The sequence below is a fragment of the Camellia sinensis genome, chromosome 7, assembly GCF_055761805.1.
Source record: "Camellia sinensis isolate YWXY chromosome 7, ASM5576180v1, whole genome shotgun sequence".
NCBI lineage: Eukaryota > Viridiplantae > Streptophyta > Magnoliopsida > Ericales > Theaceae > Camellia > Camellia sinensis.
In genome coordinates, this window is record NC_138967.1 from 50,593,864 (window position 1) to 50,665,952 (window position 72,089).

General features: G+C 40.6%; 2 long non-coding RNA genes and 2 pseudogenes across 3 annotated transcripts; 2 read left to right on the forward strand and 2 right to left on the reverse strand.

Moving 5' to 3' along the window:
- Positions 1 to 16,623: 16,623 nt before the first annotated feature.
- Positions 16,624 to 35,977, forward strand: LOC145795092 (uncharacterized; annotated as a pseudogene). The gene is made up of 10 exons (XR_014335315.1): positions 16,624 to 16,745; positions 17,182 to 17,224; positions 18,643 to 18,740; positions 19,242 to 19,323; positions 20,459 to 22,803; positions 32,881 to 32,964; positions 33,136 to 33,372; positions 33,761 to 33,993; positions 35,182 to 35,362; positions 35,505 to 35,977. The product of XR_014335315.1 is annotated as an uncharacterized LOC145795092 (transcript).
- Positions 35,978 to 36,872: 895 nt separating this feature from the next.
- Positions 36,873 to 38,486, reverse strand: LOC114295941 (uncharacterized). The gene is made up of 3 exons (XR_014335316.1): positions 38,345 to 38,486; positions 37,432 to 37,555; positions 36,873 to 37,246 (listed from the first exon to the last, which is right to left on the reverse strand). It is a non-coding gene; the product is annotated as an uncharacterized LOC114295941 (long non-coding RNA).
- Positions 38,487 to 42,961: 4,475 nt separating this feature from the next.
- LOC114295938 (ubiquitin carboxyl-terminal hydrolase 2 pseudogene) lies at positions 42,962 to 44,812 on the forward strand (annotated as a pseudogene).
- A 10,006-nt stretch (positions 44,813 to 54,818) lies between these two features.
- LOC145795093 (uncharacterized) lies at positions 54,819 to 55,622 on the reverse strand. The gene is made up of 2 exons (XR_014335317.1): positions 55,375 to 55,622; positions 54,819 to 55,154 (listed from the first exon to the last, which is right to left on the reverse strand). It is a non-coding gene; the product is annotated as an uncharacterized LOC145795093 (long non-coding RNA).
- Positions 55,623 to 72,089: the final 16,467 nt, after the last annotated feature.

Genomic DNA, 72,089 nt, shown 5'->3' on the forward strand with positions numbered 1-72,089 from the left:
CTAATCCACATGCAATATCTACAACAATCACGACTATCCTCCACCGATAGCCCAAAACAGTTATTTCTAAACTGAAAATAACTATGTCAACAATTCCATAGACAAACGATACCAATTATCCAATTACGCCATTTAATCAATGAATTCCATGAATTTAACCCTCTTTTCCCAATTCCATGAATTACTTATACAAATAAATTCAATAATACAACTAGGGTTTTTCCCAAAATTTACCAAAGTATCCCCAACATATTAAAATACCAAAACTTAGGACAAAACCTATAAAATGGAGTAGGAAATCCCTACCTCGAAGAGAGTAACCCGAATGGAGAAGATGGAGATGAATGCCCAAATACAAAAGTGCTCCAAATTGCCAAAAGTTCAGATTAAATGGAAGCCCTCGACTCCCTCTATCTTTTTAATAAAGCAACTAGGGTTGAAACACTCTCTAAACAGATCAAACCTAAGAGAGAAGGTGAGTAGGGAGAGAGAGAGGTCGAACCTGGGGTTTTGAATCAAATGAATATGAAAAAGACTGATCAAATCCCGCTGCTGTGTATTTAAACTGGACAGGCTCGCTCGAGCGAAGACTTGGTCGCTCGAGCGACCAGACACAGAGAAACTACGCTCGAGCCAAGGAAGCCTTGCTCGAGCCAACAACTCAAAAGCTCGCTCGAGCGAAAGAAAGCTCGGTCGAGCGAAAGAAAGCTCGGTCGAGCGAAGAACTCAAACCCTCAGGTCTGAACCCAGACACACGCTCGAGCGAAGGAACTATAGCTCGAGCGAAGGATGAACTAACTCGCTCGAGCGAAGAAAAGCTCGCTCGAGCCAAGAATGCACAGCTACAGGTCCAAATCAAACACTACCTCTCGCTCGAGCGAACAACTCCTCGCTCGAGCAAAGAACCAAAAACCTGGACAGCAACTCTTGGTTTCTAAACCCAACCAACCTGAAACAAACCTGCCCAACACATCCTATAATTCCAAATGAGAAAATAAGGAATAACAACAACAACCATTTTACAATGACAGAATCTACGGAACAGTCCGGATACAATAATTAAATGGGAAAAAAACCGGGGTCGCTATATGCTATTCCTGAATGGTTTTCCGGAGGCTCGCTTTGAGAAGCGTGCCATAAGGTTGACTGGTTACGGGCTCTGCCACGATGGGAACACAAACCCCGGTTTTTACCAGGGCACCCTTTTTGACCATTCGACCTAGTGCATATCGAAATCCGTAGTGACCATTCCATGCTAAGACAGGTTGCGTACCCAATTGTAGGTTGTGTGAAACCGCTGCGTGCGTAGTGAAACCCTAGCTCCTGACAAAATAGGACAGGAAAACCCTAACCCAACATAGGGGTGTTTTGGCTCTCATTTGCCTGCTATATGCTGTCAGAGTGTGTCTCTGTAAGGCTGTGTATATCAGTTTGCAAGTCTGGGTATCAGGCCTGAGGGCATCAGTATGTGGGGAATCAGTTTGACCTGAGGGTATCAGTTTACAGGCAGAATCTTGGACAGAATTAAGTAGAAAGCACAGTTATTCAGCTGCTCATATCTGTTTTGATGAAATCAGGCTAAGATGCTGTTTGTTTTCTCTTTTGCTAGGCGTAGTCCTGGAAATATAGCTTCAGAAGACTCCGATATCCCCCGGGTACATTGGACTTGTACTGATAGACTTTGTCAGGCCAGAGATTCAGTTCAAGGGCAATCAATGTTCCTTTGCTAGAAGTAGGGTAAAAAGGCCAGTCAGGCACAGATCATCAGTTCAACAATCTTCAGATCAGTGATCATTATCCACCTCACCTGTGTGCAGTTGGGCTGAGATATCTGTTTTCACCTCAGAAAGGGGATACACACTTATTCAGTTAGATCTGCAATTTTCAGTTAGCATGGAAGAGATGATGCGTTAGCTCCAGGAAAGTATGAAAACCATATAGCAGGACGCTGTTCGTCAAGCAGAATTTGCCAAACAACAGGCCGAGGTCATGGCTCAACAGGCAGAGTTAATTGCCAGGCTACAACAGCAAACCGGGGCATCCGCTTCACACCAAGCTCCTCCCCCACCAAGAGTGCCAATACTCGGGGAGACAGCTAATGTCCAGGAAGATACGGGCATTCCAACAGGGTCGGCTCTGCCTCCAATCCTACCCCAGCTATCCAAAGCACAGACCAACCTGTCGGATTCTCCCTTTGAGTTCGAGGTGGACCCCACGACACTAAAAGTAAGCAAGCTTGAAAAGTTATTCAAGAAATCCCAGGGTGTGAAGTCCATTCCGGACATAGAGGATGGATACACCAATTCGGCGGTGACATTACCAGACCGGTTCAAGATGCCACATATCGATCATTTCGATGGTTCTGGAGACCCAATGGTGCACCTCCACCTATTTTCTGATATCCTAAGGCCAATGGGTTTGACCACAGCCCAAAAGCTGTCACTATTCGGTCGAACCATGTCCGGGATAGCCGCAATCTGGTATGCAAAATTGGAGGACTCTATGAAATGGAACTAGGAAGAGCTGGCTGAGACCTTTATTGCTCAATACTCCTACAATACACAGGTCGAGGTCACAACTCGTGATCTCGAAGTCACCCGCCAAGAGCCAAAGGAGAGTTTCTCAGAGTTCGTGGCGAGATGGAGAGCAAAGGCCTCAATGATGACTACAAGGCCTTCCGACAAAGATCAAATCAGGATGATTGTTCGGAATCTACATGGCAAGATGTTGCAAAAGATGGTCGTTCTACCTCTTTTTACCTTTCCAGCCCTTCATGAAATGGGGGTTCAAATCGAGAATGCCATCAGACAAGGAATCTTTGTGGAAGATGATGAGCCTTTGCGGAAGAATGTTGTTCGCAGTTCCAATGCTACTACTGATGGTAGCACAGCTGCAAAATGCTCAGAAGTAGACTCTATCACCACTTCCCTCAATGGCCAAAAACCCGCCACTTCAAATCGGCCCTAAGCCCGAAAGTTCAATCCTCTTTACATGAGTCTCTCTCAAGCTTTGAAAAAGCTACGAGAAGAAGGGCACCTAGAACTCCTAGAACCCCAACCCCTTTCAAATCCTCTTCCACCAAGATATGACCCAGCTAAATACGGTGCCTATCATCAACAACACGGTCATGATACAAACCGTTGCATCCGCCTCCGTCATAAGATTCAGGATCTTGTTAACGAAGAGACCCTAGCTCTACCCAAAGGACCTTAGGTTAGTACTGACTCGTCACCTCCCCACCTCAACCTCGTCTATATACTACCATCCACCTTCGACCGCAGCATATACATCACCCCAGCCCATCTACCCAAGCTTAGGTGTTCATTCCGGAAAGCATGGACTTATGCATGATGGGTGCACTTGAACTCCAATCATCTCAAACCCGTGAACCCACTACTTCTGAGTTGATGAGAATGATTGAAGATCTTCAAAGAATTGTGACAGATATGGCCTCCGGGACGTTGCCTCCATCATCGGCCACATCACATACTAGGAGTTTCACGACAAAAGGTTCCCCAATGTTGGGACAGGTTGTATTGGAAGAAGGCCAATCCCTTGGCAAAGTGGAGGCCAGTGGTAAGAACAAGGTAGGGGCAGGCATTGATCCCCATGAACACCTTCTGTGGGCTGTGGAGGCTTTGAAAGCGGAAGGGCTAAAAAAACAACAAGTGCTCGCAGTTGTTGTAAAGATTGTGGAGGATACTTTCGTCACTCAGAATGAGAGCAGTTCGAAGCAAGGGAAAAATCGGGAGAAGGGTCGTTGTACCAGAAACGATCTTTTGAGCTCTAATCCTGCACTCGGAAGAGATCGGCAAACTAGGCCAACACCTGCCAATCCCTTTGCTGGTGCGTCCAGCAAAAATCCAGAAACTTTGAAGTACCAACCCCGAGGTCAGAGGGTCTTCTAAGCCCTCTATATGCCTTTGTCCAAAGCTCTCCAAATCCTTGTTGGACAAGACCATCTCAAACCCCTTGAGCCTCGACCTCTTCCGAATCCTCTTCCGGCTACGCATGATACTGCCTAGTACTGTGCCTTCCATCAACAAACCGGTCATGGGACCAACAATTGCTTTCGTCTTCGCCACGAAGTGCAAGATTTGATTGACAACAGGGTCATTACCGCGCCAAGCTCGACAAAGTCTATCGGCACTGGATCGGTGAACTTGGGGGATAATGTGACCATGTGATCTAGGGATAAACCAACTGTGGGTGGCGCTCGATTTACTCCAGACGTGGGAATGGCACGCACTGTTTTGAGCAATATGCAAATACTAGTTTTTGTACTTTCTGACTTAGGTATTGGGTCAGTTTTGTTGTTTTGTATATAGTCAGTCTTTTTGTACTGAGTCAGTCGGGTGTGTCTTGTTGTATCGAGTCAGTCTTGTTGCGTTGGAGTCGGGTGATTCCGGGGGTGTTACCTCGGACATCACTATCTTGTTTTATGTTTGTCTTTTTGCTTTCTTTTGAGTCTGTTTCTACCTTGGAGCCAGTTATGCCAACAGATCTGAATGAAACAGCAGTGATTTTCACACTCTTGTGTTTGCTTCGGCCTTGAGCCAGTTGTGCCAGAAGTTTGAATGAAATGGCAGTGCATTTCACCTGCTCTTTTGTGCCTTTAAGTCATTGTATTGACCTAAGTTTTTCAAAACTTTTCGAACAAATGTGTTGAAAACAAAGAGGAAGGAATTCCTCGGGATTTGCAAAAATTTGATCAAGTGAGAGAAAGAGAGGCATGCTAATCCCTTAATGAATGAGATCATGTTTGTTAATGTGAGTACTGAGAAGGATCCTGGCCTGATCCAGATTGGTTCTGCATTGTTTTCGACGCGAGCGATTAGTCGCTTTCTTAAAAGATTTCAAAAAATATTTTGCGTGGTTCTATGAAGACCTGTGTGGAATCACTCTTGAGATTGTGCATCTTAGGATCGCTCTCAGCCTCGAGACTCAACCCCTTTGTTTCCAAACCTTGAACCTTAATTCAGAATGTTCAAACGGTCAACCACAATGTAAGGCCCGTGTGGCCGGATCAGAAGCAGCCCATGAACTAGGGGCGAGAATATCAGATGTGATCAAAGGAAGCTTGCGAAGCTAGATCAAAAGCAGCCCTTGAACTAGGGGCAAAAATGTCAGATGTGCTCGAAGAGTCAAAAATGGGGTCATTGCTCAAGCTAATGAAGATCAGTAAGAATGCCAAATCCCAGGAGGAAAGAAGAAAGTATTGCTGAAGGACAACCAAGTTCCTATCCACAACAATAGGGGCAAATTCACCCTCCATTGGATGGACTTCTACATCATCAGCGAACAGCAGCCATTCTCTTAGATTCAGATATCTCTGAGATCTCAAACCATTCAACATGGACAAAGCTAAACTTTTACCCTTGAGAGGCTCGCTGGGCTGAAAACCCAGAAAGGCTACCCAGGCAAAAGTTAGAGCAAGAAAAAGAAGAACAAAAAAAAAGAAAAATGCAAAGAATGAAAAAAAGAAAAGAAGAAAAATGAAGAAAATGAAAAGAAAAGATGAAAAAGAAAAAAGAAAAGAATTGAAAAGAAAATAAGAACAAAGCTCGCTGGGCCGAAAACCCGGAAGGGCGACCTTGGCCAAAGTTAGAGCGTAAAAGGAGAGGTTAAATACCCGAGCGTACCTTAAACCCCGAACTACGTAAGGCTTGATTCCCATCTTTGGGATACATAGGCAACTTCATTCTGAAGTCCAGCCGTAAAACACTTCAAATTTGATTGTGTCCATGTGATGGTTTTGGTCATCTTTGTCTTCTCTGTATCCGAGAGTTCGGTTGTGATTGTCACTCTGAAGACTGACTACAATGCGCTGTGGTGCCATTCAAACAAGGGGCAACTTTCTGTTGCCATACAATGTGCTACGGTGCTATTCAGACTAGGGGCAACTTTCAATTGCCATGCAGTGCCATTCAAACAAGGGGCAATTTTCCATTGTTTATGGGTCCGAGGTCGTGCATCTCAAGAGTAGGTTCCGTGCTCGTTGAGCAGTGGCCGTTTGCAAAAATAGTTTTTCAAAATTTTTACTGAGGTTGACTAATTCTCTCAAAAATTATTCCATTTTTCTAAAATCTAGACCATTTCTTGGACCCAAAAAAGGAAAATTTCCAGTGCTCATAACCTGACTTGCATGATTTCAAATCAAGAAATCGAACAAGCATGTTAATCTAACTCTCATGTTGGTCAAAATTGTTTTAGTAGAAAACCAAAACAAAAAAATGGTCAAAATGATGAATTAGGGGCACAGTTGAGTCAGGCTTCCTGTCTTTCCCCTGTTGTCAACGTACTTACTAGAAAAGGACACTCTACTTGTCGGAAAGGGCACCTTATTCGCCAGAAAGGAGGGCACCACTGAAGCTAACCGCAAAAGGGCAGAAAGCTCTATCACCCTCCAAGCAGCAAGGTATCAAGCTAAGTGCGAAGCACGAACTGGAATGGGGCAAGATATTCCACTCCCTCATCTGGACAGATCTGATCACGTCCAAACTCCCCAGCAGAGCATCGTTAACCGATGTCAGCTGCAGATTTGCTACACACCCAGTTATAGTGCAACCCCTCTGTGGGAGAGACTCACTGTTGTGAACAAGAATATGAATCTGGTAGAATACCAGGGGCAAGAGCCCACAATTTCTTGTTGAGCCATCAACCACCCAGGGGAGGGATAAAAAATGAGAGATTGAAGAATAGAGAGATATACGCTGAGAGAAAAAGTGAGGAAAAGGGCCTTTTCAGAAAAAACAGAGCTTGAGGGCCAAGTGATGTGAGAATCACAAATGAGAAAGGGTGGGAAACAATACCTGGAGAAACTGGCTCCTCGTGCACCGAGAGGTCTCTTGCCTTTGTAACACAGCTGAGTGTTGTGTTTGTGTGTTTTTGTTTGTCTCGATTCTTGTTTTGAGTCGTTTGAGTGTCAATAGATGTGTTTAGGTTGTTTTGCCTTGTTTTTCCTTTGTTGAGTTGTGTTTAGGTTGTTCTACCTTTGTTTTCCATTGTTGAGTCGTTTTGGCTGTGGTCAGTTGTACGCTCAATACCCAGTTGAGAACCCTTTTCTTATTTCAATCTCAAAAATGAATCGTTTCGTGCTCAGAGTGCTGTGTCGTTCTCCATATTTGTGCAAAACAAGATTTGTTCTTTCATAAAACCGCTAGGTTCAACCCAAGTCATGTCAAAACAGTAGAACCAAGACCTATTTGAAGCTCTATGGGTTCTGGACTACGAAGCAAAAGAAAAGAGGGAAAATTTGGAGCATCTGAGTGTGTTTCAACTTCTGCAAGTTCTGTCTTTATAAGCCGTGTGTTCAGAATAAACAGAATACTGTGTTATGGGCTATGAGTTCAAAATGAGCTGTGTTCAGAACGGATCGTGTGTGTTCAGAATCAGCAGTGTCCTGCGTAAACTGTGTGCCGAATAAACCAAATGTTGTGTTATGAGCTGCGTTTTCAAAATGAGCAATGTGCTGATACGAGCTGTGTGTTCAAAGTGAACAGAATACTGTGTTGACTGTTTCACTGTTTCACGCCAGAATGGCGATCAAAAGTGCTCTCCCTCAGTACCATTTCCCGTCAGAGTTATCTTGGCTATGTTTGCAATGAGGGAAAGTTATGAATATGATCAGAAAGGAAAACGACATTTGTGGTTTCTATAAGCAGAAGCTACCCCTCGTCAGCATTTCAGGACCATTGTACTGCGAGTTGAAGGTAAGTGTTCGAAGAACACAATGGAGGGGAGATCCCCGTCAGAGTAAAGCGGTTTACCGCCACTCACTCCATGAGGTGCTTTCTAAAATGCCGCTTTGTCTATTTATTGCATTCCCTAAACGTCTCGCTCCACATTGCTTGCAACATGTATCGTATCATCGAACTTATTGCATTTATCTGCATCTTGTGTTATCTTGTATCGTTTATCCTTTCACGCTATGCAGTGTTTAGGATCGTTGTCCTCCGGGGCTATCTCAGGTTGCGTGGAACGCGCTCCTGATTGTTTGTTTTCAAGCCACTCTTCTCACGATTTTAGCGTGGTTTGAGTGTCCCATTTCCTTACAAGATTTCAGCGTGTTTGGAATTTATCTCAGGATGTGTGATGGGCGGGCCTGGGTGGGTTTTATCTCAGGTTGTGTTGTAGACGCGCTAGGCGGGTTATTGGACCTCCTTTCACGATTTCAGCGTGGTTCGAGTGTCCCGTTTTCTTACACGATTTTAGCGTGTTTGGAATTTATCTCAGGACGCGTCATGCGCGGGCCTGGGCGGGTTTTATCTCAGGTTGCGTTGTAGACGCACCAAGCGGGTTGTTGGACCTTCTCTCATGATTTCAGCGTAGTTTGAGTGTCTCGTTTCCTTACACAATTTCAGCGTGTTTGGGAATTTATCTCAGGACGTGTGATGTACGGGCCTAGGCGGGTTTTATCTCAGGTTGTGTTTAATACACGCCTGGGCGGGTTGTTGGACCTCCTCTCACGATTTCAACATGGTTTGAGTGTCCCATTCCTCACACGATTTCAGCGTGTTTGGAATTCATCTCAGGTTGCGTTGTCTACACACCTGGGCGGTTGTTTTCAGGCCTCTTCTCACGATTTCAGCATGGTTAGAGTGTTCTTTTCCTCACACAATTTCAGCGTGTTTGGAATTCATCTTAGGTTGCGTTGTGTACACACCTGGGCAGGTTGTTTTGGACCTCCTTTCGCGATTTCAGCGTGGTTTGAGTGTCCCTTTCCTCACACGATTTCAGCGTGTTTGGAATTTGACTTAGGTTGCATCGTATGTGTGCCTGATTGTTTGTTTTTCCTCCTCTCATGATTCCAGCATGGTTGGAGTATTTTCCCCCTTTGCATTCACCATTGCATTTTGCATGCATTGCATCGTGCTTTCGTGCGCACCTTACCTGCACTTGTTAGTGCATTGTTCGCACTTTCTTGCGCACCTCACCTGCACTTGTTAGTGCATTTTTCGCGCTTTCTTGCTCACCTCACCTACACCTTTTAGTGCATGTCATCGCACTGCTTTGTGCAGTTTATCACTCGTGCTGTTTTGCGCATCGCACTGTTTTATGCAGTTTACATTCGCGCTATTTTGCGCACCTCAATCGCACTATTTTGTGCATTCACCCTACTTGCACTGTTTTGTGCACCTTTAGCACACACTGTCTTGTGCACCTGTATCACACTGTTTTGTGCATTCACCCTACTCGCACAGTTTTGTGCACCTTTAGCTCGCACTGTCTTGTGCACTCACCTGGTCTGGCAGACCTTAAATCCTGCACCTTTATTCACACTGTCTTGCGCACTCTCCGGTCTAGGAGACCTTAAATCCTCTAAAGGTGCAATTCCTTTGGTGTTTGTCGTGCCCGAACGACTTCTGGTGGTCTAGCATAGCCACCTGCCTGTGTTAGCGGTGAGTTCCTAGGAGATGAACTGAGACAATGGAAACTAGAGTTCGAATGGCTTATGCCTAGAATGCAAAGGTTCGGGATTTTTTAGACTAAAGTCTGGTTTAAATACCCAGGGGTATATCCTCGGCTTGAAATCTGTATGGCAGCCCCATAGATTGAGATAGCATGTGTATGTGCCTCAATTCTGGATACTGAACCAACCTGGTCTATCACCCTGTTGGAGAATAGGGAAAGTTGCGACCATAGTCAGGGAGAAAAGTAGTACCTGCGGTTCAACCGAGAAGAAGGGGAAGATTCTCACATCAGCATGAGGTAGGACATTGCTGAGGTAAGTCATTGCCAATTGCCCCTGTAAGGTACCTTCACCTCTTAGCTATTACATTGCATTTTAGCGACTACATTACAGTGCTTTGCATAAATCCTCAATTTTCAAGCCGGCTTCGCATAGCATATAAGTCCAATTATCAAAATCTTCCTGCATATCATTTTGCATCCTGCCCCTGAACTACGCTGGTTTGATTCCTTGCAAAGGGATACGTAGGCAGCCTGCGGGCGCAACATAATTATTTATCTGTATTTTGTTTGTTTGTCCAAGTCTTCGGCCTTGTCAAAAATGGGTCGTCTCTGGGCTTTGACATTCACTCCCGTCACTTCTTGACTTTTGAGTTCTGTCAAAGAGGGGCAACTGTAGACACCCTATTTTTGACCGCCCTTAAGACTTGGGCGTTACTAATGGTTTACTCGGTGATGAAGGTGTGCAGGGCAAAGGTTCAGTTTCTTCGGCAAGGAGAGAGTCAATCTCAACTTCATACCCCTTTCGGACCAAAACAATCTTGATCGAAAGATTTTAGACCTTGAAACCCTCTCTTTCAAAATGTTTTGAAAATAAAGTTCCTATGATGTTCCGACGCTCGCATTTCGTTAAATGTTGCGCTTTTCGATAAACCGAGCAAGGACAAAGTAGAAATGAATGAAAGAGAGTTGAAATCTTTGAAAAATCTTTCAAAACACCTTGTTTAGGGGTTTGGAGTTGAGGAAAATTGGAGAAGATGGAAGAAACCAAGTTGAAGAAAAAGGTGGGTTTAAATCGCTAAGAGAGAGAGCCGAGCGGTCCTCGCTAAATCACGCCTGTCTGTCTATACACTTGGATTTTAGCTATGAGGCCACCACCATTGGAAATATTACTTCTGGGGCTTCATTTTGCACTCAAGAATCTCATAAAGCCAAGTCCGGATGGGGGAGATATGGTTGGTTGAAGTAGGGCATCAATCCGGTTGGACCGAATCTGCGCGGCTTCACCAAAACATGCATAACTTTTTGTACAGTTGGAATTTGGATGCAAGGTTGGTTCCATTGGAAAGCTAACTTCTGGGGCTTCATTTTGGACACTAGCCGACCACTTTTGGCCTTAGAGACCACCCTCCAACGACCTTCCTTTTTGGCTGACCACAAAAAGTAGTTGGCTGACCACCTGACCCTTTTGACCTGGTCGGCCGACCAGGGCAAGTGGTCGGCCGACCCCCTGAACTGGTCAGCCTGCCTCACTCAGTTTTGTCTCTGTGAGTTGATTCTAGCTGTGCCAACTGGAGGGCATAGACTAGATCCTCCATACACGTGTATGGAGGATGTTTGCTCGTGGTTTAAAGCTTCTTTGAGAAGCTTTAGACTTGTTTGTCTATAAAGGGAGGCCTCCTCTTCCTTGTAGAGGGTTCAGATTTTGTTGGAAGGAAAATTATATATCTCTCTTTGTATCTCTTCCTTTGAGCCCTAAAGTGTGAAGTTCTTGACCCTTTTGCATACAACTCCATAGCCTAACCCTTCCACCATTGGTCTAAGCTTCTTGGAGGCCATTTTCAGAAGTTAAAGGTTGAGTTTTGGTCCAGAGGTTGCTAGTCTTCTTGAGCTTCAAGGGTAACACTCATTCTCCCTTTTTAAGCTTTATCTTGCTCCATCTTTTAGCCATACTTGCAAGCATATTTGAGCTTTGTTGTCAACTGAAAAAAGTCTTGTTTTGAGGTCCTTTTTATGTTTGTTTAAGGTCATTTTGTTGTTGGGGGTCATCTACCCCCTTGCATGCTTCATTTTGCCTCGTTTTGAACCATGCATTAAGGTTTTTGCATTGACCTTTGTTTGGCCTTTTAGCCACTAAAATCCAATGGATTTTCAATGGCTAGCATGTTATTTTGAGAGCCAAAATCAGAGAGGGGTGACCCTCTCTCTCTCATTGTTTTGTTTTCTAGCATTTTTGGCCTTACAAAGGAGCACTTATTTGCATGCTTCCAAGCCTTGTTTCAGGCCCTTTTCAGTGAGTTTTAGGACCTGCATAAGCTCTGTCCAGAGCTATTTTTGTCATATTGGGTGTCCATCTTGCATGTGTAAAGTAATCTCATTCATAGCCTATCAAAGGAGCATGTCATTCTTCCATGCATTGATCATGTTTCAGTGGATTTTTGGGCTTTATTTGGCATGTCATACCTCTGAATTTTTCTGGTTTAGTGGCCTCTTGAATGCTTCACATACTTGTAGTGTAAATCCTGTTCACTAGCTTGTATTGCATGTTGTTTTGCCCCTTAATTCTAGCACTTTTTGGCCATACTCTAAACTGATTTTGTGCATGTTTTGGACTGCCTTAGCTCTGTTTTTATACCTCATGGTCGAATGATGCTTGCTATGCATGGTTGTAGTGTAATACCCTTGCCTAGCTTTGAGTTTTGAAGCCTATTGCATGCTTATATTGAGGTGTTTGCATGTTTTAGCATCATTGTGAATCATATTTCAGAGCTTATATGTTTGTCATATTCCCATGTTTTCCACTCTTTAAATGTGTTTGAGAGTTATGTATGAATACCTCATTTTTGGACCATTGCATGAGCTTCATTTCCATGCTTTGCGAGCCATCATTTTAGTCTATATTTGCCACTGTTTTGGCCTGCATAGGGACTGTTTGGGGCTTGTTTGGCCATTTGAGTATTGCTTCGCATGCCTATAGTGTAATCCACTTCACTAGTTTCGGTATTTGGGCCATCTAGCATGCATTGTGTGAGGTTTTTGCATGATTCGGGACCATCTTGCATGTCATTTCAGAGCTGGAAAATATGTGATTATATGCCATATTTCGTGCTTACCATGCTTTGGTGGAGTTGCATTTTGTGCCTTAGGTTTGGTCCCTTGCATTTGTACATGTTTGCATGTGTGTTGTTGCTTCATTTTCATCATGTATGGCCACTGATTTGAGTGTGGCTGAGGGCCATTCATTTTAGTTTAAGTCCATCTCGCATTATGTATGCCATATCCATGTTGTCTCATGCTTAATCGTCGCATTGTGTATGCCTTGTTCATGGCTTCGTGCATGTCCATCTTCGTATGTGCATTGCGTATGCCATATAGTTCATGCGCATTGAGTATGCCATTCTTAGTTCATAGCATTGTGTATGCTAGTTGCATGTTTGCATATCATCCCTTACATGCTAGCATGATTAGGTTGCATTGCGTTTAGGGTTGCATGCTAATCGTATTGTGTATGCCATGTATATTGCATTGTGTTTGGAATAGGGTTTAGTTCAAACACGGGAAACGAGGGACGTTTCGTACTCCAAGTGATGATGCGTGCCTCGATTCTCGGTCGCCGACACTCCGGATTATCCATGATGGAGTTTAGGCCTTGTTGTGTTTATATGTGTATTCATTTTACATCGAGTCGTGCAATCCGACTCCTCGGCCGTCATGCATCGAGATACATGATTGGTGGCACGAGGATTGAGGACTACACTCCCTGGAGCTTGTGCAATGATGGGGAGGGTGGTCATGCACACATATGTTGAAAATACTTTGTCATGCCCCTTTCTCGCTCTCTGTTGCAGCAAACCGGAAACCAGCAGCAAAAACTGGTCAGCAGCCTTCTGGAGCTTTGTACAGTGTTCTGGGACCAGTTGCAAACAGAGGCAAATCGGGGCATCGTGATGGATTTCCCGACAAGGCGACTTGAGCATGCATGCATCCCTATCATTCGGAACAGAGCTGAGGCAGTCCATTTTGTTTAATTTGCATCCTAGTTTCCTTACTTACTTAGTTAATTCGTTAATTAATTAATGTTGTGTAATTATTAGTTTAATTAGCCTAGATCAGCTAGTTCATTCTGTACTATTCATTCAGACCCTCCGAGGAGGGCAATGTTGTAAGAAGTATGCGTGCATGTGTGATGCATGTCTTCCAACCCCACGTCTTTCTCCCTTTTATTTACCAGCTTATGATGATTAGTTTAGGGCACATTTGAATTAGCATACTTATGCTCGCACGTTTGCATCCATTTATCTGTCTTGCATGCACCGGGCTCGGCACATCATACTAACTGCATAGTATTTCAATTCTGAGTTGAATACGTGTATCAGTTGTTGCATTTCATATGCCATTATAGAATAGCCGAGCCTATCTTAGTTGCATTTTTGCATGTGTTGCATTAGGCATTTCAGTATAGTTAGGATTCATGCATGATTTCTAATTAGCTTCTTTCTTTGGCTTGGAGTACTCGGTATGTATTTATGCTTTAGCATCCTTGCATGTGTGTGAGTGACTGCCATGATAGCATGCTTGCCATGAGGCTAACTGCTTATGTGATATAACTGCCTGATTGCCTGTGGGTTAAGGTTGGATTATTTAAATTGGAACAATTCATCAATTGCGAGTTTTAAACCCACTTAAGAGTGGCAAATCACCATGTTTTTTTTTAAGCCAACTTGAGGGTGGCAAAATCCGCATTTTAGCCTACTTGCGAGTACCAAACCGCCATTTTCTATTTGTCTACCATGTCTATCTGTCTATATCATCACCACCACTATGGCCAGCCGTTGTCATTAACCACTTCTAGCGATTTTTCTAATTGTGATCCAGTAGTCTAGCGGTAGTAGAGTAAAAATAAATTTAAAAAAGTCCTTTAAAACTGTAATGCCCTCAAAAATAATACAATAAATATAACCCAAAGCATAAATAACAACCGCATAAATCAGAGTATGTAGACGTCCCCGAACGTCCCGGGAGGGAATCCCGTTTTGTTCATTGGGGCTTACTACAGTTTGGACTCAATGTCACGGTCCTGTATCTAATCTCGCGGAGTGTAATGCAAGACCGATGAATCATCAAAGGGTCCAAATCCGGCAAATCGTTTTGAAAAACTGATTTTTAGAAAGAAGTGCCAAACATGAACTGCTTTGCCAGATACAGAGTCGCCACCTAAATTTTTTTTTGGGGGAGAATTTAGGAAACCCTGACTCGTGCCTAAGGCCACGTGTCCGTCATCACCAAAGTTGCCTTGGCTTGGGAACTTGGGTACGATTGGGGAAGGTCACTTCATGAGCACCCCCGCTGGCCCGATCAAAGATCGGCCTCTACTAACCATGATATCGAGTTTTGAAAATATTATGTGCTTTTATTCCGGTTATTAGCCTAGAATTACTATGTGATGCACACAACATACAAGTATAGACTAGATCGTTTGAGTGGGAACAAAACATTTCATGTTTGTTTTGAAATAAGTGATGTAAATAGATAAGTGCATAAGAATAAATATACAATAAATAAAGATGATATAACATTTTAAATTATTATTGTTCGTTTGTTCCTAAAAGAATAGACCTTGAGATTATTAATCAAAAAAGTTTAAAATAAAATTATGGAAAATTTTACTGTATACACCCTTGGAAAGGTGTACCATATTATGCATCCTTAGTCATTTTCTTTTTTAGTTATGACAATATTTTAGTTGTGTTCATGAAATTTTTGATCATGCCTCATGTGGTGTTTGGTTATAACTCTTTTTTTTTTTTTTTTCTTCTTCTTCTTCTTCTAGTTATGACTCAAAATATGAAATTATATAATTTTTTTCTTTAATTATAAGTTACATATGTACACACTCTAAAGATGTGTACCATAGTCTTTTCCATAATAACCGAGTGCACTCTTTCTTTTCTTTTAAATAAAAGATGAACTAGTGGGTGGCACACACAATGCGTTTGCAATTAAGATAAATAAGAATAAAAATAAATAATAAAGAAATTAATATCATAATATGTTAGTTGCTTAAATAGTAAGTGTGTTTTTAATGAAATCCAAAATTCTTGAGTTTAGACCTTTCTTTTAGACACCAAATTCAATGTTCACTATAATAATATAAAGAGATAGAAGATAAAAGGACAACAAAACACAAAACTTTTCGAATTCACAAAGACAACTTTATGCGAAAAAAATCTCTCAAAATTGACAGAGTGGAAAACCTTATTTTTTATTTTTTATTTTTATACTGGGCATATTTTAGTTATTGTAATAAAAGAAAAAAGCATTTTTGGCGATGTTTTTGCTAGTCAACAAAAGGTAATTTTCATAGTTGGATCGCCGAAGCCATGCCAGTAAATGATTCGGCGATCAAATAAATTGTGGTCACCTTATAAATAATTCGGTGACCAACACTACAACAAAAAATATTTTTGGAGACATTTTTTGGCAACTAAAATAGAAATAAGTCGCCAAATGTACATAATTGGCGAACATGTATGTGTTTGGTTGCAAAAAACTAAACTATTGGCCACGAACTAAAATATTTGGTCGCTGTTGAGTTTGGCATGAAGTGAAATTTATCCGCGGGAGCTAGGAAAAGTTTTTGTGATCAAACTAATATACGGCAACAAAATATTTAGTTGCCAAATGTATTGTTTTTGGCGACACCTATTGCTTAGTCACAGAAAATGTAAACGACATTTATGGCGACCTAATTAATTTAGTCGCCAATAATTAATTTGTCAAACTACACCGTTTGGTATTTGCCCTAATTTTTAATGCCAGAAATAGTTGTCTGTGTGAATAAAGAAGTAATTGACCCTTTGAAGCTCCATTCTCTGTCTCTCTCTCTCTCTGTCTCAAGACCTCAAATAGCAAAAGGTATGTCTTCTTCTTCTTCTTCTTCTTCTTCTTCTTCTTCTCTCTCTCTCCCTCTCGCTCTATTTCGCTGCCGACTATAGAGAGGGTGCCGCCGACGACACTCTATTATTATAATTGACCCTTTCTATGGTCGCTACTGTCTGCCCGCATGTGGCCATATTTGTTCACAGCTTCCTGCGAAAAAAAATATTTTATATATTTAGAAATAAAAACAATATATAAATTATATCTCTTAGCTCTCTATAATAAACCAATTGATTTTTATAATATATAAAAAATTAAATTAAGAAAACCACATAATTTTCTATTCTATATAGACCCATCAAACCCCTGAAGATTTCAGATTGTGTTGAATCTTTCCCTCTTCTCTCTCTCTGAAAGATATCCAAAAGCCTCCTCCTCTTTCTCTCATTCATAAGGTAATTTTGATTTATTTCTTTTTAAAATTTTCAATTTAATCTGTTATTGCAAGCTTGGATCTTTCATTCCCACTGTTGATTGATCTGTATATTGATGTGAATATCATTGGATGGTACTTTTTGTTTCAAATGACATATGGGTTAGGCTCTGTTTTCGAGTTTAACATTGATTTGTTTTGTTTTTGTTAATATGATTTGTATTTTTATAATTTGAGAATGTGGATAAATATTACTCACCTAGGTAATAAATATTCCTCAGCAGAACTCAATCCTGTAATTCCTCTATCTTCTATGAGTTTTGGTTTTGAAACGCAAAAGATAGGTTGCTATCCAAGAAATGTATGATGTATTGAATTGTTTCATTACATTTTTGAAAAAACCTGTTTTAACAAATTTTTAATTTTATTTTCTGTTTTGTGGATTTTGGTTTTCAAAGCACAGGAAATTCACTCCAAGAAATGCAGAGAAAACACTATCAGGTTTGTTTGATTTGTTTATTGTCTACACATGAGAAGGGGGCTTACATAGTGGAATATATATATAATAAATCTGCAAATAGAAGGTGGCCAGCTATGATTTCTTGGGACTATCTCTACACATGTGCACCGAATGACTAAAGTTGAATTTATTTATTTTTCTTTGAAAAGTTAAAGTTGATTCATATAGTTTGGTCATTGTAGGAATGTGATTCTGTACATTTGAAGGTGGAATTGTTAATATAAATTTCATACCATGTTTTATGTATTTAGGAGCTTAATTTATGGGTTTTAATTGATTTTGATTTCTAATTTAGCTTAGTGGTTTTTAATGAATAATTCTATGCATACTAACAATCTTACTAAAATTATAAATGGTTAGATGTGATTGGTTGTCAAAAAAATAACAAGATTTAAACCACGAATAATATTTGGACATGGATGTTTTTAGTAGGATTTTTTTTTTTTTTTTTTTGTTTTAGAGAAGGGGAGGTGGTTGTAGGCCATTGTTTGTCCCATTGTGATGCCAACAATCCCATTGTCATATGCTACGATGGTTCTACGGAGAACAAAAGAAAATTAGAAGGAAAATAATTAGAAAAACATATCCACAGATCAATCTTGAGTTCCATCTTATCATGACATTCTATAAATGGGTATTCTTGGGAGGTAATGTCTTGTTTTTATAGTTTCTTAACATTTCACATAGGATCGGTACATCTTAAAATGTTTCTGCATATAGCATAACCTTTAATTAATAAGGTCATGCATTGAATTAAACTTTATACTATTAAAAGTCATAAAGATGAGCTATCCATGACAGTGATTATGAATCTTGACCTGATATGGATTCGAGCAGAAAATTATTAGATTGAAAACAGTATCATGTGGAAGAAAAAAAAAAAAAAACTATTCCTTCATCTGGAGTTGTTTTAGATTAACATTTAGTTCATGATGCCCTTCATTAGAGAGAGTGTTTAGATTCCCCTTTTTTATGATATTCTCTTGTTTGATTGTGTTATTTATTTTGGATAGTTTGGGGATTATACCATGTAAAGTTCTTGTGGGAGTAGAAATGTAGTTGTGGGCTACTTAATACAAAGTTTATGATGTCCATTATCCATCTGAGATTTAACTCAGCACAAGCAAGGAGTTTAAAGTGGAAAATTATGAAGCATTTATTTATTTATTTATTTTTGATAAATAAAAATTATGAAGCATGTTAAAATAACAGTATCTTAAACTTTCTCTCATCTCTGTGTCAAGGAACTAATACTATCACTCCATATGCCATATAAACATCATGCAGTTTTAATGTTATTTTGAGTGAAGTGCCATCTGAAATTTTGTACTTAAGATTGCAAATATACCTTTGTATACTTTGTGGAATTTGCTGTTAATTTATCCATGGAACTTTTCAGTAAGTGTCAATTTAATGTTGGGCTGCTATATGCTGATGTGTATGGATCATCTATTCCAACCATGATGAAACTCAATAGCAGGCCTAAAGTTAATAAAGGTAGTTATTTAATCATCTGAATCCTTCCTGACATGTTCCAAAATCTATGGTGTCAATGATGTGAAGTACTATAATGCATGATAGTGAATTGCTAAGGGTAAAGAGATATAGATTTGCTTTTAATTTACTGCTCATATTTTACTAGTTAATTTAATATCCCTTTCTTGCTCACATTTTATTGTGAATATTCTTTGCTTGTGTCACATTGGTGCTGGATTAGATATAGTTGGTACCTTCTGAATTATGCTATGATATTTTCTACTGCTTCTTGAAAACTATGGAATCAGGTGTGTTTGTCAATGGGGTTTCTTGTCTTCCCTCACCTGTTACTTCCCCTTTCTTATTTTATTGTACATATGTGATTCGAAGTACTTGGGCTTCAAATTGTAACTCTGTTTGAGGGATTTAGTGATTATTTTTTTTAAAGTTAACCTGTTAAATATATTTTACTATTAATTGTTGTTTCTTTATCCAAAACTTATGTTGATTTTGTTCTTGCAGGTGTGAAAGTCCTTGAACATGTGTCAAGGGGAGTTGATTGGGAAAGCTTGATATTCTCGTGGTGGATACGCTCTTGGGACTGGTATCAGTTAGATAAAAGAATATGAATACAGATTTAGAGGTTTTGATGCTTTAACTAGAGGATCAACAATTGGCACGGCCTAAGCAGAGTGACATAGAGACACATTTATGCTTCAAAGGCTCTACCTTTGTTAGATTCATGTTTCAGGCCTCAATAATGAATTTACTAGTCAAATTATGTGTGAAATTGAGATAGCCAAATGTCATAGGATGATATATTTCCTTCTTTTTAATTTTACCAATCTATCTAAAGTCAATATGGAAGTAATGCTTCATTTTCTGATCTCTCTCTCTCTCTCTCTCTCTCTCTCTCTCTCTCTCTCTCTCTCGCACACACACACACACACACACAAATTCACACAATCAAACAACAATGAATTGTCAGCACGAGCATGTCACTCAAGTCTAAATAAACTTGTAGACACAAACAACACCTCGTTACAACTTTTTGTTAGGAAATTTGCAGAACTTAAGGCTTAAATGGTTCATTCGGGAGGCAAACTTGTAAACAACCACGAAATCAATCAAACATCAACATGAGCATGTCACTCAAGTCTAAATAAACTCGTAGAAACAAACAACAGCCCGATTAGTCTATTTGATGTTGCTGTGTTGCTACTGCTGTTTACTCATATTGCTTTCTTAGTGGATTTATGTGTCTCGTGTGTCTAAAACTAGTGTCTCCTCAAAGTGCTATATACGGTGACTTTGATGTGCTGCCCTGTTTCATCCATTATTTTTTGGTGATTCTTGCTAAATTCCCTTTATGCATGCTGTTGAAGTGACCGTTAATATTTGTTCTATTAGAGAGATTAATTCTTTGTCAATGAAATTAATTCTTTTTCCAATTAGGGAGACACTGGGGCCAACTTACACCATACTTGATCCTTTTCCAAATTAACTTCATCTCAGCTTCTGTAATTTAGAAAATTATCATGTGGGTGGTTATATGTTTGGTTAATGATATTTTATAAAAAAAATTCTCGCTATTATTCTTATTTTTTGGGCAATATTTTATAACAAGCATATCAAAAGTACAAATTAATACAAATCGATACAATTTTAATAAATTAAACGGTATTTTGCACCGTCGTAACTGACAATTTTAACTAACCTGGTATGTTTCTCTGTTTCAGTTTGTAGGGTAGCTTCATCATTTTGTTAGTAACCGATGAATCGAACATCGATCAATTCTATTAACCAAATCATCCAAAGATCAATCTGCTCTGCACTGACTTCAGAACCAGTCCTCAACACTAATTTTCTATCGAAATTGTCATTCTCATCGTTATCGTCGTCAATTTCATCTCTCCAAATCCTAACAGATTCTCAGACCAAATCAATCTCAAACCCACTTTGCAGTTTCCTTCCCCATACTCAAAACCCTAACAATATAGTCGATCTCATATGCTCCAATCTCAAACAACACAATACCCATTTTCCCATTGTTCACAAAGATATTCAAGGGCTTCTTCCTCATCTGGGTACCCATGAAATTTCTAGGGTTTTGTTGAGATGCCAATCTGATTCTTCCACTGCTCTCACTTTCTTTAACTGGGTAAAAAATGATTTGGGTCTTAAACCATCGACCCATAACTACTGTATTATTGTTCACATATTGGCATGGTCTAGGAACTATTCACGGGCAATGAAACTGTTATCTGAATTAATAGAGTTGAATAGAGATGTTTCGGCAAGTTGAGATGTTTTCCAAAGTTTGGTTCAGTGTACAGACGAGTGTAATTGGAACCCGGTTACCTTTGATATGCTTGTTAAGGCTTATGTTAAAGTGGGTATGATTAAAGAAGGTTTGAGATCTTTTCGGAAGATGGTAAAGCTTGGATGTGTTCCACATGTTGTTGTATTTAATAGTCTTTTGGATGGACTTTTGAAGTCGAATTATACTGATCAGTGTTGGCGAATCTATGAAGACATGGGGAGAATCGGGGTACATCCCAATTTGTGTACTTTTAATATATTAACTAATGCCTTTTGCAAAGGTGGAGACGTCGATAAGGTGAATGAGTTCTTGGAGAAGATTGAAGAAGAAGGGTTTGATCCTGATATTGTGACGTATAACACATTGATTGACAGTTATTGTAAGAAGGGAAGATTGAAAGATGCGTTTTATTTGTATAAGATTATGTATAGGAGGGGTGTGATGCCAGATCTGGTTTCATATACTGCCTTGATGAATGGTCTCTGTAAAGAAGGGAAAGTGAGAGAGGCTCATCAGATCTTACATTGGATGGTTCATAGAGGGTTGACTCCAGACATTTTGACATATAATACTCTTATATGTGGTTACTGTAAGGAGGGAATGATGCAAGAATCTAGGTTGCTTTTGCCTGATATGGTTAGGAATGGGATTTTCCCTGACAATTTTACCTGTTGGATTCTTGTCGAAGGATATGTGAAAGAGGGTAGGTTGCTTTCGGCCCTGAATATGGTTGTGGAGCTTCAGAGATTTGGAGTTTCAGTTTGTCGAGATATTTATGATTACCTAATCCTTGCTTTGTGTCAGGAGAATCGCCCATGTGCAGCAAAGAATCTCTTAGAAAGAATGTCTCAAGTTGGTCATGAGCCTAAAGAGGAAATTTGCAATGAGTTGATCTATTCTCTATCCAAGTGTGATTTTGTGGAGGAGGCATTGCTGTTGAAAGCTGAGATGGTTTCTAATGATATGAAACCCAATTTAGTTACCTACAAAGCTCTTATAGGCTGCCTGTGTAGATTAAGTAGGAGTGTGGAGGGTGAGTCCTTAATGAGAGAAATGGTTGAATTTGGTGTGAATCCTGATATTGCAACTTGCAGGGCTTTGATAAATGGATTCTGCAAGGAAAGGAATCTTGATAAAGCAGAATCTCTACTTGGTTCAATTGTTGAAGAATTTCAAATTAATGACATAGAATGTTGTAATGCACTCCTCAAGATTTATTGTGAGGCAGGTGATGTTGCAAAGTTGATGGAGCTTCAGGATAGGTTGCTGAAAGTGGGCTTTGCACCAAATAGCCTGACATTCAAGTACATGATAGATGGATTATGTAAAGTTACGAGATCAAAAACTGTGTGCTGCCTGAGGAATGAAGAAAACAAAGGATAGGCTCTTGTAACCAATCTCTCTTGAAAGCTCCCGAATAGAGTTTTCTGGTGTCAGATTCAAATCAGTTGCTGTTGCCTTCAGATATGAGAAAGTGGCACTTGATTTGTTGAATTGCTATGTGCTCCAAGCAGCACAACTGTTAGTGGTAAATGAGGGTGGTGCCAAGAGGGCTCCAGCAACTTGGACAGCAAGAGGCATTACTATGAGTTGTAAACCTTATGCAACTGTGGCACTTGAAAATGTTCTGATTGGTTAACGACAGCGATCATAGAGTTCCAGAAGTCATCGAGAAGCTTGCAACCTATTGGCTCCAGAAGTCGTGCACCTATGTGCCATGGAGTTTTGGCAATCTACAACAACTAAGATCACGTAACACGGGTATGTGTCTTTGAGAATTATGCATGTGAGCTATATGGTTCTATCAAGAAGATGACGAGGCTTCTCTCATTTTCTTTTTCACTTCCTTTCCAATATAAACACCTTCACACGCTGTAACGCCCTCAAAAAAAACAACAATAAACCCATCAATAAAGATATGCATTGATATATAAAAGTTCCACATTCTTCCATTTAACAGAGTTTCATTACAAAAAGTATTACATGTTAACAACAAAAGCAAATGCCTTATGGGCTTACAGCTTTCCAAGTTAACACTTGGTTACAACAAAAGAGTACTAACTCAGTTACATATTAATCCCTTGGCTTGAATTTACATGTAATACATCAAAATAAAACGGCAAAAAGTATGTCCGCCTCTAGCCTCCCAAGCTATGTCCTTGGAGGTGGCATGCTACCTGTACCTGAAAATGATATTCCCATATAGGGTGAGCCACAGCCCAGTAGAAATACACTAAACCAACCATGAACAATGACTAAAAGATTAGCAATTGATAGATGGCCAACACTGATACATTCACATAAATCACATATTTATGTCATACGACTCACGAGTCCAAGTTACCTTTCATTTTCCCTTTTTCAACAGATAAGCATGTTAGCTCTATCATCATCTCAACAGATATGTATAACAATAATATCCCACATTCACAGATAAGCATATAAGCTATATCCACATTCTCAACAGATATGTATCACAACAATATCCCACATTCACAGATAAGCATATGAGCTATATCTATACTTCACAAAGATAAGCATATGAGCTCTATCTTCACTTCTCTAAACAAGCATATGAGCTATATCTACGGAGTTCATCCCTTATCTTCTCCCAACACTATCCGGTTTAGAAGTACATCCCCCATCTTCCCCTAAACCGCGGAGTACATCCCCCATCTCCTCCTCTACACATAACGTATACAAACACATTGGTTCTATATACAATCACTCAGTACATACAGTTAATGTATTCTATCAACCGTCAAATTCCATGACACATTCCATTGATTAGTTTCCGTTTGCCTAATCATCATGCATTGTCTACAACAATCACGACTATCCTCCACCGATAGCCCAAAGCAGTTATCTCTATACAGAAAATAAATGCACAATGGATATTCAATCAACATTTCAATTCGGTGAGTGATAAATAGTTCAACTACACCTCTTTTTCCCATATATTCCCAATCTCAACAATTCCATTTCATTTCCTTATTTCTCACAATTAATTATCTTAATTAATCAAACAATGTAATTAGGTCATTTCCATAATTACCATTACAACCCTTAGGGCCCATTTTCATCAATGATTCAACATTTATTCCATTTCTCTATACCAAACATACATCTAGGTTTATTATAATTAAAACCCCAACTTTTGTAAAATAACACAAAAGCCCCAAACTTTCACAAAATTACCAAACCAACCCCAACATCTCAAAATACTAAAATTTGAAGACAAAATCCATAGAGAGGAGTAGGATATCCCTACCTCAAATTCAGAGCTCCAAGGGAGAAGAAGACAAAACCCAACGTGCTCCAAATCTCGAAATTTTCAGATTAAAATGTAGCCCTCGACGATTAACAACTTTTTTGTAAAGGCCAAAGGTGAACAAATCACTCATACTAGATCAAAACCTAGAGAGAAGGTAGAGTTCTAGAGTGAGAGGCTCAACAATGGTGTTTTTGGAAAAGTAGGAGAGAGAAGAGAAAGTGAAAAAGTGATTTGAAAAGTCAAAACACGGAACTTAAACCCAGTCAACCCGCTCGAGCGTCAAACACCCCGCTCGAGCGTCACTCACAGACTCCCGCTCGAGCGCCAACAATCCCGCTCGAGCGGCGGATGCACACTCTCAGAACTTTTTACAGGACCAGGTCTCCGCTCGAGCTTCCAACTCCCCGTTCGAGCGGCACTCACACAACCCCGCTCGAGCGGCCAACTCCACACTCGAGCGTCCAACACTGCACAGAAAATACTGGATGGGTGCAATTCCCGCTCGAGCGCCAAAACCCCCGCTCGAGCGGATAGGCCAAAATCTGGGCAACTAGTTTTGGTTTCTAAACTCAACCAACCTGTAACAAACCTGCCCAACACATCCTATAACTCAAACACGAAGTAAAAGGATGTAAACAAGATAATAGACAACTACTAACATCCACCGACACATGTCCGGATCACTGTACAACAAGGGTAAATCCGGGATCACTATAACCTCCCCCCCTTAAAGAATTTCGTCCCCGAAATTAAGCACAAGCTTTCAAAAACAAGTTTTCCTCCATTTTAAACAATGTCATAATTTAACATTCAACAATTCGACCCATTACTGGCCACCCCCTCCTTTTAACAAGAGGCATTTCAAAATATGTAAACAACATATGTACTTTCAACATGCATCAACATTACGCATTTCCTTTCCAATTTCAACATATATAATGTTACATTCAACTTCCATATGAGGCAAGTTCCAAAACACACTTCCAATAAACCAAACATTTTCAATGTTTCACAACTTAAGACATATATAAAAGCTCTTAAGTTCAACAATAGTTCAAAATCTAAATACAAGATTACATATCAACAAACAAGTCCGGATATTTTTCGCGGACTTCCAACTCACGTTCCCAAGTGGCTTCCTCCACTCCATGATGTTTCCACAAGACTTTCACCAATGGAATGGTCTTGCCACGCAGGACCTGATCCCGCCTATCCAAGACCCGAACCGGCCTCTCCTCATACGAGGCATCCTCATCTACCTCTAAATCGGTCCAATCCAACACATGTGATGGATCTGGCTCATACTTCCGAAGCATACTCACATGAAACACGTCATGCACTCCGGACAACTGCGGCGGTAAGGCTAACCGATAAGCAACCTCGCCAATCCTCTTGAGAATCTCAAAAGGCCCAATAAACCGAGGGGATAACTTCCCACTCTTCCCAAACCTCATCAAACCTCGCCTAGGTGATATCGTCAGAAAGACATGATCACCTACCTCAAACGCCAAAGGCCTCCTCCTACGGTCGGCATACGATTTCTGACGACTCTGGGCTGTAACAAGCCTCTTACGAATAAGCTCAACTTTCTCTGTCGTCTCCCTAACCAACTCCGGACCCAACAAAGGTGCATCACCCACCTCGGCCCAACACATTGGAGACCTACACGGTCAGCCATACAAGGCCTCAAACGGTGCCATACCGATACTAGACTGAAAACTATTGTTGTAGGCAAACTCTACCAAGGGTAAGTGCCTCTCCCACGTCCCACTGAAGTCCAGGACACAACCCCGAAGCATATCCTCGAGGATCTGAATAGTACGCTCGGACTTCCCGTCAGTCTGAGGATGATAGGCCGTACTAAAGGTTAACTTAGTGCCCAAGGCACTCTGCAAACTCTGCCACAACCTAGCAGCAAAACGAGGATCTCTATCTGAGACGATCGTCACTGGGACCCCGTGCAATCTCACTATGTCCCGAATATACAAGTCGGCAAGATGATCTACCGAATCTCTCACGCGCATAGGAATGAAGTGCGCCGACTTAGTCAACCGATCTACAACCACCCAAATAGCATCACTACCCCGCTGAGTCCTCGGAAGACCTACAACGAAGTCCATAGTGACATGCTCCCACTTCCATTCGGCAATAGGCAAGGGTTGCAACAAACCCGCTGGCCTCTGATGCTCGGCCTTCACTTGCTGGCAAGTAAGGCACTTCGATACGAAAACAGCCACATCTCTCTTCATACCCCGCCACCAAAACTGGCGACCCAAATCCTGATACATCTTAGTACCTCCCGGATGCACCGCAAGGCGCGAATGATGAAACTCTCGGAGTACTTCCTCTTGGCATGACTCCGGCACAAACAAACGGTCTCGGTATCTCACACTCTGGTCGGGATACACCGTCAAACCCTTCTCAACCTTCCCACTGGAGATCTTCTCTCGGAGGGATTCTACCTCAAGGTCACCTCTCTGTGCCTCTAACACTCGTGTCACAAGTGTAGGCTGCGCAACAACAGAAAACAAGGCCGTAGCCTCAACGGATTCGCCTAGTAGCAAATCAAACTCGCCAAGTGCTCCGAACATCTCCCATTCTCGGATGGCTATACTAGCTACATCACTAATGGATTTCCTACTAAGGGCATCGGCCACAACATTGGCCTTTCCCGGATGATAATGCAGCTCAAAATCATAATCCTCAATGAACTCCATCCACCTTCTCTGCCTCAAATTCAGGTCTCTCTGTGTAAACAGATACTTTAAACTCTTGTGGTCCGAGAACACCTCGAACTTCTCACCATAAAGGTAGTGCCTCCAGATTTTCAAGGCAAAGATCACAACCGCTAACTCTAGGTCGTGTGTAGGGTAATTCTTCTCGTGTATTTTCAACTGACGTGAGCCATAAGCTACCACTTTCCCCTCTTGCATTAACACACAACCCAAACCCTCTCGTGAGGCATCACAATAAACCGCATAACCCAACCCTCTCTCCGGAATAATTAACACCGGAGCGGTGGTCAATCTAACTTTCAGCTCTTGGAACGACTTTTCACAAGTCTCACTCCACACAAATTTGACTCCCTTCCGAGTTAGTCTAGTCAACGGTGACGCTAGCCTGGAGAAATCTTTCACAAACCGACGATAATACCCAGCTAATCCCAGAAAACTGCGGATCTCAAACACACTCTTAGGCTGTGCCCAATCTTGCACTGCATCTACCTTGGATGTATCAACAGACACTCCTTCCCCGGATACCACGTGGCCTAAGAATTTGACTTCCCTCAGCCAGAACTCACACTTCCCAAACTTGGCATACAGCCTATGGGCTCTAAGCAATTCAAGCACCACTCTCAAGTGTTCCTCGTGCTCCTCCTCAGAAGGTGAATAGATAAGAATGTCGTCTACGAAGACAACCACAAATCGATCTAAGAACTCCCGGAAAATCCGGTTCATCAAGTCCATAAAAACTGCCGGTGCATTGGTAAGCCCAAATGGCATCACCAGAAACTCATAATGGCCATACCGCGTACGGAATGCCGTCTTTGGAATATCCTCTTCCCTGACCCTCAACTGGTGGTAACCCGATCTCAAGTCTATCTTAGAGAAACAACGGGAACCCTTCAACTGGTCAAACAAATCATCTATACGGGGCATAGGGTACTTATTCTTAACCGTAGCCCAATTCAACTTCCGGTAGTCTATACACAACCTCAAGGCACCATCTTTCTTTTTAGCAAAGAGGGCCGGTGCTCCCCACGGTGAAACACTAGGGCGAACAAAACCCTTATCTAGCAATTCTTGGAGCTGAACTTTCAACTCAACCAACTCCGCTGGAGCAAAACGGTAAGGTGCCATAGAAATCGGCGCCGTGCCAAGCACTAAATCAATAGAGAACTCTATCTCTCGGTGAGGTGGCAAACTAACAAGGTCTTCGGGAAAGACATCCGAATACTCACAAACCACCCTCGGTAATACAATCTGGGTCTCATCATACTCACTACTCTCAAAGCTAGCAAGTAGACCACTAAGCTCACATCGCCCTCGCGAATCATACCCCGGTGGTAAAACACAACCAACCCGGTCTCCCAAGAAATGGAACCACTCCCCGCTCAAGGTACATAACGTGACCCTCTGGCGGTAGCAATCGATAACAGCCCGGTATGACGATAGCCAGTCCATACCCAAAATAACATCAAAACCCTTCATGGGCATGACAACAAACGGAAAAGGAAGCCTATGGTCGGCGACCTCTATATCACAACCTCTAACACCCTGTTTCAGGATCAACTCACCACCCAAAGGCGATACCACACAAATAGGAGATGCTAACTGTACTAACTCCAATTCCAAAACAGATGCAAATGCAGCAGATACAAAAGAATGAGATGCACCCGTGTCTATCAACACATTAGCAACCGAGTTGCAAAACAGAAAAGTACCTCTCACTACCGATGGAGCCGGTACTAAATCCTGCGCGGTAACAGCATACACACGCCCCGTAGGCCCCTGGTCTACCTACTCACCTCTAGGAGCATACGACTATTGCACAGACTGGGATGACGAAGCTCCCGGATTGGCCCTCGAGGCCTGCACAGACTGAGCTGGCTGAAAACTCTGCGTCTACCTGGAACCAGACGCTCCCGAAGTGGCACTCAACTGTGGGAAAAACCTTTTCAGGTGCCCAGGCTGTCCACACTGATAACAAGACAAGGGCTGCCCCCTGCCCAAACTCTGACTCTGCGGTCTAGCTGAAGAAGAAGCAGCTCTCTGACCCCCACCCTTCTGCGGGCAAACTGAAACTTTGTGACCCAGCTGGCCACACTTGTAACAAGCAAACTCCCCCTGATTGCCTCTCTCCGAACCTGCACTCGGCACCGGAAAGGTCGATCTAGAAACTGCTCCCTGAGACTGCTGAGGGTTATAACCCCTCTGCCTCCTGCCATCACCCTGGCCATCTTGGCCCCTCTTGGAGCCCCTCTGTTCTTCCTCCTCTTCCTGCATCATAATTTCCATATGAGCAGTGATATCTACCAAGTGCCTATACTCTCGGATGTAAGACCCACCAACTCTCAACTTGAGGCCCCGCCTCAACTTCCGCTCAAACTCATAGCAACGGCGTTCCTCAGACGCCACCAGTTCAGGTGCAAACCTGGACAGACTGGTAAAAGTAGCCTCAAACTCGGCCACTGACAAGCCCTGCTGTTTAAGCCGGCTAAACTGATCCCTCAGCTTCTCCCTAGCTGCTACAGACAAAAACCTCTCCTGAAAAGCATTCACAAACGCCTCCCATGTACCACCAACACGAGCCTTCTCGTACTTCCACCATTGACCCGCATCTCCCTTCAGCTGGAAGGATGCCAAGGTCACTTTCAGTGCTCCGTCCTCGATGCCAAGCATCTCGAACGTCTTACTCATTTGCTCTAGCCACTCATCAGCCTTCAGTGGCTCCTTCGGATCCCCGATAAACTCATCCGGATTAGACCGGAAAAACTCCCTCTTCAAGAAAGAAGGCCCTGCCTCAGTTGCCTGATTCCCAGCTCTAAGAATACCCAAAGCTCCTGCTATCTCTCCGGCCAAGGCACCCATGGCCTGCTGACCCACTGGCTCGGCCACATTGGCCTGACCAACTCCCTCCTGCACTGCCGGAACCTCCCCCGGTAACGGTACCTCCTGCCTCGCAGGCCTACCACGCCTAGCACCTCTTCCTCGTCCTGACATCCTAATAAAGGTAGCACAGAACGTTAGCACATTCACAAATGTGCCGAAACTAAACACTCACGTCCTAATGCATGGACAACTGTAATTCACTCCACGTAAGCACATAAACACATAAGCACTTACGAATTTCATTTCCGGATAATGATAGTCCCGAGGCGTTACTAGAGTTCCGGTTAGAAACAGCATTGATCAAGTGCTTTTCCAACAAGACTCCCAGAAACCCAAGGATCCAATCAACATCCTAGAAACTAAATCCCATAGCCACATAGTCACATAAGCATGTTATCAATCAAGCACATAGCATATGATACTACATCTAAGTCTCTATCAAGCGAGACAAACCCATTGTGATCCTAATCACTTCCCACGTACCCAAAGTATTCGAACCCGGTACGCTCTGATACCAAGTTGTAACGCCCTAAAAAAAAACAACAATAAACCCATCAATAAAGATATGCATTGATATATAAAAGTTCCACATTCTTCCATTTAACAGAGTTTCATTACAAAAAGTATTGCATGTTAACAACAAAAGTAAATGCCTTATGGGCTTACAGCTTTCCAAGTTAACACTTGGTTACAACAAAAGAGTACTAACTCAGTTACATATTAAGCCCTTGGCTTGAATTTACATGTAATACATCAAAATAAAACGGCAAAAAGTATGTCCGCCTCTAGCCTCCCAAGCTATGTCCTTGGAGGTGGCATGCTACCTGTACCTGAAAATGATATTCCCATATAGGGTGAGCCACAGCCCAGTAGAAATACACTAAACCAACCATGAACAATGACTAAAAGATTAGCAATTGATAGATGGCCAACACTGATACATTCACATAAATCACATATTTATGTCATACGACTCACGAGTCCAAGTTACCTTTCATTTTCCCTTTTTCAACAGATAAGCATGTTAGCTCTATCATCATCTCAACAGATATGTATAACAATAATATCCCACATTCACAGATAAGCATATAAGCTATATCCACATTCTCAACAGATATGTATAACAACAATATCCCACATTCACAGATAAGCATATGAGCTATATCTATACTTCACAAAGATAAGCATATGAGCTCTATCTTCACTTCTCTAGACAAGCATATGAGCTATATCTACGGATTTCATCCCCTATCTTCTCCCAACACTATCCGGTTTAGAAGTACATCCCCCATCTTCCCCTAAACCGCGGAGTACATCCCCCATCTCCTCCTCTACACATAACGTATACAAACACATTGGTTCTATATACAATCACTCAGTACATACAGTTAGTGTATTCTATCAACCGTCAAATTCCATGACACATTCCATTGATTAGTTTCCGTTTGCCTGATCATCATGCATTGTCTACAACAATCACGACTATCCTCCACCGATAGCCCAAAGCAGTTATCTCTATATAGAAAATAAATGCACAATGGATATTCAATCAACATTTCAATTCGGTGAGTGATAAATAGTTCAACTACACCCCTTTTTCCCATATATTCCCAATCTCAACAATTCCATTTCATTTCCTCATTTCTCACAATTAATTATCTCAATTAATCAAACAATGTAATTAGGTCATTTCCATAATTACCATTACAACCCTTAGGTCCCATTTTCATCAATGATTCAACATTTATTCCATTTCTCTATACCAAACATACATCTAGGTTTATTATAATTAAAACCCCAACTTTTGTAAAATAACACAAAAGCCCCAAACTTTCACAAAATTACCAAACCAACCCCAACATCTCAAAATACTAAAATTTGAAGACAAAATCCATAGAGAGGAGTAGGATATCCCTACCTCAAATTCGGAGCTCCAAGGGAGAAGAAGACAAAACCCAACGTGCTCCAAATCTCGAAATTTTCAGATTAAAATGTAGCCCTTGACGATCAACAACTTTTTTGTAAAGGCCAAAGGTGAACAAATCACTCCTACTAGATCAAAACCTAGAGAGAAGGTAGAGTTCTAGAGTGAGAGGCTCAACAATGGTGTTTTTGGAAAAGTAGGAGAGAGAAGAGAAAGTGAAAAAGTGATTTGAAAAGTCAAAACACGGAACTTAAACCCAGTCGACCCGCTCGAGCGTCAAACACCCCGCTCGAGCGTCACTCACAGACCCCCGCTCGAGTGCGAACAATCCCGCTCGAGCGGCGGATGCACACTCTCAGAACTTTTTACAGGACCAGGTCTCCGCTCGAGCTTCCAACTCCCCGCTCGAGCGGCACTCACACAACCCCGCTCGAGCGGCCAACTCCACGCTCGAGCGTCCAACACTGCACAGAAAATACTGGATGGGTGCAATTCCCACTCGAGCGCCAAAACCCCCGCTCGAGCGGACAGGCCAAAATCTGGGCAACTAGTTTTGGTTTCTAAACTCAACCAACCTGTAACAAACCTGCCCAACACATCCTATAACTCAAACACGAAGTAAAAGGATGTAAACAAGATAATAGACAACTACCAACATCCACCGACACATGTCCGGATCACTGTACAACAAGGGTAAATCCGGGATCGCTATACACGCTACATGGAGCAACTTACAACGAGAAGGCTTCCATATAATCTAATGATTGCGAGTATTTTGGAATAGAGGAATTTAGGGACACAAAATTCTTAGCCAACCACAACGCTGGCCTGGTCAACTGATATTAATTGTTGCAGTCCTAGATTGTATGAAAGAAACTAAGTTTTCCCATTGAAGCAGACAAGTAATTTTACTTATTAAAGCATTTATTATGACAACTATAGTTTTTGTTTGGAATGAATGTCAACATATATATACCTTTCGTACAACCTCATTCTTATTAGTTTCTCTTATGTTATATTTTTTGCAGGAGTTTAGGTATATTTATTATTTTGTGGAGTATATTGTAGATGCTTATGTTGTGGTGTTGAGACATTTGGTTGGGATGGGATTGGTGTGTTACAAAATCTCATTTCAATGTACTAAGTTTTTTCGACCTCAATTTTTCTTGATCTTTCATGCTGTCCCAGGATTTTATTGCCAAGTTCAAACATATGCTGTTATTAGAAGTTTCATGTTGTTCTTGGAACCCATCCATCTTAATTGGTTTAATTAATGTCGGCAGCTTGTTCATGAGGCTCAAGTATTTGGTGTGGAACTGCTAGAGACTGTTTTTTCGTCATCTCCCGCTCATCACAAGCACTCTGGTGTGTCCAAAAAGAGCTTGGCTTGAGTTATATTCCTGAACTATCAACACTAATATTATCCTTGCTTGTTACTCTCATTCAAACAGAGCCTGAACATGAACAACTATCTATATTGAAACTGCTTCTCTTCCTCTTGAAGTGGAAATGTGAAAATGGTATGGTCATTTAATCATGCCTTAATGTTTCTTTTTACCTCTTTTACTTACACGGGAATGGCCTATAAGGCTATTAGTTTGGTGCATCGCTTTTAGTTCTCATACTCTTTGTTTTCTGGTCCAAATTTACTTTTTATATAACATGAAATCTACTACTACTATTATTACCATACGCCATTGAATTGTAATTATGTTCTTGGTAATTTTGTAAGGATGCATAATGACCACTATCTTGAAGTTCACGTGTGTTTAATTTTGTTGTGAAGTTGCTTTTCTTGGTTCACACTGAGTGCATGACTGGATGTTTTTTGTCATTGCTTTATTTTATGTTTTTTTCTTGCTAATTTCACTACATTAACAAAATGCAGTCCTGTACTTGCTTTTGCAGATGCAGTTAATTTAAACGAAGAGCTTTTATTCGTTTTTCCTGTCATCAACCTTGTCTCATCTCCTTCTAAATCCGTTCAACAAGCAGCAATCGATTTGCTTTCCATTTTGGAAAAGCTTTTAATAAATTTGTTAGTTTCACCGAAGAAGGAACTGATCATGCAAGGGAGATTTCCATCTATTACCAGACCTGAAGACGTTATTTTTAGGCTATTGCGACAATTGTGGTCTCAGGTTTGTTTCCATTACTTACAGCTGAAAATTATATTTTCACTTCCTCACTTCCTGATTAACATTCTTGTGAGGGCTCATGATTGTAAGAATATACAGTTACAAAAACAAAATATAAGAATTAATTCTGAATTATGTGGCTGCTTAATTTGGTGGTGGTTGGATTGAATAGTTAGTGCTAACATGTGGTCTGTTTGTAATAACTCATTAGTTCTTGATAGAATTCATGTTTATCAATTATATATATGGTAATAGCAGCTATAAACAAATTGTTCCATTACAATGTCTTCTCCCAGATTGTGTAGCTTGATGACTATATATCTGTTTGGCGGTCTTACAAGGAAAATCTACTAAGTGGAAAATGACTATTTATTTCTGTTTGGTGGTCTTAGAAGGAACCTACTAATGGAAATGCAGCTTTTATTTTCTAGAAATCATTGGCACCCTTTGATGTTTGGAAAACCATAGTTGATTTTATCATGTTTAAAAATATTGGTTTATTAGTTGAGACGTATGACTTTGTTTAAGATTCGTGAACTGTCAGCATTGTAATGCCCTTGCCCCAAGTATTTGGAGTAGGCAGCACACACGTGTTGACTGATGCTGTGGACAAGCATGAAACTTCAGAAGCTTTGGTTAGTTTAATTTTTTTTATAGTTTTAATTTGTTAAGCCATGCTCAAAATACCTTTTGTCATTTATGATATGGTATTGGATTACTTATCAGGAAAAAAAAAAACTCTATTAGTCCACTGCTGCAACTAATATTTGTCATCTGATAAAAGAACAAATAGTCTAGCTTCTTAATCTCCTTGCGCATTGCATACTTACATGCATACTATTTAGTGAATATGTGGCTATCCTCAATCACATTTTATTTTTGTCAGTTCCTCATCGTCAAGTCTTCTTCTTTTGTTCGGTCAATCAATAAGTTCTTCCCATTTTTGTGCCTTGTTGCTAAATTAGCTAGTGCCCTATTGTATGTTTGAGTTTGTTATAGTGGAGCATAGAGAGTCAATTTATAACATTAATTTGTCAGTCCTTGAATAGCTGCTTGAGGAAACAATGTTGATCCAATGAGGTCAGGGTCCTATCAAAACAGAGATTTTGTAAATAGTGGTCAGGGATGCAGCACTTGCTATGTTACTTTCTATGTGGGCCTAATATTTTGCTTTTATTTTTTCATATTCAGGATCAACCTTTTCTACCCAGTTCTTTTCTTTTGAATTTTGCTTCCAATGATGGAACTGATCTCAACAATATGCACAATGTACCAAAAACATGGACCTTCCCTTATGAGAGAATACTGTGTGGATTCTTGAAAGACGAAAGTCCTCATCACCTATCTCTCGGTCTCGAGATCTTTCTTGCAAGTAAATGCTATCATGTTATTTAAATAGAGATTTTTGATTTGCAATAACTGGGATTGGTTTGGTGTTTCACGTCTTTTGGGGTTTGAAGTTTTTTTTTCAAACATCATATTGATTCTGTATTGATATTTGTGTTTTTTTCCAGAAATGCCTTTATTACTAAGTGCAATTGCCAGCATTTTGGTCATGCATGGTAAACTGGGGAGCTCAGCTGTAGAATTCTTGGCTGTTATTGGCATTATGGATCCTAAGCTTGGTGTTCCATTGTTGCTAACCATTTTATTCTACACTAACATATTTTCTAGGACAGGCAAAGATACAAATTTCCATAACATGTTGGTAAGTTTGTAATTTGTAACTATGACCCGGTATGGTAGAGCTGTGGGAAAGTAATTATAGATTATAACTTATCAGATTATAGTTTACAGCTATGAACATAAGCTGGTAACCTGTTTGGTGCAGCTGTGGGATTATGAATTTAAGCAGTAGAGTAGTATTTGGTAAATAAGCTGTAAAATAGCTTTCTGCTGTGTAATTGTCATTTTTTCCCTTGTGAACATAAAAATTGTAATTTCATCATTTTCTTCACTTTAAATTTTGAAAAAGTTATTTCATTAATGGAAGTTGATATAATTAGTACCTAATTTGGTACATTTTTCCATTACTTTTTTTTTTTTTTTAAATTTTAAATATTGAGTGCACAAGGGAACATGAAAATATCATTGTAATAAAAATACAATAAATTACTATTAAGGCAATAAAAATAAAACTTCCTAGATATTTAAAGAACTCTAATTTCGTCTACAAATTGACATACAAATATTATGTCTCTTCACTTACATCTCGTTATCATCACCTAAAACATCATTTTCATGGAGTGCTTGTTGAGACAAAGATCTTTCTTCTTCATTAGGCACATAATTCGTGAATCTATCATAAGAGTCAAATGTAATATCGTGGAGCTGACTTTATCGAATGAAATTATGGGTAATGGTATATGGACGGCCCAATTTAAAAAATTTGCCTTACGCCCCTCCCTAATAACACAGGCCAGCCTTGTTTATGTGCTTAAGATATCGTGATAGAAAGAAATTGCATACAAAGTTATGTAACTAAGCTGTGGACCTATTACATTTAAAATAAAATTTTAATAAGAATTTTGCTAATAAAAAAATATTATTATCATTTGATGAGGTATGATATAGATAACTGTGTTAACCAATGCTTACCTTTCTCCTTTCTCTCTATTTCCCAATTCAACCAAGCAAGGGAATATATCATTTTCTTTTTCCTCTTTCCTTTCTCTTCTTTTCACTTTTCCTACCAAACAAGTTCATTTTAAAAAATTCACATCTTATCATAGTGATGATCATAGGAGGTTACTAGAAACAAGACATGGTCATAAGAAATGCAAATGAAAGGAATGGAAAAGCATAAAGATAGATAGTCAACTACTATTTCAGATAAGCAAAACTTAACAAAGCATATGCAATTGTATTGACAATACCAGTAATAAGAAAATAAAAAAACCTAAAATTTATTTGTCACCTAGAAAGAGATTATTTAATGTTGTTCACAACTAGACTAATATCAAAAGAGCAAAATTACACGTAAAATGTTTGAGGAATTGGATGGTGGTGCCTGTTGTAGATGTCAACTACCACCACAATTTCTCGGCAATCAAAGGAAGTCATTTGGAACTTTAATTTGACAATGTCCAAGTCTTGGTGAGAGGTCTTTAATCTCCAATAATGGATGCACGGGCTCTATCTTCTCCAACTCTACATCTCTTCATCAAACCATCATTCCACTCTTCCCCTCCTTGAAATTGCTTTCATAAACTTTGTTGATGCTAGATTACCAAAATCCTATTGAGGTTTTCCTGAACTTTTCATTCCAATAGAATAACAAGTGAATACCAGTGCATAAAACAATATATCATGCTTTTTTTTAAAGAAAGGAAAAGAAAAGAAAGAAGGATAACACAAAGTCAATAGCAATATCACTGGCAAACACAGAAGCAAATTCCAACTCCATTCAAACACCATGATTACAAAGAGAGAAAACCTCACCATTTTCAATAAGAGTCCATCTGATAAAGGTTCTAACCATCACATGTTGCAATACAACACTTCAAACAAGGTGGTTCCTGGTGCTTATCAGAGTATAGAAGTTTGTCACATTGTCATGATTTACCTATATAAAATGTAATTCATTCAAAGCGAAGTATTGAAAGAGAAATTAATTAAACAACTCAAAACAAAATTTGATGTCGGGATTGGAGAACATGTTAGCAAAATAGACTCCTTCATAACCCAACATTACATGGAATAGGCTTAAATAGGTGATCATCTCCAAAATATGGTGCTCTACACCAGTCAAACCTTCAAGAAAATCTTGTTTTCAAACCTTTTCCATTGATTTTAGGATCAAGAAGATATCAAGTAATTACCAATGGCTGGTTTCACTTTATGACAATTTTGCTTATTGTAATGTTTTTTTTTTTTTTTTGGGTGGTAATTTTTACAATCTTTAGCTCATTTTGGGATATATAGATCTGATAACAAGAAGGCAATAATCTAGAAATAGATAAAGGAACTAACTGAATAATAAAATATACTCAAAGAGAACCCACGCCTAACAGGGAATTAATCTTCATGAAAGATTCAAATCTAGCTTGTAGTGGAGCTACGTATGAGTTTCAGTAGGACTTTGAATAGTTTTGTTTTGGGCAAAAGATCCCCGACCCCCTACTGTTTCGAATCAACCCCAAACTCCTACAAGCATTAATTTTTAGACCTACCGAAAATGTTCGATCCGTGATGAAAAGGGGTGAATACCCAATAACAGAGAACCCCCAAATTTTCTGTTCTACAAAAAAGGATAAACCCCCACAACTCATACACCATTTCACAACCAAAAAAAAAAAAATATATCCTAAATCAATGTGTATATATATAACATACAAAGGGCAAAAAATCTTACCTTTTTATGTGCAGATCAACGGAAAACAGAGGGCCAAACTGAACGATCGGCTGCGATCTTCACGATGTGGAGGAGTCGTCGTCGTCGATCGTCGAGAGGAGAGGAGAGTAGTGTGAGAGGAGAGGAGCATAGGGCAACTACGAAGAGGGTATATATCATGGCAATTTCATAATTTTCTCAATTTTAAAGGCCCATTTAAGTCATTTCAGCCCCCCATACCAGGGTGCCTTTATTTACATATCATATTTGGTCTCAAGACACACCATTAATTAATTATTTTTTATTATAATAATGACCTTACTTAACATGACCAAAATGACCACAACTAAATACACACCTTAGTTGAATACACATCCAAACCCTAACCCTAACCACCACTGCTGGGAAGAACAGAGCAAATGCTATAAAGATTGGCCCATATTAAAAAAACATTCACAACTATATATTTGAAACACAAAATTTAATCTTTTAGCTTTTTTTGTGTGTAGAATGATCTAAATTTTGTACGCGGTGATATAATCAAAGACCCAATTCGAATCATGTGTGATTATACAACTTGTATATATATATAGTACTTCGAATATAAGTTTGTCGAGAAAGAAACGAACAGATGGGAAGAACAGAGCAAACAATGAAAGAATTGTGAAATCTTCATATTCTGGGTACGATTCTTGTTGCCAATCAATGGATTGGATGAATTGAGACAGACCCATTAGAGTTTTCTAAGTAACCAAACAAATCTGTGTAGAAAAATTAGAGCTTGTGGATCAAATATGGAAGTAGAGGCATCTGTTTTCTCTCTTTCTCTCTAGTTTTTCTCTCTCTAGCTTCAGGGTAGTGGTCAGTGAGGAAGAGAGTCTTTGTGGGCTCAGAGGAGAAGGAGGGCTAAGGAAAAAATTATGTCTAACAGTTAGGTTTTTTTTTTTTTTTTTTTTGTAAATTTGAGGTGTGTATTAATTGATGTGGGACTAAGAGCAAAAATGGAACGTTGTGGTGTGTGTTGAGAAAAATTATGTTTTTTCAAATTATTAAAGGTGTAAATTGAGTAGTGGTATGCCTTGAGACCAAATGTGGTGTGTAATAGAGGCACCCCCCATACCAGCTGCCCGCATAAGTTGAATTTTTTAAGCACCTCAAGAGCAACTTTGGAAAATAAGCTAAAAATAGCTTAACTTGAGCTATAATCTATTGAGTGAAGTTCTACCAAATACAATATTTTAGCTTAAATTAAGTTATAATCAGCTTTTAGGCTCTGCCAAACAAGCACTTACTATTATATAGATTTTCAAATTATAGTTTTGACCAAGTTATTTTAACATTTGCCAATTGGAGATGGTCTAAGAGCATCGCCAATTGGATGTGGTCTAAAAGCATCTCCAATGTTTATTCTCTTTTTTATTAAATTTAAATAAAAATTTAAGTAAAAATTTCATCTGATATCACGCGTTCTAATAGAGTAATTTGGAATTTCATCAAACTATCGATGGAGAGGACGACCGGAGGATGTCTGGCCAGTCGACCGACCAGTGTAAATTTTTCAAAATCCTGAAACAAATTTTGTAAGGAGGTGGTCGATCAGTGGACAATCGGCCAGACATCCAACTGGTCGTCCGATACTCATGCATACTTGTAAATCTAACGGTTATCTACAATAATTTGATAAAAGACCCAAACATAATCAATTTGATAATAAAAAATAAAAAAAAAATACTAAAATTTAATATTAATTTAATGTTAATATTGAAGTATAATTTTTATAAAATTTAAATTTAATGAAAGGTTTCAATTTTATCACGACTATAACTCTCCAAGGTCCCGAGCCAAACCCTGTTCCTCTTTTTAACTGTGTTTATATCCCCAATTGCATCTCTCTGTTTCACTCACCTCCCTTCATTGAGAGAGAGAAAGAGAGAGGGCTAGTAGAGACCATGAAGGTGCGCCAAACCCCTTGAAATGTGCACTCCACTGACCACTCTCTCTCTCTCTCTCTCTAACACAGCTCAATACCCTTTCGAACACCAGTTTCTTTATGAGAATCCATCAGAGATTGTTCAGCCAATATCAGATTTTGAGCTGAATAGTTTGTTCTTTTTAATCATCTGGGTATCTTCCAAACACAAATCTTTGATGGGTTTTACTTTTTTTCAAATATTTGTATGTATTGGTGGAATAATTGGATTGGGTTGGTGAGTGTATCTCTTGTTTTGATCGTTTGATGTGATTATGCTTTTTTGTATTTTTCCCCCCCTTTTGTTTTAATATGTGGGTTTGTAATTAATTGACTATTGGGATTTTAGGAATGGTTTGGTTTACTAATAATTGTTAGTTTGTTTTTTTAAATTATTAATTATTTAGTGTTTAGTGTTTATTGTTTTATTGGATTGCTTTGGAACGGGTTTTTTTTTTTTTTCCTGATCATTAGGATGTTTGCTTGACAATCCTCTTGGTAAGTTAGGTAAGGAATGAAAAGAAAAGACTATTGTAACGCCCTCAGAATTAACCCATTATATATACATCATTGACATGCATTATTTAAAGAAAACACTTTAATAATTCATTATAATATCCATCAGAGTCTTACTAAACAAAAGAATTACATGTAACATCAAAGTAAATGCCCTACCGGCTTACATCTTTCCAAGCCAACACTTGGACACAAAAGTATGAGTTCTAACTCAAATATAAATAAAGCCCTAGGCTTGAGTGTTTACATGTACTAACAATGAAAAACAAATAACTAAAAATAGTCTTCAAAATCCAAGTCCTTCCAAGCTAAGTCCTTGGAGGTAGCTTATCCCCTGAACCTGAAAATGATGTTCTCATAAAGGGTGAGCCACAGCCCAGTAGAAATATACTAAACCAAATATAAGCAATGAATAAAGCAATAGCATTCAATAGATGGTTAACCAAGATAATCAATTACTTCATTTTACAGTCTCATGACACTATTGTCTAAGACACGTTTTACTTTCCAACTTTATCAACATGGCTCAGAACCTGGCCAAACTTACACAGTGAATTATATATATCATATTCACATCCTTCCAATATCAACAAACAAATGAGACTCAAGCTCAAATCAAAACACTTCATACTTCCAGATTGATACACATTTTAGTGTTGTATCAATAAAAACACTTCTATATAAATAAGCACACATAAAAGTGATGCTAATGGAGTCCATCCCCTATCTCCTCCCAAACAAAATCCGGTTTAGAGGTCCATCCCCTATCTTCCCCTAAACCGTGGAGTACATCCCCTATCTCCTCCCACACAAAACAATGTATGCAAATGCAATGCTCAATCAATACACGTATTTTCGGTATCAATGCAATAGTCAAAATTAATGACTTAACCAATGTGATTAGTTTCAGTTATTCCTAATCCACATGCAATGTCTACAACAATCACGACTATCCTCCACCGATAGCCCAAAACAGTTATTTCTAGACTGGAAATAAATATATCAACAATTCAATGGGCGAGTGATTTACATTATCCAACTACACCATTTAAGCAATAAATTTCCCAATTTCATGAATTTAACCAAATTCTCAATTCCCTTAAATTAATTATACAAATTAATTAATTTAAACAATTAGGGTTTTCCCAAAATTATCAAAGTAACCCCAACTTATCAAAATACTAAAACTTAGAACAAAACTTATAAAATGGAGTAGGAAATCCCTACCTCGAAGAAAACAACCCAAAATGGAGAAGACAGAGATGAATACCCAAATACCAATGTGCTCCAAACCGACAAATGTTCAGATTAAATGAAAGCCCTCGACTCCCTCTATCTTTTTAATAAAGCAACTAGGGTAGAAACACACTCTAAATAGATCAAACCTAAGAGAGAAGGTGAGTAGGGAGAGAGAGAAGTCGGACCTTAGGGTTTGGAATCTAAAAAGATGATGAAAACTGATTAAAAACCCGATGCTGTCTAATTAAACTGGACAGGCTCGCTCGAGCGAAGACTTGGTCGCTTGAGCGACTAGACACAAGAAATACTCGCTCGAGCAAAGAAAAGCTCGCTCGAGCCAAGAATGCAAAGCTACAGGTCCAAACCAGACGCAAACTCTCGCTCGAGCGACCAAACCCCGGCTCGAGCGAAGAACCAAAAACAACAGCTCGCTCGAGCGACCAACTCCTCGCTCGAGCGAAGATCGAAAATTCTGGACAGCAACACTTGATTTCTAAACCCAACCAACCTGAAACAAACCTGCCCAACACATCCTAACTCCAAATGAGAAAATAAGGAACAACAACAACAATTATACAATGACAGAATCTATGGAACCTAAGTCCGGATACTATAATCAAATGGGAAAAGACCGGGGTCGCTATAACTATGGTAGTGAGGAAAAGAAATAATTGCAGTTTCTCACATTATGTTTAGATGAACATGATAAAAAGAGGACTCTATTGGTGTTCTTTTTTCTTTTTTATAAATGGCACCAAGCTTGGTGAAAAATAGAACATGAGTTTTAAAATATTTCACTTTCTCTGAATTTCTTCCTTTCACATCATTTTGCCTCTCCTCATTCATCCAAATAAGTGATAAGATTTTTGTTTCTTACCATTTCTTTTCTTTTATAGTCAAACCCCTCAATCCGAATGGGATATGGATTTGGTTTATTTCTTTTTGGGTATTTGATGTTTATAGTTTTCCTGGTTTGGTTTTAGGAATTAATGGCAAAAAAAGTTAAAAAGAAAGCCTGAAGTGGTCATATAGAGAAGCAAGTTTCTACCCTTTCTCAGAAAGCCGAAACTGTCGCCCAACAAAGCATTCCAAGCACTGATGATGGACTTTCAGTCATAAAAGAGAGGAAAGTGTGTTCCCATCTTAATAAGGGTATTGATTTAGCTAAATTTTCTTTAAGAATAAGTTCTATAGAACAGACTAGGTGTGAAGATCGCAGAGAAGGTCTGGTTGATAAGCAGGCAGTAAGGGAAGGGGCAAGCAGGTGAAGAAGAAAGGGGGAGGTTCTATGGACAAGAAACCTGAGTCTAAAGCAATTTGGGTTTGTTTCGAATGCGGTCATCTTTCATGTGAGGGGATTGGATTCCCAACAACCCCTCAAACCCATGCAGTTCAACATGCCAGGCAAACTCGTCATCCATTGGCTATCCAATTTGAAAGACTTCAAATACGCCGGTGCTACCCTTGCAATACACTTATTCCAGTTGAAAAATTGGAGGAAACTAGTGAACAGAAAGATCTGCTGTCAGATATTGTGAAATTGATAAAGGGGAGATCATTTCAAGGGGCCTCAGCGGATGTTGAGGATGTTTATTTTGGGAGTGGCAGTGTTATAAGTGAGATAAAATTAGAAAACACCATTGTAAGTAGTTTGGATGGAAAAAGTGGTTATGTGGTCAAAGGCTTGGTTAACCTTGGTAATACTTGCTTCTTTAATTCAATCATGCAGAATCTTTTAGCAATGGAGAGATTACGGAATCACTGCCTGGAATTGGATGAGTCTGTAAGTCCTCTTACCGTCTCTTTAAAGAAGCTCTTTATTGAAACTAGTCCAGAGGCTGGCTTGAGAAATGTGATAAATCCAAAATCCTTTTTCGGGTGTGCTTGTGCCAAGGCTTCCCAATGTAGGGGGCATCAACATCATGACAGTCATAAGTTGCTTCATTGTTTACTTGATGGGTTGTGTACTGAACAGTTGAGTGTAAGAAAACAGACTACTTCTCTGGAAAATGGGATTTCCTCAAATTTGGGTCCTACTTTTGTTGATGGCATCTTTGGGGGCCAACTATCCAGTACTGTTTCTTGTTTGGAATGTGGGGACTCTTCAACAGTGTTTAAGCCATTTCTAGATCTCTCACTTTCCAGTTCCAACTAAGAAACCCCCATCTAAAAAGGCCCAACCTATTTCTCGAGCCTAGAAACCAAAGCTGCCTCCAAAACGAAGTGGAAGGATTCGTCCAAAGTTTAATAGGGATGTAGATTCTGTAGCATCTGAAAGTGTTTCAGTTCCGTTAGCTGGTGGTTCATCTTCTTGCCAAGTAGAATCTACTGTGCCTGTCAAAGAAAAAGTGGGAGATGCTTTGGTTGATTCTACACTGTTTGAATTCGTTGGCCCTAGTACAGTGGCAGATAAAAAGAATTCAGTTTCATCAAATCTCTTGACTGCTGAAGAGTTTGAAAAGAGTACATTCCTCAAGAATGTCGTGGATAAAACAGAGGCTTCAGTTGACAGTTTAGCATGGTTGGATTACCTGGAACCAAATCCTGTGTCAAATGACGATGATACAGATTTGAAACCTAATGATATTGCAGTAATTTATGATTCAGGAAAACAATATGGTGTTCAAAACGATGCCTTGTTACAGGATGGCATAGAATCTAGCAGGCAGATCCATTCTCTTTGTATAGTAGAAACAGCAGGTTCATCATGTTGCATACTTAGTCAATATGACTTAATAGTCATAATCAAAATGATAGAACGTTAGTCTCAATGTTTTAAAAAACCAAATGGATGTCTTATTCTTATAATAGATATGCAAAACAGAAAAATAATCAATACCCATATTAAGGAAGAAATCACATAGGAAATAAGCATAGACAAAAGATGCAAAACAGATTTAAAATGGACTGTATAATCACAACAGAAACTGAAATTTGCCTGACAACAAATTTAATATAGAACTGACATTAGTATACTGGAATAGAATTCCACTTGAACACAATTTTAGGTAAAAATCACCAATCATGTTTGTCGATTCTATTACTAGAGAAAAGATGCAGTAACAATATTTGGAGTTTTGCAGAAAGCAGGAGACAGAATTTTGCTGGAAATCAAATTTGCAAAATATTAATTTAACCGAAAAGAATTAATTTGTATCATTATAGATAGGAGAATTCTATCTTAAAATTGTAGGAAAATATTTTCGATAAAATCAATTTAATGCAAATAAATAATAAAATAAAAAACAAGAAATTCCTTACAGAAATTCTGTAAACTTAGTACAGATTGTGACCGAGACCAGTGTTTGAACATTGTGTCTTCAAAACAGAATTTCTCCCTCGCCTCTGGTGTTTGCGATTAATGGACATCTTACCTCTACGATACAGCGATCACCTCACACAGAAATTGCACAACTTTCTATGGGTACATCGAACCAATTTTGTACCATGCAATCTCTTCTATATACTCGACTAGACATAGGGTGTTTAGAGAAAATGGTTAAAAGCTAACTTTTGACTTTTAACCAAGTTTTTTGACTTTTTCAAAAAATCATTTGAGAAGTTGGTGAAATGCTATTTTTTTGGCTTTTTTACTTAATATTTGTTTATGTTGTCACATCGTAATCAAATGACCAAAATACTAACACCCATTTTACAAAATAACCACTTTCACCCATGTGGCTCATTTAAACAACATGGAGAGTATAACTGTAATTTTACAAGTAGTTTTTAGCTACCTTCCCAAATGGTTTGAAAGCAAAAAAGTCATATTGGCTTTTTTGGCCCAAGCTGCAAAACGCAATTTTTTTCTTTTGTTCCCAAATGGCACCATAATGTATGAATCCTAAAACAAACCTTAACTTATGCATCAATGCCATGGGATGGGATGGTATTTATAGAGTACTCATGACCTTTAGAATAGTCATGTTTCTTGGATTCACACCCTTTTATAGGAATAGACACCATGAAGGATTGCATCCTTTTATTCAAATGGAGTTAATTCTCATTCACTTCTAAAATTTTCCAACATTTTATTTTTTATTTTTTATTTTAGGCCAAATTATATCAGTAGCCCCTATACTTTAGTCCTTATGTTATTTTGATTCATGTAATTTCAATTGACTCGATTTTGACCCTAACTTTATAAATTTGTCTCAATTTCATTTAATTGATTACAATTGTAAGTATTATTTTATGGAAAATACACAGATAAATGGCATGTTTTATGTTTTTAAGAGCAAAACTATAAATTTGCTTAACTCAATGAGTTAACCTCAACTAATTCATTAATTACTTTCCGTCAAAAATTCTAATAGTGTTATAAATTAGACTAAATTGACACAAAATTTAAAATTAAGGTCAAAATTGAGCCAATTGAAAGTGTAGAACTAAAATAATACAATAGATAAAATGTAGGGACTACTGAAGTAATTTACTCCAAATTTTGTTTTTGGTACATATAGGTTTTATCACGGCGAGCTAAACGAATAAAAATAAACGTTGTTAGGATCAGTGAGACCACTTCCAAATTAAATTTAATGATTCAAATCGTTGATTTTTATAAGCGTTATTCAAAAATGTATTTATAAAAAATTAAATTAATTTGGCATTGATAACTCTCTACCACCACAATACTAGAAAAACACTTTTGGCGACCAAATTTTTAGTCGCCAAAAGTCAGTGGTGACTAAAGTTCTTCGTTGCCCCATTGGTCGCCAAAGTCTTGTCAGCAATAGTTGTAACGCCCTCAAAATAATAACATTAAACCCATCAGATAAGATAAGCATTTACATATAAACTAACCACATTCCTTTATTTCATTGAGTTTCGTTACATAAGTATTACATGTTAACCTCATAACAAAATGCCCTACGGGCTTACAGCTTTCCAAGTTAACACTTGGTTACAACAAAGAGTTCTAACTCGTTTACACATTAAGCCCTTGGCTTGAAATTACATGTAATACATCAAAAGTAAAACGACAAAACTATGCCCGCCACTAGCCTCCCAGCTATGTCCTTGGAGGTGGCATGCTTCCTGCACCTGAAAATGATATTCCCATATAGGGTGAGCCACAGCCCAGTAGAAATACACTAAACCAACCATGGACAATGACTAAAACATTAGCAATTGATAGTTGGTCAACACTGATACAATCACATAAATTACATATTTATGTCAACGACTTACAAGTCCCAATTACTTTTCATTTTCCCTTTTTCATCAGATAAGCATGCTAGCTTTATCATCATTTCCACAGATATGTATAAAAACTATATCTCACATTCAGATAAGCATAAAAGCTATATCCACATTCTCAACAGATATGTATATCAACAATATCCACAGATAAGCATACAAGCTGTATCCACACTCTACAACAGATATGTATATCAACAATATCCACAGATAAGCATACAAGCTGTATCCACACTTCACAAAGATAAGCATATGAGCTCTATCTTCACTTCTCTAGACAAGCATATGAGCTCTGTCTACGGAGTTCATCCCCTATCTCCTCCCAATACCTATCCGGTTTAGAGGTACATCCCCTATCTTCCCCTAAACCGCGGAGTACATCCCCTATCTCCTCCTCTACACATAACGTATATAAACACATTGGTTCTATATACAATCACACAATACATACAATTAATGTATTCTATCAACCGTCAAGTTCCATGACACATTCCATTGATTAGTTTCCGTTTACCTAATCATCATGCATTGTCTACAACAATCTCGACTATCCTCCACCGATAGCCCAAAGCAGTTATTTCTAAAACAGAAAATAAATGCACAAATGGATATTCAATCAACATTTCATTTCCTCATTTCTCACCAATTAATTATCCCAATTAATTAAACAATGTAATTAGGCCATTTTCCATAATTACCATTTCAACCCTTAGGTCCCATTTTCATCAATGATTCAACAATCATTCCACTTTTCTATGCCAAACATGCTTCTAGGTTTATTATGAATAAAACCCCAACTTTTGTAAAATTACACAAAAGCCCCAAACTTTCACGAAATTACCAACACAAACCCAACATTTCAAAATACCAAAATTTAAAGACAAAACCCATAGAGAGGAGTAGGATATCCCTACCTCAAATTCGGAGTCCCAAAGGAGAAGACGACAAAACCCAACGTGCTCCAAAACCCGAGATTTTCAGATTAAAATGAAGCCCTCGACGATCAACAACTTTTTTGTAAAGGCCAAAGGTGAGTAAATCACTCCCACTAGATCAAAACCTAGAGAGAAGGTAGAGTCTAGAGTGAGAGGCTCAACAATGGTGATTTTGAAAAAGTAAGAGAGAGAAGAGAAAGTGAAAAAGTGATTTGAAAAGTCACAATTTCGGGATTTAAACCCAGTCTTCCGCTCGAGCGTAAAACACCCCGCTCGAGCGTCCACTCACAGACTTCTGCTCGAGCGGCCAACCTCCCGCTCGAGCGCAGAATGCACTCGCTCAGCACTTTTGCAGAACCAGGCCTCCGCTCGAGCTCCCAACCCTACGCTCGAGCTCACAACACTGCACAACAAGATACTGGATGGATGTATTCCCCGCTCGAGCGCCAACACCTCCGCTCGAGCGGACAAGCCAAAAATCTGGGCAACTAGTTTTGGTTTCTAAACTCAACCAACCTGTAACCAACCCGCCCAACACATCCTATAACTCAAATACAAAGTAAGAAAGGATGTAAACAAGATAATAAACAACTACCAACATCCACGGACACATGTCCGGATCACGGTATAACAAGGGTAAACCCGGGATCGCTATAACCTCCCCCCCTTACAGAATTTCGTCCCCGAAATTAAACACAAGTTTTCAAAAACAAGTTTTCCTCCATTTTAAACAATGTTACATTTTAACATTCAACAATTCGACCCATTACCGGTCATCCCATCCCTTAAACAAGAGACATACCATGTACTTTCAACATGCATCAACATTATGCACTATCCTTCCAATTTCAACAATATATTCAACAGATATAATGTTACATTCAACTTCCATATGAGGCAAGTTCCAAAACATACTACCAATAATCAAAACATTCTCAATGTTTCACAACTTAAGACATATATAAAAGCTCTTAAGTTCAACAAAATGTAAAATTCAAATACAAGATTACATATCAATAAACAAGTCCGGATATTTCTCTCGGATTTCCAACTCACGTTCCCAAGTGGCTTCCTCCACTCCGTGATGTTTCCACAAGACTTTCACCAAAGGAATGGTCTTGCCACGCAGGACCTGATCCCGCCTATCCAAGACCCGAACCGGTCTCTCCTCATACGAGGCATCCTCATCTACCTCTAAATCAGTCCAATCCAACACATGTGATGGATCTGGCTCATACTTCCGAAGCATACTCACATGAAACACGTCATGCACTCCGGATAACTGCGGCGGTAAGGCTAACCGATAAGCAACCTCACCTATCCTCTCAAGGATCTCAAAAGGACCAATAAACCGAGGGGATAACTTCCCACTCTTTCCAAACCTCATCAGGCCTCGCCTAGGTGATATCTTCAGAAAGACATGATCACCTACCTCAAACGCCAAAGGCCTCCTCCTACGGTCGGCATAACTCTTTTGTCGACTCTGGGCTGTAACAAGCCTCCTACGGATAAGCTCAACTTTCTCCGTCGTCTCCCTAACTAACTCCGGACCCAACAAAGGTGCATCACCCACCTCGGCCCAACAAACTGGAGACCTACACGGTCGGCCATACAAGGCCTCAAACGGTGCCATACCGATGCTAGACTGAAAACTGTTGTTGTAGGCAAACTCTACCAATGGCAAGTGCCTCTCCCACGTCCCACTGAAATCCAGGACACAACCCCGAAGCATATCCTCGAGGATCTGAATAGTACGCTCGGACTGCCCATCAGTCTGAGGATGATAGGCCGTACTAAAGGTCAACTTAGTGCCCAAGGCACTCTGCAAACTCTGCCACAACCTGGCAGTAAAACGAGGATCTCTATCTGAGACGATCGTCACTGGGACCCCGTGCAATCTCACTACGTCCCGAATATACAAGTCGGCAAGATGATCTACCGAATCTCTCACGCGCATAGGAATAAAGTGCGCCGACTTAGTCAACCGGTCTACAACCACCCAAATAGCATCACTACCCCGCTGAGTCCTCGGAAGACCTACCACGAAGTCCATAGTGACATGCTCCCACTTCCACTCGGCAATAGGCAAGGGTTGCAACAAACCCGCTGGCCTCTGATGCTCAGCCTTCAGTTGCTGGCAAGTAAGGCACTTCGATACGAAAACAGCTACATCTCTTTTCATACCCCGCCACCAAAACTGGCGACCCAAATCCTGATACATCTTAGTACCTCCCGGATGCACCGCAAGGCGCGAATGGTGAAACTCTCGGAGTACTTCCTCTCGGCAAGACTCCGGTACAAACAAACGGTCTCGGTATCTCACACTCAGGTCGGGATATACCGTCAAACCCTTCTCAACTTTCCCACTGGAGATCTTTTCTCGGAGGGATTCTACCTCAAGGTCACCTCTCTGTGCCTCTAACACTCTAATCACAAGTGTAGGCTGCACAACGACAGAAAACAAGGCCGCAGCCTCGACAGATTCGCCCAGTAGCAAATCAAACTCGCCAAGTGCTCCCAACATCTCCCATTCCCGGATGGCTATACAAGCTACATCACTAATGGTTTTCCTACTAAGGGCATCGGCCACAACATTGGCCTTTCCCGGATGATAATGCAACTCAAAATCATAATCCTCGATGAACTCCATCCATCTCCTCTGCCTCAGATTCAAGTCTCTCTGTGTAAACAGATACTTCAAACTCTTGTGATCCGAGAATACCTCGAACCTCTCACCATAAAGGTAGTGCCTCCAGATTTTCAAGGCAAAGATCACTGCTGCTAACTCTAGGTCGTGTGTGGGGTAATTCTTCTCGTGTATTTTCAACTGACGTGAGCCATAAGCTATCACTTTTCCCTCTTGCATCAACACACAACCCAAACCCTCTCGTGAGGCATCACAATATACAGCATAACCCAACCCTCTCTCCGGAATAATCAACACCGGAGCGGTGGTCAATCTAATTTTCAACTCTTGGAACGACTTTTCACAAGTCTCACTCCACACAAACTTGACTCCTTTCCGAGTCAGTCTAGTCAACGGTGACGCTAACCTGGAGAAATCTTTCATAAACCGACGGTAATACCCAGCTAATCCCAGAAAACTACGGATCTCAAACACACTCTTAGGCTGTGCCCAATCTTGCACTGCCTCAACCTTGGATGTATCAACAGACACCCCTTCCCCGGATACCACGTGGCCTAAGAATTTGACTTCCCTCAGCCAAAACTCACACTTCCCAAACTTGGCATACAGCCTATGGGCTCTAAGTAACTCAAGCACCACTCTAAAGTGTGCCTCGTGCTCCTCCTCAGAAGACGAATAGATAAGGATATCGTCCACGAAAACAACCACAAATCGGTCTAAGAACTCCCGGAATATCCGGTTCATCAAGTCCATAAAGACTGCCGGTGCATTGGTAAGTCCGAATGGCATCACCAAAAACTCATAATGGCCATACCGCGTACGGAATGCCGTCTTAGGAATATCTTCCTCCCTGACCCTCAACTGATGGTAACCCGATCTCAAGTCTATCTTAGAGAAACAACGGGAACCCTTCAACTGGTCAAACAAATCATCTATACGGGGCATAGGATACTTATTCTTAACCGTAGCCCGATTCAACTTCCGGTAGTCTATACACAATCTCAAGGCACCATCTTTCTTTTTAACAAAGAGGGCCGGTGCTCCCCACGGTGAAACACTAGGGCGAACAAAGCCCTTATCTAGCAATTCCTGGAGCTGAACTTTCAACTCAACCAACTCTGCTGGAGCAAAACGGTAAGGTGCCATAGAAATCGGCGCCGTACCAGGCACTAAATCAATAGAGAACTCTATCTCCCGGTGAGGTGGCAAACTAACAAGATCTTCGGGAAAGACATCCGAATACTCACAAACCACCCTCGGTAATACAATTTGTGTCTCATCATACTCACTACTCTCAGAGCTAGCAAGCAAACCACTAAGCTCACTTCGCCCTCGCGAATCATACCCCGGTGGCAAAACACTACCAACCCGGTCTCCCAAGAAATGGAACCACTCCCCGCTCAAGGTACACAATGTAACCCTCTGGCGGTAGCAATCAATAACAGCCCGGTATGACGATAACCAGTCCATACCCAAAATAACATCAAAACCCTTCATGGGCATGACAACAAATGGAAAAGGAAGCCTATAGTCGGCGACCTCTATATCACATCCTCTAACACCCTGTTTCAGAATCAACTCACCACCCAAAGGCGATACCACACAAATAGGAGATGCTAACTGTGCTAACTCCAATTCCAAAACAGATGCAAATGCAGCAGATACAAAAGAATGAGATGCACCCGTGTCTATCAACACATTAGCAACCGAGTTGCAAAACAGAAAAGTACCTCTCACTACTGATGGAGCCGGTACTAAATCCTGGGCGGTAACAGCATACACGCGCCCCGTAGGCCCCTGGTCTACCTGCTCACCTCTCGGAGCAAAAGACTGCTGCACAGACTGGGATGACGAAGCTCCCGGATTGGCCCTCGAGGCCTGCACAGACTGAGCTGGCTGAAAACCCTGCGTCTGCCTAGAACCAGACGCTCCCGAAGTGGCACTCAACTGTGGGCAAAACCTCTTCATGTGCCCAGGTTGTCCACACTGATAACAAGTCAAGAGCTGCCCCCTGCCCAAACTCTGACTCTGCGGTCTAGCTGAAGAAGAAGCAGCTTTCTGACCCCCACCCTTCTGCGGGCAAACAGATACCTTGTGACCCAGCTGGCCACACTTGTAACAGGTGAAATCCCCCTGACCACCTCTCCCGGAGCCTGCACTCGGCACTGGGAAGGTCGATCTAGCAACACCACCCTGCGACTGTTGAGGGTTAGAACCCCTCTGCCTCCTGCCATCACCCTGACTATCCTGGCTCCTCTTGGAGCCTCTCTGACCCTCATCCTCCTCCTGCATCATAAGCTCCATATGAGCTGCAGCGTCCACTAGGTGTCTATACTCTCGAATATAAGACCCACCAATTCTCAACTTGAGGCCCCGCCTCAACTTCCGCTCAAACTCATAGCAACGACGTTCCTCAGACGCTTCTAGGTTTATTACCATTTCAACCCTTAGGTCCCATTTTCATCAATGATTCAACAATCATTCCACTTTTCTATGCCAAACATGCTTCTAGGTTTATTATGAATAAAACCCCAACTTTTGTAAAATTACACAAAAGCCCCAAACTTTCACGAAATTACCAACACAAACCCAACATTTCAAAATACCAAAATTTAAAGACAAAACCCATAGAGAGGAGTAGGATATCCCTACCTCAAATTCGGAGTCCCAAAGGAGAAGACGACAAAACCCAACGTGCTCCAAAACCCGAGATTTTCAGATTAAAATGAAGCCCTCGACGATCAACAACTTTTTTGTAAAGGCCAAAGGTGAGTAAATCACTCCCACTAGATCAAAACCTAGATAGAAGGTAGAGTCTAGAGTGAGAGGCTCAACAATGGTGATTTTGAAAAAGTAAGAGAGAGAAGAGAAAGTGAAAAAGTGATTTGAAAAGTCACAATTTCGGGATTTAAACCCAGTCTTCCGCTCGAGCGTAAAACACCCCGCTCGAGCGTCCACTCACAGACTTCCGCTCGAGCGGCCAACCTCCCGCTCGAGCGCAGAATGCACTCGCTCAGCACTTTTGCAGAACCAGGCCTCCGCTCGAGCTCCCAACCCTACGCTCGAGCTCACAACACTGCACAACAAGATACTGGATGGATGTATTCCCCGCTCGAGCGCCAACACCTCCGCTCGAGCGGACAAGCCAAAAATCTGGGCAACTAGTTTTGGTTTCTAAACTCAACCAACCTGTAACCAACCCGCCCAACACATCCTATAACTCAAATACAAAGTAAGAAAGGATGTAAACAAGATAATAAACAACTACCAACATCCACGGACACATGTCCGGATCACGGTATAACAAGGGTAAACCCGGGATCGCTATAATAGTCAATGGCGACTTAATTGACGTTGGTTGCTAATTATCTTATCTTCGGCTACTAACGGACCTAGTCACCAAACATAACGTTTTGGAGATCAAATATTTAGTCGCCGAAAGTAATTACATCACAATGAAATTCTCTTTCAACAACTAAAATATGTAGTCGCTAATACTAATACATTTACTAACTAAAAATTTCAATCACTAATAATAATACATTTAGCAACCAAATAGTTTAGTCGTTGTTAGTTTTCACGACTAAACAGTTTAGTTGCCAAAAGATTAGATAATTTCATTTCATGGTATTTTACGACCAAACGATTTAGTCGCCAAAGAATGCCATGTTCTTTCGTGGCTAAAATATTTAGTTGGCAAAAGTTTCTTCCTTCATCTTGATTTATTTTGGCTACTAACTATTTGGTCGCCAAAAGTCTTTTATTTCTTTTTTACTACTAAATATTAGTCATGAAAAACCTTTGCTTGCATTTTTGACTACCAAAATATTTAGTCACCAAAAATTTTATAATTTTTTTAATTAATTTCTCGACCACCTGTATTCATTCCATTATTAGTACAATTTGTACATTGTATATAAATAAAATAATCCATATACTGATAAAATTAGCAACTATTCCACAACATGCACACATTTCACTTTCAACCATAAAAAAAATTCATATTTAACATCAAATTAATATTTCCAATAGAAATTCCATACAAACCAAATATAATCCAATCTCAAAAATATAATTCCATACATAAAAGAGGATTAAACAAAATTAATATCCAAAAGTTAATCTATACCACCAAAAACTAATTTGTACCCCGCCAAAAGGTGATCCACCTTTTCTTTATCTTCATCTCCAACTATATCAATCAAGCCTGGTAGTTTGTCTTCAAACAATTCTGATTTGTTCTCAACAAATTTTGGAACTTTGGCATAAAGATAGTTGTCATTGACAATCTTTACTAGTTCAGGAAGATGCCAAGAGTACCATTCTCTGCATTAAGTAAATCAAAGAACAACTTTAACAAAATCTAATTGGAATAAATATCAAAAACATCCATAAAGCTTCATACAACGTCGCAATTTCAAAACAACAAATCCCAAAAATACCCAAATATTGCTCTTAAAAGCAAGAAAGAGTAAACTAGTTCCAAAGAATAATGAACCTGAAGATGATATTCCCAAGACAAAATTGAATTGTACAAGTGACAAACCTGACTCTTATGGAAAGGAATTGATATCTTTATCAACAATATCAAGAAGGAAGATAGCCTGAATAACCATATTGTCAACGCGGTTAACATTGAATTTGACCTTTGCCCTGTTGTAATTGTGCCCCAGACCATGTTAGGCTTTCTCCAAATCACCAGGCTACAGAAGTTTGAGAACATAGAAGAAACAAGTTACATAACATATGAAGTAATTTCAGGAAAAAAAAAAACGTAACAGCAAGACATTGACACTACAGAGAGATGTGGAAAAGCGTAAAAAAATCCAAACCTTCAGGTTCTATAACGTCCCATAATAAGGGGTGGTTTGGGATGATCTAAATAAGTGTACTTTTTGACTTTTTATGAAATATGGGTTGGGTATGCGTTGGGTTTGAAATGATGTGGTAGAGAGGTAACGTGACTTAAATAAGATGATATGACTTAAATAGGATAATGACCTTTTGACTTTTTTAGGTTATGACAAACAAGGCCTAAATGACAATAAACCATACATCATGTTAACTAAATACGCTCAAGAACAAACTCATTACTTTGGCAGGGGATCTTGGTCACTTCAAGGCATGTGATCCAATCTTAGGCTCAGCAACGCCTAAAGTGAATTTTGGCTTCTTTCCATCCTTAACTTTTGGGAGAGTTAGCTCCAAAAAATTCATCAACTCATGAGTCATATGGCCTAAAACCCAATACCAAAAAAACAAATTCATATATCAAATTATCATATGTACAAATTCTTTGGAGAGTTAGCTCCAAATAGTTCCTCAACTAATCAGTAATATGCCCTAAAATCCAATCACAACAACAAAAAAAAAATGCATATATAAAATCATCATAACTCCTTTTAAGGTTTGATAAATTTCTTAAAAATTACATGACAAACAAAAAAAGCATAAGCAAGCAAACAAAATGCAGATGAACCTCCTTGGCTAAACTTCCTCATCATTATGTGCCAAAACAAAACACCACGCTGCACCTGATCTGCACCAAATCATCACAAATTAGCAACATACCATCATGGATCAGGTACTAGGTTAGCACCAAGCCAGCAATGCAGTAACTAAATTTTGTTATGAGTATAGATATTTGTAGCATGATTCTAAACCAGTGGCCTAGAAAACATTCTAAAAATTAAACTGCAGATGGTGAAAAGAGAAGCGCAAAGATAATATGTTGGTCATTGTCAAGAGGCCGGCATGCTCACTTCCAACATTTTGTCTCAATAAAATGAAATCAACTTTCAGAGCATTAACAGATGTTACACCAACCATGAGTCAAGTGTATATTCAATCAAAACACAACCTGATTAATACTTATGCAAAGCACTTTAAATATAAAGGGTTCATGTGTACTTTTTACTTTAACTTCTCCATTCTCATATTTCTTTGGAGGAAGGATCAATCTGGCTACCTTATCCTGAAAGAGTAACCTTCAGAGACAGAGTCAAAAAAGTTACTTAATGGCTGTTTTAGAATTTATAGGAAGTAAGCCGTCAAAAATCATTAAGTGTTCCTAGAACACTCCATAGACAGCAAGACTAAAGGTTTTACTGAAATTTGATGGTGGATATTGATGTTAGTTGAGGTATTGTGCAGCAAGGACATTATTGTGTCTCAACAGTGGTGGCTGCAGTGATAAAAATGGAGAAGCATTCCCATGGAATGATACATCATACGTCTTAGTACCCACCAGCTAAACTACAATTGCCTAAATCATTTGTAAACTGGGATCTGGATGGAAATAATAGCAAACCAGCCATAATAAAGAGATGGAAGGGGAGAAGACAAAGTGCTAAAAAAGGATACCCCTCTAATAACCTCACAAACTCAATTATAATGAATTATTATATGGCTATTAAAAATAGGGGACCTCACTCTACTACAGAGGATAGTAGCAATCCCCACATATATATTTAGATAAGTGGCAAGATCATTGTAACGCCCTCAAAATAACGGCATTAAACCCATCAAATAAGACATTCATTAACATATGAAATAACCACATTCTTCTATTTATCAGAGTTTCATTACAGAAGTATTACATGCTAACAACAAAAGGAAAATGACCTACAGGCTTACAGCTTTCCAAGTGAACACTTGGTTACAATATAAGAGTACTAACTCGTTTACACATTAAGTCCTTGCCTTGAATTTACATATAATACATCAAATATGAAACGACAAAAGTATGTCCGCCTCTAGCCTCTCAAGCTATGTCCTTGGAGGTGGCATGCTACCTGTACCTGAAAGTGATATTCCCATATAGGGTGAGCCACAGCCCAGTAGAAATATACTAAACCAACCATGAACAATGACTAAAAGATTAGCAATTGATAGATGGCCAACACTGATACTTTCACATAAATCACATATTTATGTCATACAACTTATGAGTCCAAGTTACCTATCATTTTCCCTTTTTCAACAGATAAGCATGTTAGCTCTATCATCATCTCAACAGATATGTATAAAAACTATATCCCACATTCACAGATAAGCATATAAGCTGTACCCACATTCACAACAGATATGCATATGAGCTATATCTCCACTTCACTAGACAAGCATATGAGCTATATCTCCACTTCACTAGACAAGCATATGAGCTATATCTACACTTCACTAGACAAGCATATGAGCTATATCTACACTTCACTAGACAAGCATATGAGCTATATCTACACTTCTCAAAGATAAGCATATGAGCTGTATCTTCACTTCTCTAGACAAGCATATGAGCTGTGTCTACGGAGTTCATCCCCCATCTCCTCCCAATCCTATCCGGTTTAGAGGTACATCCCCCATCTTCCCCTAAACCGTGGAGTACATCCCCCATCTCCTCCTCTAAACAAGCAATGCATATAAACACAGAATCATGCACACATGGATCAATACATACGTCTACACATAATGCATATAAACACATTGGTCATATACACAATCACTCAATACATAAAGTTAATGTATTCTATCAACTGTCATACTCTATGACACATCTGATTGATTAGTTTTAGTTTGCCTAATCATCATGCATTGTCTACAACAATCAACACTACCCTCCACCGGTAGCCCAAAGCAATTATTTCTAAACAGGAAATAAATGCACAAATAATATATCAACATTACAACTAGACGAGCAATAGAAGATTCGTCTACACTCTTTAATCCCATACATTCCCAATTTCAACATTCTCAATTCTATTCCTCGCTTTCTTCAATTAATTGTAACGGCATTAATTAATTGAACCAATTAGGGCAAATTACCATAATTCACAAAACAACCCTAAGGTTCCATTTTCATCAATGATTCAATATTTATTCCATTTCTCTATGCCAAACATGCATCTAGGTTTATTATGAATAAAACCCCAACTTTTGTAAAATTACACAAAAGCCCCGAACTTTCACAAAATTACCAAACCAACCCCAACATCTCAAAATACCAAAATTTAAAGACAAAATCCATAGAGAGGAGTAGGATATCCCTACCTCAAATTCGGAGCCCCAAAGGAGAAGATGACAAAACCCAACGTGCTCCAAAACTCGAAATTTTCAGATTAAAATGTAGCCCTCGACGATCAACAACTCTTTTGTAAAGGCCAAAGGTGAGCAAATCACTCCTACTAGATCAAAACCTAGAGAGAAGGTAGTGTCTAGAGTGAGAGGCTCAACAATGGTGTTTTTTGGAAAAGTAGGAGAGAGAAGAGAAGATGAAAAAGTGATTTGAAAAGTCAAAACACGGAGCTTTAACCCAGTTCTCCGCTCGAGCGTAAAACACTCCGCTCGAGCGTAACACACAGACTTCCGCTCGAGCGCACAAACTCCCGCTCGACCGCAGAATGCACTCTCCCAGCATTTTCGCAGGACCAGGCCTCCGCTCGAGCTCCCAACTCTACGCTCGAGCGTAACTCACACAACCCCGCTCGAGCGGCCAAACCCACGCTCGAGCGTACAACTCTGCACAAGAAATACTGGATGGGTGTATTCCCCGTTCGAGCGCCAACATCCCCGCTCGAGCGGACAGGCCAAAAATCTGGGCAACTAGTTTTGGTTTCTAAACTCAACCAACCTGAAACAAATCCGCCCAACACATCCTATAACTCAAAAACGAAGTAAGGAAGGATGTAAACAAGATAATAATCAACTACTAACATCCAAGGACACATGTCCGGATCACTGTACAACAAGGGTAAATCCGGGATCGCTATAACCTCCCCCCCTTAAGGAATTTCGTCCTCGAAATTAAGGGCATGCCAAAACACAAGGCCAAAAGATCACAGAGCATTTAACAACCGAGCCCCAAGGAAAGAAATTACTTTCACAACAACCTCCGACTCACTCTTACTAAGGAAGATACTAACCAAGGGAACACATTCTAAACGACTACACCTTAGGTACGCAAGCCTCAACAAACCAAATCTCCCCCGAAACAATTCACCAACAACCGACTAGCATCCCAAGCTAAGTCACTATTCAACCACATGATCAAAGCAAATCTTTAGAGTAGATAATAAGAAAACATTTTCTTGTTCAAGAGGCATTTCTCAAAGATGTTTAAAGTTTCAACATTAACATTCCAGAGTAAATCTTGCATTTTTCACACGAAAACTCAAAGCTTTGTAAACATTTGTCACAAACACGGTGTTACCCAAAATGCGGAGTTATCCACAGTTTCTTTGCCAAAAAGATTAATCTGGAATTCTTTAAAATCCTTGAATTTGAATCAACTTTTTAACAATGCATTTAGATGGCCCCAAACACTAGGAAGATTTTGTTTTCCATTTCTTTCCAAAATAACACTATCAACAACCATAACTCACATGGTGATGCCACAACCAACATGGAACACAACATTTCTATAATAATAGTTAATAGAAATAATAGCAGTATTATCAACACATAAGGTATAAGAAATTCATGATTTTGCAATTTTATCCCGCCTCCCTTTACAAAAAGAAGGTCATAAATACGGCTCAGGACCTGGCCAACAACCAAATGAGATCACATCTCATCCCCACAATACCCCCTTTTAACACACAAATAATACACATTTTAGTGCTGTATCAATATCAAACCAAACATCATACATACAAAATGTATAAAGGCCAATCATTCACAATGATCAATCAACACATATATTGGATGTATTATTCCAACCGTCAGATTCAACGACAAAACATGTTTGATTAGTTTCAGTTTTCTCTAATCAATGTACAAAGTTTACAACCAACGAGACTAAACTCAAGGTGACCAATGCCAACCCAAAACCCGTTACCGATAAGCTGACTAATCAACTCAATAAACTCTACACTCAGTAATCCACACACTGATGTGCCACTCTAGCCACTGACTCCAATCACGGAGTTCTCTACACAAACCACAAATTTTGGAATCTCACCGGACCTCCTAAAATCGAACCGCATCAACACTGCGTCTAAGGGAATCACCATCCCCCACCATGGCTATCTAGCATGCCTGCTCACTTCCTTGACCAAAGACCGACATGGTCACCCTCAATCACAACAACCCAAACACGAAAGACCACTTTGACCAACGCTATACTCATTACTTTAGAACACGAACTGCTCTACCTTCACTGAATGCTGCCAGCATCCACTCACAATCCTAACCCAACAATTGATAACCAATCACAATACGAACACTACCCCTATACAACCGATGGGGTCACCTCGGGCTCACTGACTAGCAAGACCTATAACACGAACCAACGTACCGGTACCATTTCTACTAACCCGAGATACAAATCTCACATAGTCTTACCAACACCGCGCAACTCTCGAAACCATCACATCTAACACATTCAACCGTGCTAGGTAAAACCTCCTTATTTTGCAAGCCCTCTCACTCCCACACCGAGTCCCTCAGTAACTCATAGGGTCCACTCGTTACTCTACATCTTACTCGTCACTCATCTCGAGAGTACCATCAAGACACCCAGTCTCCGTGCCACGCCACTAGCCAATGTTACCGCTAGACAACCACTATGAACCAATCCCGATACTGCCACATGTTGTCGACAAGGCTTTCAAAGATGCACTACTCTAAATTCCCAGAGGAGCAAAAGCCCCCAGCCCTCTCATTAATATCTCCAAACCTTTTTCCGCAAAGACTTTACTACGGTGACTCGACTCACGGTCCACACCCAAACTACGGGTTATACACCCAATCAATCCTCACGACAGCACCTCCCGATCCAACCAGTGTTAAGGTACAAACCTACCACTTTCGATCAAAGTAAGGAAATCCAGAAACTTAGGAAGCACCCAAGCTACTATTCGAGATATAGCACCAGCTGCTCAAAACGCACCACTCCCGATGTTAACAGTCACACCCTTATATAGGGACTAACACTCCCTCTATCGAATGGCCAATCACAACACATGCCAATTTGGCAACGTTACCCACCACGAAAATACAAGTCTAATTCTAACAAGATTATGCGCTATGCCCTTGCAAAACACCATGTTAAGTTTATACTATATCTAGTTTTAATCTCACCCTCCTTGCACTTCTGGTTAAGATACACATCCCTCTGTGATCCTTCTAAATTTGAAAACACAGCTCAACGGTCGTCACTTTTCCCAAACCAAAACACACGCACAAGAATGCATTTACCAAAGATTTTATGGTATAACAGCAACTTATCACGTCAATAAAACTTTAAAGCTACCCAATGCTCCAAATCACCCAATCCGAGGAAATTAACAGACCAAGCATATATGTATACATATATATATAAAAAAACAGTTTAGATGTTTCAACATTCCCAAAACACGTTGGTTACACAACAGAATCCAATGATTACAAACGATAATTCACCGATTACAAAACGGATTAGCCAAAAAGAAACCAACCCCTCGGTATTACCACTATTGTCGTCCCTCGCTGGACCACCAAAACTGGTCATCTCCAAACACAAGACAACCTACGAGTTTACCAACCACGGACAAGAACTACTGACGTGCCCCCTCTGTCCACACTTGGAACAACTACAAACTTCCCCAACTGGGGCTTGGGAACTCGACCCTACCGAGGCCCTCGTAATCTGGCCTGCTAGTTCCCCAAAACGATACTGTTCCTGCCTAGTTAAATGAAACTGAGTCTGGCTAGGTTGTAAAACCCCTAAAGAAGCCCCCGGCTGAGTACAGAAACGCCGAATATGACCCGGCTGATTACACATCCAACAAGTAGGCGGTGCCTGAGCACGAGACTGGTTCAAAACCTGGGCTGATGAAGGCCCCAACAACTGCCTCCCCACTAAGCATTTGATCGGCCCAAAACCCGGCTGGTTAGATGATCCTGGTGGTACAATTACTGGTTGAACTGCTAACCCTGCCCCCTTCTTCTGTGGGCAACCCGAAACCTTGTGGCCTAAAAGACCACATCTGAAACAAATGACACCCCTCAGTTTACGTTCTTCCGAACCCAAATCCGACACTGGAAGGGTAGTTCTAGCCCGACCTCCCTGTTGCGAGTTTAAACCCCTTTGCCTCTTGAAAGGCCTACCAACACCCTGAGTCACAGGAGTCGCCGAGGTGGCTTCCTCCCCACTCTGCCCCATCGCTAGCACCGCAGCCTCTACATGGGCGGCCGCCTCAACAAGCACCCTATAACTTCTATGCCAAGACCCCGCAATCCTATCACAGATGTCGCCACGCAGCTTACTCTCAAACTCGAAACAACGCAATTCCTCCGTCTCCACCAATTCTGGAGCAAACCTCGACAGGTTAGCAAACCATCTTTCGAATCGCACCAAAGGTGTAGTACCTTGGCGTAACTCCACAAACTGTTTCCGCAACTCTTCCCGAGCGGAAGGAGGGAAATCACAACTTCCTCGCCTAGGCATCCTAGTAAAAGTAACAGAGACACGTTAGCGCACTCATACATGTGCCGAAACTAAACACTCACGTCTTAATACATGGGCAACTGTAATTCATTCCACGTAAGCACATAAACACATAAGCACTTACGAATTTCATTTCCGGATAATGATGGTCCTGAGGCGTTACTAGAGTTCCGGTCAGAAACAGCATTGATCAAGTGCCTTTCCAACAAGACTCCCAGAAACCCAAGAATCCAATCAACATCCGAGAAACTAAATCCCATACCCAAATAAACACATAAACATGTTATCAGTTAAACACATAGCACATGACACTACATCATAGTCTCTATCAAGCGAGACAAACCCATTGTGATACTAATCACTTCCCACGTACCCAAAGTATTCGAACCCGGTACGCTCTGATACCAAGTTGTAACGCCCTCAAAATAACGGCATTAAACCCATCAAATAAGACATTCATTAACATATGAAATAACCACATTCTTCTATTTGACAGAGTTTCATTACAGAAGTATTACATGCTAACAACAAAAGCAAAATGCCCTACAGGCTTACAGCTTTCCAAGTGAACACTTGGTTACAATATAAGAGTACTAACTCGTTTACACATTATATAGCGACCCCGGTCTTTTCACATTTGATTATTGTATCCAGACTTAAGTTCCGTGGATTCTGTCATTGTATAATTGTTGTTGTTGTTGTCCCTTATTTTCTCATTTGGAATTATAGGATGTGTTGGGAAGGTTTGTTTCAGGTTGGTTGGGTTTAGAAACCAAGTGTTGCTGTCCAGGTTTTTGGTTCTTCGCTCGAGCGAGGAGTTGTTCGCTCGAGCGAATGGTTGCGTTTGATTTGGACCTGTAGCTGTTCATTCTTGGCTCGAGCGAGATTTTCTTCGCTCGAGCGAGTTAGTTCGTCCTTCGCTCGAGCAATAGTTCCTTCGCTCGAGCGTGTGTCTGGGTTCAGACCTGAGGGTTTGAGTTCTTCGCTCGACCGAGCCTTCTTTCGCTCGAGCGAGCATTTGAGTTGTTGGCTCGAGCAAGGCTTCCTTGGCTCGAGCGTAGTTTCTCTGTGTCTGGTCGCTCGAGCGACCAAGTCTTCGCTCGAGCGAGCCTGTCCAGTATATATTAACAGCAGCGGGTTTTGATCAGTCCTTTTCATCTTCTTTTTGATCCCAAACCCTAGGTCCGACTTCTCTATCTCCCTACTCACCTTCTCTCTTAGATTTGATCTACTTAGGGTGTGTTTCTACCCTAGATCCTTCATTAAAAAGATAGAGGGAGTTGAGGGCTTCCATTTAATCTGAACTTTTGGAAATTTGGAGCACTTTGGTATTTGGGCATTCATCTCCATCTTCTCCATTCGGGTTACTCTCTTCGAGGTAGGGATTTCCTACTCCATTTTATAGGTTTTGTTCTAAGTTTTGGTATTTTGATATGTTGGGGATACTTTGGTAAATTTTGGGAAAAACCATAGTTGTATTATTGAATTAATTTGTATAAGTAATTCATGGAATTGGGGAATTTATTGATTAAATGGCGTAATTGGGTAATTGATATCATTTGTCTATTGAATTGTTGACATAGTTATTTCCAGTTTAGAAATAACTGTTTTGGGCTATCGGTGGAGGATAGTCGTGATTGTTGTAGACATTGCATGTGGATTACGAATAACTGAAACTAATCATATTGGTTAAGTCATTAATTTTGACTGTTGCATTGATTCAGAAAATACGTGTATTGGTTGAGCATTGCATTTGCATACATTGTTTTTGTGTGGGAGGAGATAGGGGATGTACTCCACGGTTTAGGGGAAGATAGGGGATGGACCTCTAAACCGGATTTTTGTTTGGGAGGAGATAGGGGATGGACTCCATTAGCATCACTTTTATGTGTGCTTATTTATAGAAGTGTTTTATTGATACAGCACTAAAATGTGTATCAATCTGGAAGTATGAAGTGTTTTGATTTGAGCTTGAGTCTCATTTGTTTGTTGATAATGGACGGATGTGAATATGATATATGTAATTCACTGTTGTAAGTTTGGCCAGGTTCTGAGCCATGTTGATAAAATTGGAAGGTAAAATGAGTTTTAGACAATAGTGTTATGAGACTGTAAAATGAAGTAATGGACTATCTTGGTTAACCATCTGTTGAATGCCATTGCTTTATTCATTGCTTATATGTGGTTTAGTATATTTCTACTGGGCTGTGGCTCACCCTTTATGGGAATATCATTTTCAGGTTCAGGTGATAAGCTACCTCCAAGGACTTAGCTTGGAAGGACTTGGATTTTGGAAGACTACTTTTAGTTATTTGTTTTTCATTGTTAATACATGTAAACACTCAAGCCTAGGGCTTTATTTTTATTTGAGTTAGAACTCATACTTTGTGTCCAAGTGTTGGCTTGGAAAGATGTAAGCCGGTAGGGCATTTACTTTGATGTTGCATGTAATGCTTTTTATTATTTGTAAGACTCTGATGGACATTATAAGGAATTATTAAAGTGTTCTCTTTAAACAATGCATGTCAATGATATATAATGGGTATATTTTTTGAGGGCGTTACAACTTGGTATCAGAGCGTACCGGGTTTGAATACTTTGGGTACGTGGGAAGTGATTAGTATCACATTGGGTTCGTCTCGTTTGATAGAGACTTAGTATAATGTTATATGCTTATGTGATAACATGTTTATGTGATTATGTGGGTATGGAATGTAGTTTCTAGGATGTTGATTGGACCCTTGAGTTTCTTGTAGTCTTGTTGGAAAGGCACTTGATCACTGCTGCTTCCAACCGGAACTATAGTAACGCATTGGGACTATCATTATCCGGGAATGAAATTCGTAGGTGCTTATGTGATTATGTGCTTACGTGGAATGAATTATTGTTGTCCATTGCATTAGGACGCGAGTGTTTAGCTTCGGCACATTTATTAATGTGCTAATGTCTCTGTTTCCTTTATTAGGATGTCAGGACGAGGACGAGGACGCGGTAGGCGTGGTAGGCCGGGTAGGCAGGAGGTGCCTGTGCCAGAGGAGATTCCGGCAGTTCAAGAGGGAATTGACTAGGCCAATGTGGCCGAGCCAGTAGGCCAGCAGGCTATGGGCGCTCTAGCCCGAGAGATAGCAGGGGCATTCAGGGAGTCAGTAGGCATTCTCAGAGCTAAGAATCAAGCTCAGGCTGTTATTGTGGATGCAGGACCTTCCTTTCTGAAGAGGGACTTCTTCCGGTCTAATCCGGATGAATTTGTGGGTGATCCAAAAGAGCCGCTTAAGGCAGATGAATGGCTCGAACAGACAACGAAGACATTTGAGATGCTTGGCATCGAAGACGAGGGGTTGAAAGTGACCTTGGCATCTTTCCAGTTGAAGGGGGATGCAGGTCAGTGGTGGAAGTTTACTAAGGGGCGTATAGGAGGTACATGGGAGGCTTTTGTGAATGCTTTCCAGGAGAAGTTCTTATCTCCAGCAGTTAGGGAGAAGCTGCGAGACCAGTTTTGTCAGCTTAAGCAGGCGAGTTCTTCAGTGGCCGAATTTGAGGCTGCATTTACTAGTTTGTCCAGGTTTGCACCTGAGTTGGTGGCGTCTGAGGAACGCCGTTGTATTGAGTTTGAGAAGAAGTTGAGGCGTGGCCTCAAGCTGAGAGTTGGGGGAACTATGATTCGGGATTATGGGCGTATGGTTGATGCTGCAGCCCACATGGAGATCATGATGCAGGAGGAGGAGGAAGGGCAGAAGGGCTCCAAGAGGAGTCAGGATAGTCAGAGTGATGGTAGGAGACAGAAGGGTTTTAATCCCCAGCAGTCTCAGGGTAGCTTTTCGAGATCGACTTTTCCGGTACCGAGTGCTAGTTCGGGGAAAGGCAGTCAGGGAGATATTACCTGTTTCAAGTGTGGCCAGCTGGGCCACAAGTCTCCAGTTTGTCCTTTGAGGGGAGGAGTGCAGAGAGCAGCATCTTCTTCGGCTCGATCTCAGAGCCAGAGTCAGGGTAGAGGTCAGCCACTCTCGTGTTTTCAGTGTGGTCAGCCAGGGCATATGAAGAGGTATTGCCCACAGTTGGGTGGCACACCTGGTGCATCTGGTTTGAGGCCGATTCAGGGTCTGCAGCCAGCTCAGTCGGGTCAGGCCTCGAGGGCTAATCAGGGGGCTTCATCGTCCCAGTCAGTGCAGCAATCTTACGCTCCTAGGGTTGAGCAGGTTGATCAGAGGTCGTCTGGGCGCGTGTACGCTGTTACCGCGCAGGATCTTGTACCGGCTCCATCAGTTGTGAGAGGTACCTTCTTGTTTTGCAACTCGGTTGCTAATGTTTTGATTGATACGGGTGCATCTCATTCCTTTGTGTCTGCTGCATTTGCATCTGTTTTGGAGTTGGAGTTAGCACAGTTAGCATCTCCTATTTGTGTAGTGTCACCTCTTGGGGGTGAATTGATTTTGAAACAAGGTGTTAGGGGTTGTGATATAGAGGTTGATTATCATAGAATCCCATTTTCCTTTGTAGTTATGCCTATGAGGGGTTTCGATGTTATTTTGGGTATGGACTGGTTATCGTCATACCGGGCAGTTATTGATTGCTACCGCCAGAGGGTCACTTGTTGTACTGTGAGCGGAGAGTACTTTCATTTTCTGGGGGACCGGGTTGGTGATGTGTTGCCACCGGGGTATGTTCCACGAGGACGGAGTGAGCTTAGTGGTCTACTTGCTAACCTTTCGATTAGTGAGGATGCTGAGACTCAGATTGTGTTGCCAAGGGTGGTTTGTGAGTACTCGGACGTCTTTCCCGAGGATCTTGTTGGTTTGCCACCGCATCGAGAGATTGAGTTCTCTATTGACCTGGTGCCCGGCACGGCGCCGATTTCTATGGCACCTTATCGTTTTGCCCCAGCCGAGTTAGTTGAGTTGAAGATCCAACTCCAGGAGTTGCTAGATAAGGGCTTTATACGTCCTAGTGTTTCGCCGTGGGGAGCACCGGCCCTCTTTGTTAAAAAGAAAGGTGGTGCTTTGAGACTTTGTATAGATTATCGGAAATTGAATCGGGCTACGGTTAAGAATAAGTACCCTATGCCTCGTATAGATGATCTGTTTGATCAGTTGAAGGGTTCCCGTTGTTTCTCTAAGATAGACTTGAGATCAGGTTACCACCAGTTGAGGGTCAGAGAGGAGGATATTCCGAAGACGGCATTCCGTACGCGGTATGGCCATTATGAGTTTCTGGTGATGCCATTTGGGCTCACCAATGCACCGGCAGTCTTTATGGACTTGATGAACCGGATCTTCCGGGAATTCTTGGATCGGTTTGTAGTCGTTTTTGTGGACGACATTCTTATCTATTCGCCTTCTGAGGAGGAGCACGAGGCACACTTGAGGGTGGTGCTTGAGTTACTTAGAGCCCATAGGCTATATGCCAAGTTTGGGAAGTGTGAGTTCTGGCTGAGGGAAGTCAAATTCTTAGGCCACGTAGTATCCGGGGAAGGAGTGTCTGTTGATACATCTAAGGTGGAGGCAGTGCAAGATTGGGCACAGCCTAAGAGTGTATTTGAGATCCGCAGTTTTCTGGGATTAGCTGGGTATTACCGCCGATTTGTGAAAGATTTCTCCAGATTAGCTTCGCCTTTGACTAGATTGACTCGGAAGGGAGTCAAATTTGTATGGAGTGAGACTTGTGAAAAGTCGTTTCAGGAGTTGAAAGTTAGACTGACCACCGCTCCAGTATTGATTATTCCAGAGAGAGGGTTGGGTTATACAGTCTATTGTGACGCCTCACGAGAGGGTCTGGGTTGTGTGTTAATGCAAGAGGGGAAAGTAGTTGCCTATGGCTCACGTCAGTTGAAAATTCACGAGCAGAATTACCCTACGCATGATCTAGAGTTAGCAGCTGTGATATTTGCCTTGAAGATTTGGAGGCATTATCTTTATGGGGAGAAATTTGAGGTATTCTCAGATCATAAGAGTCTGAAATATTTGTTTACATAGAAAGATTTGAACTTGAGGCAGAGGAGGTGGATGGAATTCATAGAGGATTATGACTTTGAGTTGCATTATCATCCGGGAAAAGCCAATGTGGTGGCCGATGCCCTTAGCAGAAAACCTGTTGGTGTCATAGCCAGTATAGCCATCCGAGAATGGGAGATGTTGAGTGCACTTGGGGAGTTTGATTTACTTTTGGGCGAGTCCGTTGAGGCTGCGTCCTTGTTTTCTATTGTTGCACAGCCTACACTTGTGACTCGAGTGTTAGAGGCTCAGAGAGGTGACCTTGAGGTAGAATCTCTCCGTGAGAAAATTTCCGGTGGGAAGGTTGAGAAGGGTTTGACGGTGTATTCCGACCTGAGTGTGAGATACCGAGACCGTCCGTTTGTGTCGGAGTCTTGCCGAGAGGAGGTACTCCGAGAGTTTCATCATTCACGCCTTGCGGTGCATCCGGGAGGCACTAAGATGTACTGGGATTTGGGTCGTCAGTTCTGGTGGCGGGGTATGAAGAGAGATGTGGCAGCTTTCGTATCTAAGTGCCTTACTTGCCAACAAGTGAAGGCCGAGCATCAGAGGCCAGCGGGTTTGTTGCAACCCTTGCCTATTGCCGAGTGGAAGTGGGAACACGTCACTATGGACTTCGTTGTGGGTCTTCCGAGGACTTAGCGGGGTAATGATGCTATTTGGGTGGTTGTAGACCGGTTGACTAAGTCGGCGCACTTCATTTCTATGCGCGTGAGAGATTCGGTAGATCATCTTGCCGACTTGTACATTCGGGACATAGTGAGGTTACACGGGGTTCCAGTGACGATTGTCTCGGATAGGGATCCTCGTTTTACTGCCAGGTTGTGGCAGAGTTTGCAGAGTGCCTTAGGCACTAAGTTCACCTTTAGCACGGCTTATCATCCTCAGACTGACGGACAGTCCGAGCGTACTATTCAGATACTTGAGGATATGCTTCGGGGTTGTGTTCTAGACTTTAGTGGATCGTGGGAGAGGCACTTGCCGTTGGTAGAGTTTGCCTACAACAACAGTTTCCAGTCTAGTATCGGTATGGCACCATTTGAGGCCTTGTATGGCCGACCGTGTAGATCTCCTGTTTGTTGGGCTGAGGTGGGTGATGCACCTCTGTTGGGTCCAGAGTTGGTGAGAGAAACGACGGAGAAAGTTGAGCTTATCCGTAAGAGGCTTGTTATAGCACAAAGTCGTCAGAAATCGTATGCCGACCGTAGGAGGAGACCTTTGGTGTTTGAGGTGGGTGATCATGTTTTTCTGAAGATATCACCTAGACGGGGTTTGATGAGGTTTGGGAAGAGTGGGAAGTTGTCCCCTCGGTTCATTGGTCCGTTTGAGATCCTTGAGAGGATTGGCGAGACTGCTTATCGTTTAGCTTTGCCGCCGCAGTTGTCCGGAGTACATGACGTGTTTCATGTGAGTATGCTTCGGAAGTATGAGCCAGATCCATCACATGTGTTGGATTGGACCGATTTAGTGGTTGATGAGGATGTCTCGTATGAGGAGAGACCGGTTCGAGTATTGGATAGGCGGGATCAAGTTTTGCGAGGCAAGACCATCCCTTTGGTAAAAGTTTTGTGGAAACACCACGGAGTGGAAGAAGCCACTTGGGAACGTGAGTTAGAAGTCCACGAGAAATATCCGGACATGTTTATTGATTTGTAATCTTATAATTAGATTCTGTTATATTGATGAACTTAAGAGCTTTATATATGTCTTAAGTTGTAAAACATTGAGTTTGTTTTGGTAAATGGGTGTATCTTGAAACTTGCTTCATTATAGAAGTTTAGTATAGTATTACATATGTTGATTTCATTGCTGAGTGTGTTATATATATCATGCAATTGAATATGATATGGGATTGTTAACATTGAAAGGAATAATGCATAATAATGATACAGGTTGAGATATATGTTGTGTTATATATTTAATATGAGTTACCTTTTGATAAAGAGATGAAATGACCAGTTTTGGATCAAGATGTTTCCTAATGAATTGTAAAAAAAAAACAAATTGTTTTCAAAAACTTATGCTTAATTTCGGGGACGAAATTCTTTGAAGGAGGGGAGGTTATAGCGACCCCGGTCTTTTCACATTTGATTATTGTATCCGGACTTAGGTTCCGTGGATTCTGTCATTGTATAATTGTTGTTGTTGTTGTCCCTTATTTTCTCATTTGGAATTATAGGATGTGTTGGGCAGGTTTGTTTCAGGTTGGTTGGGTTTAGAAACCAAGTGTTGCTGTCCAGGTTTTTGGTTCTTCGCTCGAGCGAGGAGTTGTTCGCTCGAGCGAGTTAGTTCGTCCTTCGCTCGAGCAATAGTTCCTTCGCTCGAGCGTGTGTCTGGGTTCAGACCTGAGGGTTTGAGTTCTTCGCTCGACCGAGCCTTCTTTCGCTCGAGCGAGCATTTGAGTTGTTGGCTCGAGCAAGGCTTCCTTGGCTCGAGCGTAGTTTCTCTGTGTCTGGTCGCTCGAGCGACCAAGTCTTCGCTCGAGCGAGCCTGTCCAGTATATATTAACAGCAGCGGGTTTTGATCAGTCCTTTTCATCTTCTTTTTGATCCCAAACCCTAGGTCCGACTTCTCTATCTCCCTACTCACCTTCTCTCTTAGATTTGATCTACTTAGGGTGTGTTTCTAACCTAGATCCTTCATTAAAAAGATAGAGGGAGTTGAGGGCTTCCATTTAATCTGAACTTTTGGAAATTTGGAGCACTTTGGTATTTGGGCATTCATCTCCATCTTCTCCATTCGGGTTACTCTCTTCGAGGTAGGGATTTCCTACTCCATTTTATAGGTTTTGTTCTAAGTTTTGGTATTTTGATATGTTGGGGATACTTTGGTAAATTTTGGGAAAAACCA